Raw genomic sequence first — 72,089 nt, forward strand, 5'->3', positions numbered from 1 at the left:
ACTCTGGAAACAACAGATGCAGATGTTTCTACCTAAAAACAGGCCATCAAATTTCCCATGAGAAATGTGCCCTCGCTGAACCAGCAATAAAAGAAAGAACATCATTGTCACCTGACACTGGTAATCAACATTCAAATGGGTTTGTAGAAACAAACTTACTGAAACAATCCTTATCTTCCCTATATCTCCTAGTCTCTTTCCTACAACTTGCTGCCCCTAGCCCAAACCCCTTTTGTCGTGTAATTTCTTCACAAATGTATTGCTTCTTTGTCTAAAAGGTATATAAGCTTTCTTGAACTGAAGGCAATTGAGAGAAACAGATACAGGCATACCTTGGAGACACTGCAGGTTTGCTTCCAGATCACCACAATAAAGCAAACATCAAAATTAAGTGAGTCACATAATTTTTTTGGTTTCCCAGTGCATTTAAAAGTATGTTTGCACTATACTATAGTCTATTAAGTGTGCTATTAATAACATATCTAAAAAAATTACATACCTTAATGTAAAAATACTTTATTGCCAAAAACTGCTAACCATCATCTGAGCCTTCAGCAAGTCGTCATATTTTTGCAATAGTAACATCAAAGATCACTGATCACAGGTATCCATAATATAGTAACAATATAGTAATAATGAAATAGTTTGAAATGTTGCAAGAATTACCAAAATGTGACGCAGGGACACTAAGTGAGCAAATGCTGTTGGAAAAATGGTGCTCATAGACTTGTTCAATGCAGGGTTGCCACAAACCTTTAATTTGTAAAAATCACAGTATCTGTGAAATACAATAAAGCGAAGCACAATAAAACAAGGTATGCCTATACAAAAGCTCTCTGCCCTCCCCCTATTTGCCATTAATTTATAAAAGTGTCCCCTCTTCTATCTCTACCAGGAAAGACAGAAGCTAATCACTGGATAACACTTTAGACCCTTATCAGCCCGGAGACAGCATCAGAGGAAACTATTACAAACCTTACTAAAACTACACTGTTGGTGGGAATGTAAATTGATACAGCCACTATGGAGAACAATATGGCGGTTCCTTGAAAAACTAAATATAGAACTACCAGGACTTCCCTGGTGGTGCAGTGGTTAAGAATCCGCCTGCCAATGCAGGGGACACGGGTTCAAGCCCTGGTCCGGGAAGATTCCACGTGCCGCCGAGCAACTAAGCCTGTGTGCCATAATGACTGAGCCTGCACTCTAGAGCCCGCGAGCCACAACTGCTGAAGCGCCCATGTGTAGAGCCCGTGCTCCGCAACAAGAGAAGCCACCGCAGTGAGAAGCCCACGCACCGCAACAGAGAGTAGCCCCCACTCACTACAACGAGAAAGCCTGCGCGCAGCAACAACAAAGACCCAATTCAGCCAAAAATAAAAAATAAATAAAATAAATAAATTTTTTAAAAAGTTAAGAAAAAAATTACTGGCGCCTCATTAGGATATCATTAGAAGTATTATGTGAAGTTCAGAGAGTGCTGAACCAGCATCTAAAGACCTGAGTCATTAAGGTTGCACTTCTTTCCATTAACTCGCTGTGACCTGGGTTAAATGACTTAACCTTCCTAGGCCTTGGTTTTTCTCTAAAAGTTCTGATTCTGTGTCTATCTACCAGGGTGAATAAAAACTCTGGAACACAGGATCTGCCTTATTCATCTTTGTATCTCAACTTACTTTGTCCCACATATAATAGGCATTTAATAAATAGTCAATCCTTCCAGGTATTTAGGTGACTGAGAAAACTAGGAGCAATTTACTTAATTAAATCACTTATGTGAATTATAAAATAAATATATTTGTTTAGAAACTGATAGACTATCTGATTTCCCTATCTACTTATAAACTGTGTAGGAACAAATGCAAATTAAGAGGCTTATTCTCCCTGTTGAAAAATAAGCGGAGAAACTCCTCCTCTCCCCCCATTCACCCCTCCCTTTTCGATTTTTTTTTTTTTTTTTTGTCTGTGGGGCGGCTTGTGGGATCTTAGTTCCCCGACCAGGGATCAAACCCACGCCTCCTGCAGTGGAAGTGCGGAGTCTTAACCACTGGACCGCCAGGGAAGTCCCACCCCTCCCTTTTCTTTCAGAATTTCTTTCATTCTCCTTTTCAAATATATGTAAGTCTTTTAAAATAAGCTTCTTGCCAGTTTCACAAATGAGGAATTTTTCCTCAAGGACCTGGGAGCCATTTCTTTAGAATTAATTCATCAATAAGGAAGGTAATGCCCAATGGCCAATTTCAATAGCCTATTGAAAGCTAGGGGCTTTTTCCCCAGAACAATGTACCAATTCATAATTTTTTGCAAACAATTTCAGAGTGTTCCATTATCCAGGTTCACCCATAAGCAGTTGCTCTTGCACATACCCCCCCATCATACTGTGAACACTTCTTTACTTTCTGGTACAGCAAGGTATTTCAGGATCATCTTTTTTCCCTCCTGCCCCACTCCTGGATCATCCATATTTCTAAAGAGTTCCTTTTACTGAGGAATAGTATTTAGAGACCAAGATCTGTATGGTATGAGTGCTCATTGTTATTGGTGTGTCACTTCTTCTAGGCCCTTTCAGAGAAGAGAGAAAGTAAATATGAATATGTATAATATACACATGTATATAGACATACATATTCAAATCATAAGTTCACACTGATATCTCTAATCCAATCCCAAAACACAGGATCCCTCGTCTTCCCCCTTTCCATATTTGTATCATCCTTTTCCCATAGTGAGAACTCTGTTTCCCACAATAATCAATATATTTTCTTCATTTCTCAGCTTTACAATATACACAGTATAATTTCAGAATTGCTACCTTCATACCACTGTAAACAGCAAACTTACTAAATGGAGATTACAATTTGTTTGCAGGTTTTTTAAATTTGTTTTTTGTTTGTTTCTTTGCTTTTTTGTTTTAAACTAAAGATATACAGTCCAAGTACTGTGTTCCAAGTTTCCCTGGATTAGATCTTTTTTTTTTTCCTGTTCTAGGTGGATATATTACTTTGAAATGCAGATAAGTTCACCATATTCATAGACCTTTGATTTTAAGTTGAAAAGTAAGAGAAGTTGACCAATGTTGTTAAAAGTATTAGAATGTTTGGGAGAACTTGAGGATTCCTACATGATAAGGTACTGATGTAATAAGGAAGAACCTTTTGTATTCTATTACAAGTTAATCACTAAAGGGCTGTTGCCTATAAGCTTAAATTATACATAATGGCCCATCTCTGGGAACCCTGCTTCCCAGGTAATAAGCATTAAGCTAGAATACCTTTGTTTCCATCACAGGAAACAGCCTGACCAGGCCCACCTGTGAATGACTGCAGAGAGGAAGAAATTAACACATTCCCTCCTGAGGCTGATGGGAACTAGATGTTTGACTTTACTGCCTCCCCTTCTAGTATAAAAGGAGCCTGAATTCTAACTCAGGCAAGATGGTTCTTTGGGGCACGAGCCCACCTTCTTCTCGGTCTGTTGGCTTTCCGAATAAAGTTGTTATTCCTTGTCCCAACAACTCATCTCTCAATTATTGGCCTGTCGTGTGGTGAGCAGTATGAGCTTAGACTCGGTAACACTCAGGAATGTTTTACTTGTCAGGGATTTTGTGTTTGTCCTACAAGTATGAAGTGTTTAAAAAACAGATCAAATGCATTACATTTATAAATGGAGTTTAAAATATTGAAGGGAATTTAATTACTATACTCTATAAATGGGAGTGATTATTAAGTTAAGTTCCTCAAACATTAAAGTCCTCCAGGCCTTCCCCGGTGGCTCAGTGCTTAAGAATCCGCCTGCCAATGCAGGGGATACGGGTTCGAGCCCTGGTCCGGGAAGATCCCACATGCCGTGGAGCAACTAAGCTCGTGTGCCACAACTACTGAGCCTGCGCTCTAGAGCCCGGGAGCCACAACTGCTGAAGCCCACGAGCCACAACAGCTGAAGCCCATGCGCCTAGAGCCCATGCTCTGCAACAAGAGAAGCCACTGCAGTGAGAAGCTGCACACCGCAACGAAGAGTAGCCCCTTCGCTGCAACTAGAGAAAGCCCGTGCACAGCAACAAAGACCCAACGCAGCCAAAAATAAATAAATAAAAAAAAAAAAGAATGAAAAGAGTAGTGAAGTGATGACTACTTGAGATGAATTTCTAAAAAAATAAAAGTCCTCCTTTGGCCTTCCATTCTCATATTTCATGTAACAATTTTAATAAAACTCTGCATTATTTTGTTCTGTCATTACCATTACTGTTCCAGTAATCTAAAACTTTGTAACAAATTATTACCTTAAAACACAGTGACTTAAAAACATCAACCATTAATAATATTTCACAGTTAGGGAGTTCAGGAATTTGGGCAGGGCTCGGATGGCAATTCTTCTCTTCCATGAGATGGTGATTGAGGGCATTCAGTGGTATTGAGTTAGTAGATGGCCTGGTCTGGAGGGTTCAAGATGGGTTCACTCACATGTCTTGTGTCTTGGCAGGGATGGCTGGAAGGCTGGGCTCAACTGGAACTGTAAGCTGGAATGCTTACATGGCAACTTGGGGTTGAGAAGAGAGAGAGAGAGATCTCCAAGAAGAACCCTGGATAGAAACTGCAAGATCTTAGAAGTCCTAGAACATCACTGTCCTTGAATCCTATGGTCAAGCAAGTCACTAAAGCCAGCCCAGATTGAAGGGGCTGGAAATTAGACTCCACTTCTCAAATGGAGAAAGCAAATTCACTCTTCTTCCACCTTTTTATTCTATGCAGGCCCTCAACAGATTGGCTGCTGGTCACCCACAATGGGAAGGCAATCTGCTTTACTCATAGCACAGCCGGGTTAGGGCACAGGAGGTAGGGAATGAACATGAGGCAGGAGTCAGCCCATGAAGGCTTTATGTGCCAGGCTAAGGAGTATGGATTTTATCTCAGCAGGATATAGATAATGCAGACCTTTGTGTCTTTGGAACAAACTGATTCTCCCAATAACTTGAAGCCTTTGTTACAAGGTGTGTGGCCAGGGATAGGAGAGTCTGGCCACGGGACAGAGGACAGGGCTAAGTGGCTCCTTCCATGGGAATTGAGTCCACCTTCATGATTCTCAGAACTCAGACGGTAATGACCAGCCAACCAGCCTCACCGACTGGATAGTTAGTGGACATCACACAGCCATCCATGTCTCTGTGCTCTATAAGAAGTGTTCAGTGCTTTTTTGATGCACCTCTCCTGGATGGCTCGGGACCACTGGGAGGGTGGGGAGGGTGAGGAAGTGGTGCTGGCTTCAGTCACTCCCCTGGAAGTTGGGAATGAGATTCCCCAGCACCTGCTGGCCCACAGTCATGGCATCACTACTGACCATGATCCCAGCAGAAGGATAAAGTCATGTGATGCGAGTGTTTGCCAGTGCTGTAATCAATATTTTATGTAATGGCATCTAGGGACGAACATCCAGCTGCTTCATCCCCAAGAAATGAGCTGATGAGAGGAAGAAAACAGAAAGCTTCCCTCCAGCCTCTGGTGTACAGACGGGAAGCGTGTTGAGCCCAGGCTGCAGGCAGAGCTCCCAGCCTGCTCTGGAACCACGTTCAAGGGTCCAAACTGCTGCTGCTGCAGAGTCGGCTACTGGTAGGGATGGTAGCACATCCCACTTCTCCTCCCCTCGGATGGCGGCTCTTGCCCCTAGATTTTCTCTGATGGGGTAGAGTGCCCTCCCTGGTGTGTGGAGAGCATTGGATCGGCCTCAGGCAGCACGGCCAAGCGGAGCAGTGAGAGGCTGAGCCCAGCAGTCAGGGAGCCCCCGATTCACAGCCATTGCCTGATTCATGGTTCTGGAGGGGATGGTTCTCAGAGTTCCTCTTGCAGTTTGAGCTGACAAACATACAACTTTTATCTCACGGTTGCCAGCTGCTCCTGAGTCTGTTTTTTTCTGGTCCCAGGATGCATTATTTTTTCATAACGGATGAAAGTTCTAGAAGCATGTTCTGAAACAAAACAAAATAGACTCAAAGGGCTTGTAAAAGCCAGTCCTGCCTACCCACCTGAGACTCTTTGTGTGTCACAAATATCCCAAATCCAAACAAAAACCTCCTACAGAAGACAATCCCCCGACCTTGCCCCAGAGATGAACGTGCACGTAAGGGGTTCTGTTCCCCAACAGCGCTGTGGCAGAAGATCTGAATCCCACCTGCCATCTCCTCCTCATTATCCAGTTGTGGTTGTTTTGTCCAAGATCCAGGTCTAATACTAAAAGGCCAACCTTTTCCAAAGCTCCATCTTTGTCCCCTCCACAATTAACCAGAATTTTTGACTTTGCAGTAATGTAGAATGGGAAAACTGAACCAAATGTGGATGTTCCATTTTGTAATAATCTATCTTAAAAATATGCTACACTTAGGTTGCCTTGTGTAGGGAGAGCAGGAAGCAGCAATGGGATATGGGAGAAGGACTTGGGTCGAGTCAGACAAGCTTGGGATACAATTCCAGCCCATCCACTCACTCAGTAAATATTAATTCATGTCCCTGCTATGTCCCAAAGACTGTGCTTTACCACATCCTAACTGCATGACTTTGGACAAGTCATCTATTTCCTTATCCTTAAATGGGAATAATCACAGAGTCACAGTGAAGAAGCCCATGGCAGTGTCTAGACCACAATCAGGGACTCAGTAAAGTGGGAGTCTTTCCCCCTCTTCTTTAGACTCTTTGGTAATTGATATATTATGTAAAGCTCCTCTGCCAAAAAGTTCAATAAATTATAACAATCAACTCTTCAAACACCCATCTAATAACCCCTGTTAATAATGTTGAGTCAAAAAAACCTTCCCAAATGAGGCAAAGAACCTAGAAGTCACAGAGATTTTAGATTTAATATAATATTAAAATTTTAAAGACACCATACACAGGGATAAGAAATAAGCAGACTGAGAGAATATCTTTCAATACACATATAGACAAGGAGTTAATACAATATCATAAAAGAGCTCCTAGAAATCAGAAGAAAAACAAATAACAGAAAAACAGACAAGGATAATTCATGGTAGAAATACAGATGGCTAATAAACATAGGAACAACCTTACTAGTAATCATGGAAATGTAAATTAAGACAAACATTTTGGAAATGTTGGGAAATGTTATGAAACATTTCTAGTTTGTCAAATTGGAGGTGGGGGGAGATAACGTCTGATATTGGCAAGAGTGTGGGGAAAGAGTGCTAATGCACTGGTAAAGAGGATCAATTGGTATAGCCCTTCCTGAGCAAAAACTGGCAGCATCTATCAAAATGTAAAATGTGCATGCCCATTAAAACCAATAATTCCACTTCTAGGTACCTATCAAAGATATATGTATGAAACATTCACTGCAACATTGTCTGCGGTAGAAAAAACTTAGAACGGCTAAATGGCCATCAAGTATCTTATGGTTCATCAATTTCATGGAAAAGCGTGAGGCATATAAAACTGAGGCATCTCCATGGGTGCTGATATGGAGAGTCCCTGAGACGTATCATTAATTAAGCAAAAGCAAATTGCAGAGACATCTCTACAGCAGGATCACATTTATATTTTTGAAAAAAATAAAAAATATGTGTGGACATATATTTGTCCTCAAAGACAGACTGTGAATGCAGTGAGGAAGGTAGGAGAACACACCCCATTCTGTTCACAGTGATTGTCTTTGGTGAGGGAAGTGGGAATTGAGTCCAGGTGAGAGTGAGAGATGAACCCTCACATGGTCAGGTTCACATTTTACTCTTATGTTCTTTTACACTGCTTGAATGTCTTTCAATGAGCATGTACGACTTTAATTTGAAAAACAAGAAATAAGAAAAAGACTCTTCTTTCAAACGATTAATAGTGGTACCCCTGGTCTGAGCCACACTCCCCTCTCACCTGGACACTGTGCAAGCCTCCTAGCTGGTCTCCCTGATTGCACTCTTACCCATTGTCTTGGTCTATTTGGGCTGTTATAAAAAAATACCATAGACTGGGTGGATTATAAAGAACAGAAATTTATTGCTTATATTTCTGGAGGCTGGGAATTCCAAGACAAATGCACTGGCAAATTCAGTGTCTGGTGAGAGCTCAGTTCCTGGTTTACAGACAGTCATCTTTTCACTGTGTCCTCACATGGTGGATGGGAAAAGGAGCTCTCTGATGCCCCTTTTATAAGGGCACTAATCCCATTCATAAGGGCTCCACCCTCATGACCTAATCACCTCCAAAAGGCCCCACTTCCAAATACCATCACACTGGGGATTAAGGTTTCACATATGAGTCTGGGGGGGGACAAACATTCAGACCATAGCATCTCTACAAGAGACTCATCAGAAACAGTGATTTTAAAAATATATGTAGCAGACCACCACCACTCCTGCACCATCCACCTCAAATTCCTTTCCATGGCCTATAATGCCCAACAGATCAGCCCTTGACCATTCCAACCTCGTTCCTAGTTCTCCCCTCCATGATCATGGCCCAAGAGTGCTCCCCAGGACCTTGGCACAGCTGGCACCATCAGCCATGCCACGGTCCTGGGGTGGGTGGGGCATCACAGGTAGAGGGATCAGTATGTGCAAAGGTCCTCAGCTCTGTGGAGCTACAGGAGAACGCTCTTTGTTAGCACTTTAATGTCACAAAAGATTGGAAGAGGTCGCAGGGCAACCTTCTTCCTAATCAAAATCTTCCTCCTCTACAGTGGTGGTTCTGAGCTCTGGTTGCACATTGGAATCACCTGGGAGTTTTAAAAAGTAGTATTGGGGGCTTCCCTCGTGGTGCAGTGGTTAAGAATCTGCCTGCCAGTGCAGGGGAAACGGGTTCGAGCCCTGGTCCAGGAAGATCCCACAGGCTGCGGAGCAACTAAGCCCGTGTGCCACAACTACTGAGCCTGCTCTCTAGAGCCCGTGAGCCACAACTACTGAGCCCATGCACCGCATCTACTGAAGCCCTCGTGCTCTAGAGCCCGTGCTCCACAACAAGAGAAGCCATCGCAATGAGAAGCCCTCGCACCACAACGAAGAGTAGCCCCCGCTTGCCACAACTAGAGAGAAAGCCTGCGTGCAGCAACGAAGACCCAATGCAGCCAAAAATAATAAATAAATTTAAAAAATAGTATTGGTGCTCAGGCTCTATCTGCAGATATTCTTATTAGGGCATTTTTCAAAGCTTCCCTGGTGATTTAAAGTAGAATTGGGCATGAGGATTACTACTCCATAGCATCTCTGACGGGTGAAGGCATTCAACGATGAGGGAAGTCTTCATCACAGAGGGTAGCATGGGTTCCTAAAACTCAACCAGCATTCTTCCCCATGCTCACTCGGCCAGACTAAAAGTCTGCTCTCCATGCCCAATGAAGTCTTTCCACAAAGAACCAACCTTGACAGAAACTTATTTAGTAATCAACAAGCTTAGACTTGAAAACATTGCGGGGTTTGGGTGATGGCAAGGGAAATGTCTTGGAGTATAAATCACAGCTCTTCCAGGTGTTTTTTCTGACCTATAATAGTATGGATTTCTTTTGCAGGACAGTTCTAAGGGGAACAAGTGGCAAAGCAACTGTGGTACCTACCAGAAGTCATTTCACTCTGAAACACCAACTGCTGCGATCAGAATACATCTGATTGAGCCCTAAAACTTCGGCCCTCTGGGACCTGATACAGTGTAAGAAGCTGTTTACAGTCCATGTATTGAAAGTGGATGTTAACAATCCTTTGCTTGCTGCACTAATTTCCAATGAAAAGATCCCTCTGTTTGCAGTAAGTATGATGTGTCAGCTACAGTGCTCTGGAGCTGACGGCTGTGGCCTCAATCCCCAAGACTTCCACCATTTGGGGAGTGAAGCGGCCTGTCAACCCCCTAAGAGGCTTGGGGGAAAGTGACCATAAGTAGGAAATCTCTGTGGCCAAAGGCATTATTTATAATTCTTAGAAACATAAACAGGGAAGAAAGAGGAAGATGAAGAAGAAAGAGGGCCTGTCGCCTTCATCATCTTTTCTCCAAGCTCCTCAGTGAGGCTGGTCTCTCCCAAAAGATAATCTGAGATTAAGAAAATCTGCTTCAACTAAACACTGCTTTTTCTTCCTCAATTTTCTGTTAATACAAAGGCTCCTCTCACATGGAGTGAGGTACAGGAGAGAGAAAATGATGAAAATTGTCATGCTGACTTCACAAATGCAGATAAGAAGCAGTGGCCACTGGCAAGGTTACTCTAAAATGGTGGATCTCGGGAGTTCCCTGGTGGTCCAGTGGTTAGGACTTGGCACTTTCACTGCTGTGGCCCAGGTTCAATCTCTGGTCAGGGAACTATGATTCTTCAAGATGCAGGGCATGTCCAAAAAGTAAAAAAATTATAAAATAAAATAAAATAGTGGATCTCAACCCTGGCTGTACATTACAATCGCCATGGGAATTTTAATAATACCAATCCTCCATCCCATCTCCAGAGATTCTGGTTTGATTGGAAGTGGATAGGTCCTGGGCATGGAGATTTTTTTAAAGCTCCAGATGACTCTAACTCAAGCCAGAGTTGAGAACCCTGCTATAGTTTGGCATAGGGTTCCAAGCAGCCATATAATAATCTTACACGTAATCTCCTGAGAAGACAGCTGGTCACTGACAAGAAATGAGTATAAGTTTGAAAAAAGGCATTTTAGGAAAAATCTAGGTATGATGATTCCTCCTCAAGGTATGGCGTTAGCGCAGTAACAAAATATCTCACTCATGGGAGATACGAAACTAGGGTAGAAGGGTTCAATCATTATTAACACAAAGAATGAAGCAAAGGAAAAAGCAAGAGTGTGAGTTCAACCAAGTGAACTCAATTGGGAAGTTCCCCTATTAACTTGGGGGATTTTTCCTTTTAATGGAAAAAAGTTGTTAGGAGCAGTACGTAAAACATGTGTCATTCTCTTCCTTTTTTTTTTTTTTTCAGAATTGAGAAGAATCCACAGTAAATATCCATTATGTCTTACAATGGCCAGGGAATGTTTATTCCACAGTGGCTTTTCAGAGAACAGAATTATCAAAACAATATTGATCTTCGTCTTTGTGAAATATATCAACAAATATTTGTATATGACTTTTAAATGCCAGAGCTATTAAAACAATGGAGCACACCCTCCTTCCTTAGTGAGACAAGGGCAACTCAAGGTTACAAATGATCCCTCCTCTGATCCATTTTCCACACTCTGATACAAAGAGCTGTCTAAAGTGCACCTCTGATCCAGTCACTCCTCTGCTGTACATCCTCTATGGGTTCTCCACTGCCTCCCTGCAAGGCCTCCATGCCCCCTTCTCCAACTTTCCCTCTCTCTGAAGCCCTCCTGCTAGTCTGTGCTCCAGACACACATGGCTCCCCAGACAGCCCTGCTATGTCACACCTCTCAGCCTTTGTCTGTGTTCTCCTTGTACTGGGACAGCCTCCTTCCATGTACCCCAGTCCTCCCAGGTCTGGAGAAACTCACCACATCTTTCAAGACTCAGTTCAAAAGTAGCTTCAACTATAAAGCTTTTCCTGACCCATCCAGAAAGAATTGACTTCTCCCTCCTTTGCACACCACTCCCTCTAACATGGCACCTTACACCGGATCATTTATATGTTTACCTAATTTCCCATCCAGACTCTGAGCCCTTTGATGGTACACATGATATTTTATTCATTTATATACCCAGCACTTATAAGACTAATTGATAAAAAGTTTTCAATAAGTTTATTTTACGAATTAAATTCAACTGAATGTGTTAAATGAATGAATTTAACTCTCCATAAATTAACCTCTCTCTCCTCCTTTCCCTCTCTCTCAACACACACATATATACACAAAGAAGGAGGAAACAGAAGGCTAAGAAGTAACCAAAGTGGAACACCTCTTGTGAAAGTTCCATGATCAGTCAGGCTGTCTGTCTTTACTTACCATTGATGTTCTATGCCCAGTGGCTGAAGGCAGAAGTGAGGGGCTGTTTTCCTGGTGCGGAAAGTCCAGGCAAAAGCTGTTTTGAGAACTGGAGCTTACTGAGTCACTGTACAGCTGTCCCTTTTCAGACAGCAATCTGGACAGAAAGCTGGCCTCGCGACTGCCCATGCAAGATCTGTCTGTCTGGACTCTGCTCTCTCTCATGCTGCCATCGCTGTGTCTGCAGTGACTGTGTAAATCTGTGAGAGGCTCCCCTGAGGGTTGCAGGTCCCGGGACTGCTCCCAGGGTCCTGTTGTACGTGATGGACAATGTCTAGGAGCCATCGTGGTACCCAGCCAGGACTGGGGTGTTGTAGTCTGCAAGCCAAAGGAAGAACGGTCTGGTTGCTGTGCTGAGTGCTGAATTCTAGCACCATCATCCCAGGGACACGGGCTGTGGACATGGAGCTGTCCTCTGTGCTGATCCGCCTTAGCCCAGTCTTTCTTACTACAGCAAGGGTCTACCTCAAGTTGCCTGGGCTGTGGGATGTGCCACATGGTTTTAGAATTCGGCACATTGACTCGGAAGACTTGCTGTTGATTGCTGGCTTGAAGTAGAGACTCCTTCAGGGAAAGGAGAGCAATTCATACACTGCTGGGCCGCTGAATATTTTTTCAAATGAAATGGAGGTCCCCTTTCGTCCTCAATGCCCTCACCGCCGGATTTGTCATAAAGTGCCCTCATGATTTTCCTGACCCCCAGATGAAATATTTCCAGTATGTTGAGGGACAAAGAGATGGCTGCAATGCTGTGCATAAAGAGCATGAAAATGGTCTTCTCTGTGGGCCTGGACACAAAGCAATCCACTGCATTGGGGCAAGGAGGTTGAGTACATTTGTAAAGGGGGTGCACTTGAAACCCATAGAGCATATATTGGCCTATCATGAACCCTACTTCCAGCACAGATCTGGTCAGGATGTGTAAGACATAAGTACGCAGAAGACATCCTTTCAGAGGGACTTTTTGGATCTTCTTCTGCTCCTCCAACTTCCTCAGTTCTCTATCTATGTTTTGCTGCTCCTCCAGTTCAAGCTCTGGATTCTCCATCTGGGCTCTAAGCTGTGACTTTTTCCTCTGCCTCTCCTTTTCAAAGGCCCTGAGGCTATAAAGTGCATGGCCCATATATACCAGAGAGGGAGAAGACACAAAGATGATCTGTAAAACCCAGAACCTGACCAAAGAGATAGGGAAAGCATCATCGTAACAGATAGTGTTGCAACCTGGCTGCTGGGTGTTGCAGGCAAATGCTGACTGTTCATCATCCCAGACATCTTCAGCAGCCACACCTAGTATCAGCATCCGGAAAACGAAGAGGATGGTCAGCCAGATTTTCCCCACCATGGTTGAGTGGGAGTGAGCTTCCTCTAGGATGCCACCCAATAAATTCCAGTCCCCCATGGTAAGGGACTAATGTCTGAAATATACAGAAAACACTGAGGTTAACAGCATCCATGGATGTAATATATAAAGACGAGCTCATCAGTACAGCAGGTCCTCTCTTCGTGTCAACAAAACTACAAAGGATTTTCCAGCTCTAATATTTATGGCCTGTGCTTGCTGAAACAGGGTATTTCTAAGGAATATGTTTTGGGAAAAACACTAACGACCCTCCCCAATCTGACCCAATTCCCTTCCTGTCATCTTCTCTCCTACACAAAGTTGCCTGTCATTCTGGTATACTCATTGGCCATCATATTTGTACAATGCATTCCATTCCACAATTTTGCTCATTTTTCTAACATATGAGAAGCCATATTTACCATACATCCTACATGATCTTAAATAAGTCTCAACTCCTCCAGGAAGTTTTCCCCAGCCATCCCAAGTCAGAGTGATTTTTCCCATTCCTAAATTCACACAACACTAGTGTTTATACCACTCACTTGGTACTGTGCCTAAAATGAGTTTTGTGATAGTTGTCTTATGTTACCTTTCCTGAAAAGGTACTCTTTTTGCAGATAGGGACACTTTCTATTTCATTTTGGTCTGGCACACTAAGGTATCAATAAATAATAGTGGATTGAATTGTCTTCTCTTTTTAAGACTCAGTTCCTTGACGCTATCACTGGAAAAATCATCAACAGAAAAACAAAATAGATCCTCATTATGTATCATCGATGGTTCCCACCGCAAGACTGAAAGTACAAGTAAAGAAAACAGAACTCAGCCAAATAAACCCTCAGGAACTGGCACAGGGTAGCAGTAAAGATTAAGCAGGCTCAGAAACAGTACCAGCAATGACATATGATTACATCTACAAAGCCACATCTGGAACAGCAGGTTTTCACAGAAGCTCTGCTTACTTAGAAGAAAAGTGGGTGGTGGTGGTGGTGGTGGGATGAACTGGGAGAATGGGATTGACATGTATACACTAATATGTATAAAATAGGTAACTAATAAGGACCTGCTGTATAAAAAATAAATAAAATTCAAATCAAACAAAAACAAACTAACAAAAAAAAAAGAAGAAAAGTAAATATAAACTGCTTCTCTAGCAAGCTTGGGTGCTGGGAAAGAATCAAGGCATAGCTGATATGAATAGGTTACTCGGTTTACCCTGAAAAAACCAAATGTTTTTCAAGGTTCAATGAGGTTAAAATATTTGAGAGCTTAAAGGCTTCTAAGATGTGGAAGACTTCCATGTATCAAAGACATAGAAAAAAAACAGGATAAGTGTTATTAAGTTAAAACAGATAATGAAACAATTCTCTCCGTCCACAATTCATTCATTCAACAACGTTTACTAACATGTTACTATCACATAGGCATTGTGCTAGATGCCAGGGAATTCAACAATGTATACCTGGTCCAGCCCTCACAGTACTTAGTCACCAAGGATGCCCAGTAACGTATAAAATGGACAGTGAAAAAAAACAAATGAATATCAACTCAAAAATACAAGAGAAAAAAACATGGAACTGTTATATTTTCCCTACTTATCTCCAAACACAAAAATAAATTCCAGATGGGATACAAGTATTAAATGTAAAAACTAAACTATAAAAGTATTAAAGTGAAATGTAAAAACATATTTTATATCTTGAAGTAGAAGGTGGCTTTTGAAGCCCATTAATGCCAGAAATTATAATTGGAAAAAACTTACAGATTTTACTCAACAAAACTGAATGGCAAAAGTGGAGATGTCCAGAAGACAACAACAACAAAAGTTACAAATTAGAGATAAATAAACATTTGTGAATAATCATTGAATAGGTAGAAACCACTTAGGGACAAGAAGAAAAAGTAAGCCAATGACAAAACCTTGAAAAATAGCACAGGGGAAAAAAAGTCTACAGATTGGGGCTTCCCTGGTGGCGCAGTGGTTGAGAGTCCGCTTGCCAATGCAGGGGACACGGGTTCGTGCCCCGGTCCAGGAAGATCCCACATGCCGCAGAGCGGCTGCACCCGTGAGCCATGGCCGCTGGGCCTGCACGTCCGGAGCCTGTGCTCCGCAACGGGAGAGGCCACAACAGTGAGAGGCCCGCGTACCGCAACAACAACAAAAAAGTCTACAGGTGAAAATGAGAAATGGCCAAAGAGAAAGAGGGGGAAAACCATTAAGGGCAATGTCACTGAAACCAAAGCAGGACAGTTTCAAGAAGAGAATAGCTGACAATGCTAACTACACATACACATACCACTATTTAAATAAATAAATTTAATGGTGGGATATACCATGCTCAGTGATTAGAAAACTCAAAATTTATAAAGACAACAATTCTCCCCAAATTAATTCATCCATAGATCACTGAGTAAAATAAAATCCTATAAATATACATATATGTGTATGCATATGTATAGGAAATGCATGTGTATGTGGCTACAGAAGTATAGAGAAAAAATACAGAAGGGCACACATGAGGAAGTTCATATAGGTTACTGGAGGTCTGTAGGAGAACATGAGGGTGGAGGGTGGAGCTTAAAGGGAGAGGCAAAAAAGAAAAAGGAAAAGGAAAAAGACTCTTCTAAGAAAGCATGACTGATTTTTATCTAATATATACATTTATGTAAATTTATAGCTGTATGTACATACATATGTATAAACAATATTTTAAATAAAAATTTTAAAGTAGTAGGTACCTGTCAGAGTTTGGAAGAGGTATTAAGGAGACTATTTTTACTCTATATACTTGTGAATTGTTTGTAATTCAAAAATTAAAAATGTAGTCATCTCTAGCACATGCAAATAAAAAATCAGATTTAAAAATTGTGGACTTCTGCCTCATTAACAGAAGCAATAATTTACTAAGCTCTATCCTCTCTTAAAGAGTTTAGGTCCTTTCCCATAATTATTCCTTTAAAATTGTCTGCCCATTATTCTTTATTTAAAAAAAGAACTCCTTTATTAGCACTTTAAAAAAAGCTAGAGCTGCTATTTTCTGTAAAAACCCCAAGGTGAAAAAGCTAGCTCATTTTATCAACTTATTCTCTGTTTAGAAATCCTAAACTATTTAATGCTTCTTTTTGCCACTCTCGCTTTAAAACTAGTAAATTATAATTTTTAAATAGCAAGAAAAGGAACACCGAAAAACAGAAATACATGAAACAGAAATACAATCATGCATGTTAGCATGCAAGAGCAAGATCCTTTAGACAAGCATTCCTATGTTTCCTAAAAAAACCTGTTTTTTACTATTAAATAACTACAGGTCCAAGAAATATTCTTGAATTTTCTTTTATTATCAAATACTAATTTAGCATCTCCTGTGTAAAAAGTCAGTGCTCCTTTCCTGAATTTTATTCCAAATATTATCTTTGTATCCCCACAGGGATTTCCTATATTTCTTATAAACAAGAGATACCATATATTTACAACTTACCTTAGGAGTGGATAAAAAATTAATGACTGGGCTCAAAGAACCTTCAAGTTGGACCATGTGTGGCTAATTAGTGGAAATACTGCTGGTTGCAGATGTAAAAGCTCTGACCCACTGGCTGTGGGGACCAATGCAGAATAAGCGCAGTAACTTTGATCAATGGAGTCTAACCTAGTCCTCCCCTGAGGTCAAGATGTCCTTTGGTGCTTTTTAATTCTCTTGTCATATTTTTTTCTAATTGGCATGAAGCTGGAGACCCTCCTAGTATATCATATTTGGAAATGAAAGGTGAAACGAATGAGAATTTTCCTTTTTCGTTTGTGGATGATAATGGTGATTTGACTTTGGGTGCATTTCTTTCAGTCAATTGATTGCTCTGGGGACTGATGTCACAGATCAATGGGTCATGTCCAATTTCATCAACAGCTGCCTGGGTTGAGTCTGGCCTCACCAAATGGGAACAAATAATAACAGTGACAGTCAAACCCAAAGTGCTCTTGCAAATCATGCCAGGCTGAAAGGAGAAATAGCTCAAAAAGAAATTAAGCATTTTTAGACCACCAAGAGGGGGCTGTGCCTGGTCTGTAGGTTATGTGTTCTAGCAATATTCTATTAGGCTGAAACAGGCAGCTCAGGAAAATGTTCTCTTCCAGTAGAGAATGTGAGAACCTTAGAAACCTCTATCAAATTTTCGTAAAGTGTTTTAATTCAGAGAGGTCAAATGATTTGCCCAATGCAGACAGAGACCAGATCTCCTAACTCCCAGCCTTGTAGCATCTTACATTAGTCACATGTCAAGTACACAATCTAACTGCCACCTTAGAGAAGTTGACAGCAAGGGTGTCCCTAGAACACAGCTCCAAGGCACATTTCTAAACCTGCTCTTTTCCATATAAAATACAGAAAGTGCATAAAGTTATTGACACTTCATAAGTATCATCTGCCTATCCTATTTTCACATATTTAATTTTAAAAAATGGATGATAATGAAAGGTAGACAGGTAAAGAGGTTAAATTTCTACTACCCCAGCACACTAGCCTCAAATACAAACTGACTGCCAGAATTAACTAGAGGTGAAAACACACAATGTATTAATATGTGTAACTGTGTAGTATAGGGTACATTGTCCAAGAAAGCCCTTGACATTTAATCCTAAAAGTCAGCTGCAAAGTAATTAATACGTTTAATGCATTTTACCAGAGCCAAAACATTAAAATCATACATTTAGGGCTTCCCTGGTGGCGCAGTGGTTGGGAGTCTGCCTGCCGTTGCAGGGGACACGGGTTCGTGCCCCGGTCCGGGAGGACCCCACGTGCCGCGGAGCGGCTGGGCCCGTGAGCCGTGGCCGCTGGGCCTGCGCGTCCGGAGCCTGTGCTCAGCGGCGGGAGTGGCCACGGCAGTGAGAGGCCCGCGTACCGCCAAAAAAAAAAATCATACATTTACGAAAAGAACAACTCAGAAGCATACATAGAATAACCCCTAATATCAGTTGCCTCAAGGAAAGGTAACCCAGTGACTGGAGAAGAGGTGAGATGGATACTTTTATATGGTTCACTGAACAGTGAATGTATTACCTATTCAAGAAAATAAATGTGTAAACTAGAATATAAACAATAAATGGAACCATGTATCTGATTTTTTAAAGTCTTCAGCAGATGAATCAATCTTATCACTTCACTCTTGAAGACTTTTAGCAAGTAGGTGAATATCTTTAAGACAGAGGCACAGAGTGGGCAACTCTCCATAACCTCACAGTAATAACTGGAAGTTACTGATGAGGTAAGTAATATTAGCACTACACAGCTGTGGGAAAGACACCCACTGCCTCATTCCAGCCGGCCCGAAGGCTGAGCAAATATCTGCACACTAAAGGCTGAGAACCACTCCACAGACAAGTTTGTGTGTTTTTTTTTAAGTTCCTACTTTTACTCTCACCGAAAGTTATGCTGAATCTATGGAGTCACTAGGAGACCCAAAACACACTCAGAGAAACAGAAGGGAACAGAAAGCCTAGAGAGAATAAATGTCTCAGGATAGAGAAAGATGCACACCGGGTGAGAGCTTCACCAGCCACTGCCTTTAAGGCTCGTCAATGGTGCCCGTATTCACCATGCCACCTTGTTCACACCCAGTGATATAAACTCCTATGGGCAGAAGTGGAAACCAAAAACTTCGCGACTTTCTTTATTCCAATATTTGCCTTATTGCAGTGGTCTGGAACCAAACCTGCAGTATCGCTGAGGTCAGCCTGTACACACTTTACCAACGTATCTGATCACTCACCCCTAGTTCTTGAAATATTTCCTGCACTTGTTTTTTGAGTATTCTCTCCAAAAATGTTTACACTGCGGATCTTTGAGTGATGAATATTAATGTTTTTTATTAAACCCTCACATTTGAATAACAATTTAAATGGATATAAAATTTTAGGTCCAGTACCTTAAAAATACTGTTTCCTGACAGCCAGCATTGCTCTTCTGAAGAGTAAGGTCAATATGATTCTTGTTCCTTTATACAAGGATTGACTGTTTAAAAACCTTTAGATTTTTCTCGTTATCCTTGATACTCCTAATTTCAGTATGTGTCTAGATGTGGGTACTTTCTTCTTTCTTGTTTGGCACTCTATGGCCCTCTCAATCTTCAAATTTTTTCTTCTTCTGACCTCATTTGTTATTTGAATGTTGGCACATCCTACTTCTGTCCCTCATCCCACTTACATCTGCATTTATTTTCTATTTATCCTTTTTTTGCTGCCTTCTGGAAGAGTTTCTCAATCCAACTTTTCAACTCACTAATTCATGCATCAGCTGTATCCACTCTATTTTCATTCCATTTTATTACATTTATTTTAAATATTATATTTTTAATATTTCTACGTGGTTAGTTCTGATTCTTGTACCACACTGCCAAAATCTTCTCTTTTTCCTTTTAACGTTTATTGGCTTTATCTTAGATTGTTATGGTCTTATGTAATCCTGGTTATTTTCTTTTAAACCAGTGGTATCTCTTAGCTGCTACTTTGTTTTGGCTCGGGAACTCATTCACCTGGTGGTAAGGGTCCTGAGTGATAGAATGCACTGGGGAAGGGCTGAGGGCCAGCCCTCTAGGCAGCCCCAGCACTACAAAACCACAGTTCATTATTTCAGTTCGTTATCTACCAAGTAATCCTTCAGGTCAGGGCTTCTCCTGCAGATACTGGACACTGTGGGAGAAATGGCAATTTCCTCAAGTCACTTCACAGAGTCCAAAGCCTAGATTGTAACCCATCAGTACCACCAGTCTGAAGGGGGGAGGGATGAATAAATAATGCATAGCTAGTTAATCCTTACCTGTTTTTCCCAGATCTTCACCCCAAAGGAGTTTTTGTGCTGCCCTGATTTTGTCTGTGAGGACACCTGCAGCACTGTTCGCTGTACCATTACCTGCTGTGAGAAAGCAGGCAAAGGCAACTGGTTTTCTCCAATTAATCTGCTCCAACACATTCAGCCAGCCACGCATTCAGTCAGCCACACCCTAACCAAGAACCACTTCAAAATAGCCCCCATGTTCTCTGGGAGTTTTACAGTTTTTTTTGTTTCAATTATTATCTAAGCACGTTAAAAGAACATTCTAATCAAAATATAACAGAACTTTACATGGTTTTATTTATACATTACTGGTAAAGAAAGCAAACTTTATATAAAAAGTTTTATACAAATAGAAAAGTCCTTGGCTAGGTACAGCCATTTATGTGTGTGTATACACCCAAACATACACACACAAACACAAAGTATTTTACATCATTATAATTATACATATTTACAGATACACTATTTAAATTATTTTACAATTTACCAAATTGAGGACAGGCAATTAGAAAAGCAAATAAAAATGGATGAAACGAACTAAATAATGGTTAAGCTTAAAATTCTACAAAACTATTTTTAAAAATCTAGAAAGAAAGTCATTTCTTTGAAATATCAAAACTAAGGTTTCAATACTGTTTTGTTGTTGCTTTTATCTTAATAACAAGTTCTAACCTGTTTAAAAATAAATATCATGACCAATAACAGATAAGCAAATCAGACTGATGTCAGGAACAAGGTGAACATGCTGGCTCGAGATTAAGAGTCAGCAAGTTATGACAAATGCAGATTATTATCTGGTAATCAAATGTCATAAAACTGCCCTCTCCTTCCCCATTAAAAACATGAAGAATTCCAAGCTTCTGTGTAGTTTGCAATATCAATTAAGACTCCAAGGAATTCAGCAACTTATCTGTAATGTAAGAAAATGCTCAAGTTATGATTCTATTTTTCTGATACGACCATCTCATAAAGTGTTGTTCTTTTAAATGAGTTCTCTTAGATAATAAATATTGGTGGTTAAAGAACTAGCTTTTTATAGACTCAGTTTGGTAACTTTATCCTTACACTCTGATTTTGATAAGAATGTAATGAGACTATAGTACCTGAAGGAAAAAAAATCAGTTAAGAAACAAACTAGGGATTGGGATTGACATATATACACTAATATGTATAAAACAGATAATAAGAACCTGCTGTATAAAAAATAAATAAAATTAAATTAAAAAAAAAACAAACTAGGAATGAAATAACTCACTATTTGTGCTATCATGCAAGCAAATAAAATCTCAAGTACCAAATCCATTAAAAGATTGTAGATTTGTAATGGAATTTGGAAATTTCAAACTAATAAGTGTCATTTCCAGATACAAGTTAGTTCGTTCATGAAGGGAACATTATCTTCAACAAGAGAATGGAAGTCATATTTTAAGATAACGTTCAAATAAAACAAAAAAAACCTCAGTTTAATTTTCTAAAGGCAGTGAAAAATTTACAGCATAGTGAATCTGAAAAGAAAACAGGCCATTTTTGCATCAAACTGTTTTTTAAAGGTTCTTTAGAATAAGCTTTTTCTTCAAATTCCTTATTATTCAATCTTACATTCTGAATCATATAAACAGAATTTTAATGTCAGAGTACACTACTAAATATCTTTTGAAGATTTCATTAACAAACTAGTTGCTTTGAGAGGATACTGAAATTAACAGATTATCTAAAGACAGTAATTTACACTGGGTTTAGAAACAGATTTTTATAACTCAAAAGTATTCAGAACCCTTCACAATGAGATCAATGTCTAAATATGGTTCTTCTTCAGAGTTAGTTTTATTTAAAGTTGGGCATTCTGGATTCAAATAATTATGACTACAAATCAACTGAAAAATAGTGATATGTTAAATATCTTTACAGTCTTCCTTACATAAAAGTCCAAAATATTTAAGCAATTGGCTCAGGTCTTATAGGAAATACCTGATAAACATTATTGCCTTAATAAACCCGTATAAGAATGGCTTAAAGAAACATGTCTGTGAACATTATTAATAATGTAACGTGGTAAATCATGTCACCTCTTCAGATGACAATGGACTTCATGTTTATAAATGTGTTTTGTATTTTAGCACTCCTAATTAAAAATGTAAAATATGTTAAATTACGACTGCACAGATTTCACTGGCTATGAAATATAATGCTATTCAAGAATGTTTTCTTGCCTTTTTTTTCTTTTTTTGGCTGAGCCATGCAGCACACAAGATCTTAGTTCCCCGACCAGGGACAGAACCCAGGCCCCTGGCAGTGGAAACACAGAGTCCTAACCGCTGGGCCACCAGGGAATTCCCTCAAGAATGTTTTGTTTTTCCTCATCGATAAAAATTTATTATCAATCATCAAATGGATTTCCCCCCACTTTAGACTCATCAACACTCAGAAGGCTGAGGAGAGATGCTGATCTGAACTGCAGCAGGTTTCATTGACCACGCCCCTGTGGATGAGGTGCCTTAGAAGCCTGCACGAGCAACCATTCTCCAACCTGTGACTGAAACAGGACCTCAACTGGATGTCTCTCACCCACCACTCACATCTTCAATGACTAACAGGCCATTAACTGCACAGGTACAGTGTCAAACATTTACTTTACTAGCCTACTGTAGTGTAACCATTAACTACCTGCATTTTGACTTTTCAAAGAGCTTCATTAGCTGCTGGAATCTTTCTGAGACCTGAAAAATGTTAAATGAGGGTTAATTATAAATATCTCAATATATATTTTTTTATCTTTGATGAATATTTTCACAAACCATCTAAAGACAGAGTAAGTTACCCTTAATTATAAAGGTAAAGTAATAGTTAGAAAAACAAAATATCTTCATAATAAAGGTAATTGCTAGTTTAACTTTTCAATATCAAACTTTCTTAAACAGGCAAATATCATTACAAAATTGCTCAAGATCAAATAAGTAAATGGCAAAACAACAGAATAAAGAATTCGGATTGTTTCAGACTTCTTCCACGATCACCAAGTTTTTAACAGTCTTTTTTTTTTTTTTTTGGCTGCACCACGCAGCTTGTGGGATCTTAGTTCCCCGACCAGGGACTGAACCCGTGCTCTCGGCAGTGAAAGCATGGAGTCCTAACTACTGGAACACTGGGGAATTCTCCAAAGAGCCATACTTTTAAAGAAGTTGGCTAACAAATAGCTATATATTTTAAACACATTAAAAATCAAATCTAAATATTTAGAGTAGTAACATCTGTGAAACTATAGAGATGTAAAACTGGGGTAGTTACCTGATATGGATTTTTATTCAACTTGGCAGCTAATTGAGAAAATGTTTTCAACGATGGCCCTTTTTTCTGACACTCCAATAAAATTTCCCGGTCATCATTTCTGAAGGGGGAAAAATGTTATTTAGCTTTTGTAGGTTCGAACAGAAAGGTAACAAAAATTCCATTGCCTTACTATCTACCAATAAGAGTTGACATTTTTATTAAAACCCATAAAAAAAGAACAAGTGTGTATACTAAAATACAGACAATGGTTATCTCTGAGAGATAAGATTATGGATGATTTTAATCTTTGACTTCATACATATTTCCCAAATTTTCTAAAACAAATACTAATGTATGTTTCTAGTGACAAAAGATTTTAAAAAATTCTACTTGTAGTGTGTATAGTACTTTAAAAATTAGGGCCCAAACGTGATCACAGACCTGATAAGTGAGAAGAACCAAAAAGTAACACAGAAGAAGCCAGATCTTCTAATCCCCAGACCTCTGCTTTTTCTACATGGTCTGAACCAATGTGCGTTATTATAGTCTCTGAGATTTTACCATCTGCAGGTTACCCGAAATGAAGGCATAGAGGACTGAGGTTTTAAACAAAATTGATCACCAATTTCAACAAAATTCATTCTCTCTCATTATGCACTCTAGCCGGACTAGAGATCATGCACCTCTGGTTCAATGGTTCCCAACTGTGGTCACCTTGACATCCGAAATGGGGTCTTTAAATCTGCATTTCTTAAAAATCTCACATAAAAGTCAAAAGTACAACCTGTTTTTGAAGCTTCTAATTTCGGGGGAAAACTCAAATTACAAACACCCACACTTTTTGTCCTATTCACCACCTGTCATTCCTCCTTTCTAAAATGTGCGTATACCAGGCTCCTTACAAATGAAAGGATTTTTCTTTTTCATTGAAAAGTGAAGTTAAAAACATAAGGAAAAGTTCTGTCCACGGTGCTAGTACACATCGCTGGCTAAGAGCCACTGCTCTAGACTGTTCTACAGTACAGCTGGGTTGTATCCTAGAACGTATCTTCTACCAACTTTGGCCACTTTTGAAGTAAGTCATCACTTTCCCTATTTTAAGATGGGATAAAACTATGATGACATGACAGAACAGATTGCTGGTATCTTAAAATTTCCTGGTGATTTAACAGTCTCATTAGATTCTTACCTTGTCCACGAAACTATAATTTCTCCCTTCTTTTTAATAACATTCTTCGCAGAAAGGCTTGTAAGAGAAGCGGCAGATGCTGCTGATGCATCCTTAGTCCCTGGGCTTTCCTTTAATGACGAGGGATCTTTAGTTACTACAGGGGCCTTTTTCTTACTGGCTTTCTTTCGGTGAGCATCACCATTCTCACCAGAATCTTGGGTAATTTTCTTGGTCTTTTCCCTGCCGGTTAAGTCTGCTTCCTTTCTCTGTTTTTTCTGAGAAGGATTTAGATCAGAAAGATTTTTCCTCTTTTTGTGAGCATTATCCAAAGCCCCAGGCAACTCTGAACTACCAGAATTTGATGCCAACTCTGATTTTAAATCAACCTTTTTCACTTCACCCGAACTGGGAAATGCCGAGGTTAAATCGATACAGGCTTCCTCAACAATGCATTCCAAAGGGCTGTTTGCCACTTGCACCTTTTCTTCCTTTGAGTTATCTTCATCTACACATATCACCTGACACCCCAAGTCTTCAACAGCTAAAGCAGGACAGTTACCTTCATTTTTACTGTCACTTGAAACATCTTGTGTCAAATCAATAAAAGCATCTACAGTATCAGGCTGCATATTGTCTAATACTGGAGCATTTTGATCCACACTGCTTCCAGAACATCCCAACTGCTCAATATTTAAAACTGTTACTTCTACGAATTCCCCCAACTTTTTGGTCTCGGTGACTGGATCTTTTGTGAGGTCTATATATGCGTTTGGAAGATGATCCTCGACAGAATGTGGAATTTCTTCCATTGGAGGCAATTCTTCAACGCTTTCAGGTACTCTTGGTTCCCATACTTGATGCAACTTGAAACATTCTTCAACTACTTCAGTACTATGAACCACTTTACCTGAAGCATCTTTAAGAAATTCATATATATCGGGAACCTCTGTTTGTATCATACAGTCCTGTTCTTCATGAACTGATTTACTGCTATCAACATTTTTACTGGAAATTTTCAATTCCTCCACAGATTTAAAAACTCTGTACTGACATGAAATATATTTTTTCTCCACTGTTTCATCAGCTTCCTTTTCCACTCTTGGCAAAGATTCATCAGCCACCATATTCTGTTTATGACTAGGGGAGGTAGATGGTGCCGCACGGCGTATTTTCACAATGAAATGATCATTGGACTTTTCCATTATGACAGCGTGCATGGGTAGATTAGGGTGGTACTGAAAGCCTGGAGCAATAGACCGGCTTGTCCATGATGAAGAACAACTTGATTTACTGCTTGAATTATCAGACTCCAGGGCTAAATGAATGTCCTGTTCAGATGCATCCTCTTCCTCAAGTAAGGCATCTTCACTAAAATGGGCACTAATAACTTCTTCAGGCGTTGAATTAGACGAAACATCTGACTTTAAGAAACTGAGATGACCATCTGACTTCAGAGGTGATGGTACTGTTAAAGAGACTGCTAGATCTTCAAGAAGTATGGAGGAAACACAGGGCTTGCTCTTTTCTGAACTACATACATTATCTTTACTTAAAGCTACGTTAGTGGACACTTCAAACATACAACTTTCATCCAACACATCAGGATGAACTGGCAATGAAAGCCCTGAAGACAGAGACGGACCTTTCTCAGATGACAATAATGACCAATTATCATCACTAATCACCTTAGGACAGGGAGAAACCACCCCTGAAACGAGCTCTTCCGTTGTACAAACTGGTAGAGATTCACATTTAAGAGTCTCTAGCATCTGTTTCGCGGGTGTCTTTAACTCCCACTCACTTTTTTCGTTACAGTTAACACTGTTGTCCAAAAGATCAGAACCTTGCAACAAACTTTTAAATATTTCTCCCATCTGTGCATCACTCACTAAATTAAAAGTAAGGCTAGATGCTTGCTGCTCAGTAAGAATCTCAAAACTGCGTTCTGGCTTCAAAGCAGCGTGCTGGGATGCCTGTGAGTCCTCTATGGTGCTGCCTTCCATTTTTCCTGCCTTTGGGGTGCTCGGGCAGTTTGGTTCCAAGGACGCCTCTTGAAATTGAGGGTTCTTAATATTACCAAAGCAAGTGTTAGTACTTTTTTTAATGTTGTGCTTTACTCTGTTAATACTGGAATTATTTTGCTCTTGATGTTTTTCCTCCGATTTTTTACAACCTACTAAAGACTTAGAGTAACCAGAATCTTCTGATTTGGGGGGTTTCTCCTTCAACATTTCTTTGCTGGAGCTGCCTACATTCCCCTTCTGACAATTTGAATATTGTGCTTTCTCTTTATTTCTCTTTTCAAGTTTTCCTTCGTCACTGTCACTGCCAATGTTTATGGAGTCACAAAACTTTGCTAAGATTTTCTTAAGCTTTGTAAACAAGTAATCAAGTTGTTCATCTACAAATTTCCACAATTTTTTTTTCATATCTGGTAGCTGCTGTTCAAATAAACGATCCACGATGCCATTCTTTTTAACTTGCTTAAGTTTGGATTCTATAACATCACAGAGATTCTTCTGTAAAGTAGTCACTGACTTAGAGATTTTGGATAAGTCAAGGTGTTTAATTAGTGATGTAAAACTCAAAATTGCTGACTCAATAATTCTATGAAATTGTATTAATGAAAATTTTACCTTGAATTTCATATAATTTTTCCTTACATGTTTTCTTATCATTCGTAACATGTGCACAACCTCTCGGACAGAAGAGGGTGCAGCAATAATTGGCACTATTTTTTCCAGGCTGGAAGTGCCCACTGACCTATCTTTCTTCTCTGTTTTTGAAGATCTGCTAGATTCAGTTCGTCTTTTATTCCATTTGCTTTTGGTCTGATGGATTTTTATAGAAGATATCTTCCTATTGTCTTTATCCAAATGCACAGTGCTTTTCCTACTTCCTGGGTTAGTTCTTGTGTTCTGCACTTCAGCAGAAGCTCTTGGGTTGGTACTTTTGTCAAAACGTTTTTGTGGTTCAGATTTTTCACTGTCGCTTATAATTTCTCCTTCTTCTAATTCATCTAAAGATGAATTCTTGTGGGAGTCTGCTTCTGTAAATTTGTCAGATTTGCAAATTGGCTTTTGATTTTCCTTATTGAGATCAGACTGACTCTTGGAGGCAGAATGAGCTAAATTTGGTGGAAACACATCTGTGGAAGAAAAAAGCATATTATAGTCACATGACTACTGAGTCTTTGTCATTTAACATTTCCATACTAAATATTTATAACAAAAAATTAAATGTTGAGGCAATTTATTATTTTAACAGCTTTTACACTATTTACACTATATTACTCTAACACGTACTCATGTCATGGTCTTTACTGGTCTCAGAAAGTGCCTGACAATAGTGATAGTATAGAGTTTGGTCATTTGGATAAACAGCAACCAACTGTTCAGGTTTCTTCACTTGATGTTAGCAGTATCATCTACTATATGCCATTTGATGATGGCTTTTGGACAACAAAAATATACCTGAAAGCAAGCAAGGAGTATTTGAGACAATCTGTTCTACCATTCCCTTTTGTTGTATAAGTAAGAATTACCTAAATCTAGACTAAAGGCTCGATGTACATTTCTAGGTAACAACAAAGGTCTGAATAATAATTATCAAATAAAAAGCACTAACAAAATAATGCCATTTGCAGCAACATGGATGGACCTAGAGACTGTCATACCGAGTGAAGTTAAGTCAGACACGGAAAGACAAATATCATATGATATCACTTATATGTGGAATCTAAAAAAAAGGGTACAAATGAATTTATTTACAAAAGAAAAGTAGAGTCACAGATGTTGAAAACAAACTTATGGTTACCAGGGGATAGGGCAGGGAGGAATAAATTGGAAGGCTGGGATTGACATATACACACTACTATATATAAAATAGATAACAAATAAGAACCTGCTGTACAGCACAGGGAACTCTACTCAATACTCTGTAATGGCCTATACAGGAAAAAAATCTAAAAAAAAAAGAATGGATATGTGTATATGTATAACTGATTCACTTTGCTGCACACCTAAAACTAACACAACACTGTAAATCAACTATATGCCAATAAAAATTTAAAAAATAAATATCAATAAATAAATTAAAAGCACTGATTCATCCTGCTGACATATGCTACACTCTCACAAAAATATAAGTTATAGGAGATAATATAAACTATTACCTTTATGACTGTTATTATATAATGGAACTCGAGATGGGCTTTCCAGTCTAAGAACTTTTGCTACAGGTCTCATGGGACTATTCAGAGGACTGATGGCTTCTGGAATAGGTCTCAGCTGATTAAGGTCAATGCTCAGAACTGAGTTTTCATCGTCGTGATATACTGAGTTTGCTTCACCAATGTCCATTCTGTGGTCCGTTAACTCAGTCTGCTGAAGTGAAGATTCTGGAGTCTCTTTAGGTAAGCAAGGCTCCAAGTGACAAGACTTACTCTCAACCAGTGGTGCATCTACAAGAGAAGGCTCAAGGTTTGGTTTACCATCTTCTGAAAGGACTGTTGGCAAAATGACAGCTTCTTCAATTGAAGGCTGCAAAATGCATTCATTGGATTCGGTCACTTTGGTTGAAAAAGCCTCCTTCATTTCTGTATCTTCAGAAATACTACAAGAAATTAAGTCATCCTTTCTTTTGGTATCCAATTCCAAACCAAAGTTTTGAGAAACATTTGTTTGTACTGTGTCCGTTACCACAGGAACTGCTGCCCTGGCACCATTAATGGTCTGTTCCATTTCTGTTGATGATGGAAACAAGGATTCTGTTTGTTGCATTTCCACAGATGCTGAGAAGGAAACCTCTGTGCCACAAATGGACATATCACAATGCACAGTATTCGCAACAGATTTAATGAACAAACTATTTTCTTCTTCTATTTTCCTTTCTGAAACACTGGTCCTGGGTTCAGATGCTGCTGTAAGAGCATCCTTTGGTTCCAATAACTCTGATTTGGTTTCCTCTGTGATATGTTCACTGACAGAGGGAATACATGTCACAGTTTTAGCCTGCACCAAGGACTCCAAATCACATATGTCACTAGATTTGGGAGTATCGGTTATTTTATGCTGATTTTCCTGAGAAACAGGCTGCTTTTTAGCAGGAGAAAGAGTTAAGTTCAATTTTTCCATAAAGCTTAACTTTAAGTCTTTGTTTTGTGTTTCATTTGAACCATTCTCAGTTTTAACTGCTGGCTCTTTATCATCCACTCCTTCAGAAACATCATTATTAGAGACTTCACCGTTATCATTTTTTGCCTCATTCTGTCTCTTTAAATCTGTAGCGGTTTTCTTAGTCTCTCTGTTTGTCTTCTGCAGATGTTCTGCAGGTACTCTTTTTTCATTTCTCATATGCTTATTTTCTTCTTTGCCCTCTTGTTCTCTTTTCCGCTTATCTTCAGTTCTATGCCTTTCTACCCTTAAAGGTGCATTTTCCCATTGGTGCACAGCATCAACTTCCTTAGAGTCAACATGTTTGTGAGTTCTACTGGTTGAAAGAGAGGACGGACATCTTCCTTCTTGAAAACTATGATTACTTACAGCCCTGTCTCTTTTACAATCTTCCCGGCCTCTTCTCTCTTCTGGATGGTATTTACTTGAATTATGAGAAGATTTTGCTAGTTCCTTCTTGGAATAAGGAAGCAATGCTCGTTCAGATCTTTTCCAATGATCCTGGTCTTTTACTACTGACTTAGGTTTTTGGTCAACTTTCCTTTCTTCTTTGTCTTGTGATTTAAGTTCTTTTCTATTTATATTTTGTGATCTTTCACTTTGTCTTTCGAGTTTTTTGTCACTTTGAGATTCTAGTCGAGTGTGTGACCTGTCTCTAGAGCTTTCTTTCTCCCAAGAAGAGCTACTGCGTTCATTTTTATAATCCAAATCTGTGTTACTTTTAAACTTTGAATTTTTGCTTTCAGCCTTTGGTTCACCTTTACTGTATTTCTCAGGACGTCCTTGTAGCCTCTGACTGGCCTCTATGTTCCTCGGTTCACCATCACCACAGCTAGTGTTCAAGTCTTTTCGTATTCTGTCAGTCCCTCTGCAGTACTGGCTATGTCTACTATCTTTCCTTCCTCTTCTGTGATCCTCATTGGAACTACCCTCACCAACCTGATAATGGGAACGTGACCAAATGCCATTGGTGGAGTGTTTTTCAACAGATGTAGGCAAATGTGAAGTGCCCTTTTTTTCAGAATGTGATTTTCCTTCCTTTTCGAGGTATGGCAGTGAAGTGCTATAATGTACATCTTTAGAAACATCACTTTTCACTCTGTGATCAGTCTTTGAACAATCATCCAAATGGAGAGATCTGGATTTAAGACCTTTTGTTTTAACTATATCCGGTGTCCTTGAAGTTTTATGAGTATTTCGAAAATGTGGAAACTCAGACAATCTATTGAGAAATAGAAATTAACACCAAAAAAACAAAGTTAATTCCTTTTTATTAACCCAAGGTTTAATCACATGTGATACACTTTAAAACTGGGGGGCCCGCATACTGGCAAAACTAATTTTACTTTGTATAAAAGAATGAGTAGTAAGAATTTACCAACTTCCAACTAAATGAGCCAGTTTTTAAAACAAGGAACTCTCTTTCACTTGCTTTGCTCAAAGCCTGGAGGACCTCTCAGTTCTATCCCAGCATTTGCCAATGTCTTTCAGATTTCCTTCACTACAGGTGCACAACTCTCAAACTAACCACAAATTCACTTCTTTTAGAACGAATGACATTATTTTCTTGCCTTCACTCTAGCCCAACTGAAACATAAGGGAAAGTGAAATCTTGCTGGAGAACAGAGACGATCAAAATACAACTCTATGTAGCTCCCTATCCTAGTTTTCTGTTTCACATACAACCCCACAGTAAAAGCCAAAGCGTCAATAGCCATCTTAAAGTGTTACATACTGTGCAAAAAGAAAAAGGAATAGAGAATTGTGATCCTTTCCTAGAGGAATGGTATGTATTTATTGTTTGAAATAACTCCTAAGGTTTTCAGAAAACTGGCAATTTTCCTAAAAATAAAATGTAAATAGCTCATTTTAGCTTTTTGTAATAATACAGCCATCTTCCTGAACTTATATAACTTCCCTGAATTTCCATAAATCTATGCCTAATCAGTACTAAATGTGTAGAGAACATCGTCTCAGGAATAAGGGAAGATTTTTATAAAACAAGAGGACACAGGATACATACAACTTAAGGCACTGTGTAGACCTTATGTGGATCTTGTTACGGGCTGAACTGCGTCTCCTCAAAATTTAATCCCCAGTACCTCAAACTAGTGACCTTATTTGGAGACAGGGTCTTTGGAGATAATCAAGTTAAAGTGAGGTCATTAGGGTGGACCCTTATCCAATATGACTAGTGTCCTTATAAAAAAGGGAAATTTGGACAGAGATATGTATAGAGGAAAGACTTTATGAAGAGACACAGAAGAAGGCAACCAGCTACAAGCCAAGGAGAGGCCTGGAACAGACCCATCACACAGCCCGCAGAAGGCATCAATCATACTGACACCTTGATCTTGGACTTCTGGCCTCCATAACTGTGAGACAATAAATTTCTGTTATTTAGGCCACCCAGTTTGTGGTACTCTGTTATGGCAGTCCTAGTAAACTAATAAATAAACTCAAAAAAATAAACATGAGGAAATACCTTTGAGACAACTCGGAAAATGTGAACACAAAAAGCATTAACCATAAAAAAAAAAAAAACTGATTGAATTTCACTAAAATTTAGAACTTTTATTCCTCACAAGACAATAAAGAGAGTGACAGATAAGTCACAGAATGGGAGAAGATGTCTTCAATAAATTTATCCAACAAAGGACCCACATTCAACAAAGCAGGCACACGTATAACATACGTCAGACTTATTAAAATGTAAGGTGCTAAAAGATAGTTCTAGCCCACAGAGCTCGTAATACACATTTAACGTAACTCCACACTAAATAAAATACTATCAAAAGTTTTGTTTTATTTTTTGTTGTTATTTGGCCGCGCCATGTAACATGCGGGATTCTAGTTCCCCGACCAGGGATGGAACCCGTGCCCCTGCAGTGGAAGCATGGAGTCTTAACCACAGGACCGCCAGGGAAGTCCCAAAGGTTTTATTTTAAAATAAACCTCCACATTAAACACTTTCCAGAATTTACACTTTAAAATTTTTATCTTATATCAATATTTCCATTTTTTCTATTAAAAATGAACTTTCAGCAAAATGATAAACATTTACCATTAGAGTACTAGTTGAAGCTCACAAATAAAAAGTGCAAATATTTGACAGAATGTTTATTAGATAATGTATCAGTATAACCACATATAACAATCTAATGAAATAACACATCATTTATTCACCCAGTTTCTCTGAATTTTCACTCTATTCAAACATTATACCCCTCCCCTAAAAGATTCAAATATATATAAAATTTCCTCAACAGTTCAGGAATCAATCTTATACATGTTGCACCTTGTGGGATTTAGATTAGTAAACATACACAACCATCTTTATTTTCAAAAGGCCTAAAATGCATATCATATGGTCCACACATAGGATTATCTTCTTTCACTCTTTAAACATTTATTGCACATGGTAGATACTCAATAAATGGTGAGGACACAAAGACATGGTTCCTGCTCCCATGAAGTTTACAGTTTAGTGGAAGAGAACACTAATTAAGTGATCCCATTCATGATTTTTTAAACTGCAAGTGTAAATGAAGCTACAAAAAAGAGATCTGACCTAGTCAGTGAGAACAGACAAATGTCCCACATGAAAAGGATGCTTATGCCGAGACCTGAAGATAAGTAGGTATTTAGCAGGTGGAGGAGAGGAGCATTTCAGGGAGTGGAAACAGTTCATGCAACTCAGAGCTCATGGTACACCCAACAAACTGAAAGAATGCAGGAGATGCACTAGAGCTATGATACCTAGGCAAAGGCAGACACTGAAGACAAGGCCTGAAAAGTAGTTTGGGACCATATTGTGAAGAGCTCTGTGGACCAAGTTAAGATTTATGATCTTTTATCCTAAGATCGATGAGAAGCCACTGATGTGTTTTAATCAAGAAAAGGGGTGGGGGGGCTTCCCTGGTGGCGCAGTGGTTGGGAGTCCGCCTGCCGATGCAGGGGACACGGGTTTGTGCCCCGGTCTGGGAGGATCCCACATGCCGCGGAGCGGCTGGGCCTGTAAGCCATGGCCGCTGGGCCTGCGTGTCCGCAGCCTGTGCTCCGCAGCAGGAGAGGCCACAGCAGTGAGGAGGCCCGCGTACCACAAAAAAAAAAAAAAAGAAAGAAAATGGGTGGGGGAATTCCCTGATGGTCCAGTGGTTAGGATGAGAAGCTTTCCCCAGCTTCTCATTTCATTCCTGAGGTCTGGGTTCAATCCCTGGTGGGGGAACTACGATCCTGCAAGCTGCTCGGTGCAGCCAAAAATAAATAAATAAATAGATCATTTAAAAAAAATGGGGGGTGGGTGGGACGGGGTGGTTCTGTGACAGACGTCCAGAGTTGTGCTTTACAAAGCATCCCGTGGCTTTAATGTCGAGAAATGAGAAATCACAGGCTGGAAAGAGCAAGAGCGGATGCAGAGTTCTGAGCACAAAGACTACTGCCAGTTCAGATGAGAGGTGATGGGCAGCAACAATGGTAGAAATGGAAGAGAAATGAACAACTTGAGAGATCATAAAGACAAAAATCAAAAGGACATGGTAATGAATTTGGATCTGAAGGATGACCAAGAGCTAAGTGTCAATGATGACCCCTATGCAGGGTGACTATATGTCCCAGTTTGCCAAGCAATGTCAGTGTAATTATTAATAGCCCCTCCTTCTACTCTCAAAAGTACCCTGGTTTGGGCAATACATTAAATGGCCATTCCACCCCTCAGTCACTCTAGCTTGCACAGCTGAATAAATGATGGGGAATCCACTGAGCTAGGAACTATGGAAGGGGTTCAATCTTAAATTCTGTTGTGGATGAGGTAATTTTGAAAATTTTGTACAGATGTGAGGTAGTATCTACATATAAATGGAACTGACTAGTGTAAGTAAGATTACATCATAAGAAAATATTGATAGAGAAAGGAAAGGACATAGTGTTGAGCTTTAAGGAATTCCAACTTAGCCAAGTACAGAAAAATAAATCTCAAGTTACAAAGAAAACTAAGAATCATGAAACCCCAAGGGAGAAACTATTTCAAGAAAAGAGGGTCAACTATGTCAAATAGTGTATAAAGACAAGTTAAAATGAGAAGTCAAACTATTTGATGAATTTAGTGGTAGTCACAGCTGTTTTGGAGGAAGAGGTCAGAGTAGAATGGGTTCAAGAATGTGTAGAAACGGGAAGTGGAGAAATGGAGACAGCATGTTTAGATAACTGTTTTGGAGGTTTGACTATCAAGGGGAGGAGAGATATGAAATTCTCTGGAGCCAAATACTGCCCCTAACCAAAAGAGGGAGAGAGAGAAATTAAGTAGAAAATCCATTTAAGAGGGAAAAGAACATATAATTGAGGGACTTCACTGGTGGCCCAGTGCGTAAGACTCTACCCTCCCAACGCAGGGAGCCCAGGTTCGATCCCTGGTCAGGGAACTAGATCCCACATGCATGCCACAACTAAGAGTCCACATGCCTCAACTAAGAAGCCCACATGCCACAACTAAGAAGTCCGCATGCCGCAACTAAAAAGATCCCATGTGCCGCAACTAAGACCCGGTGCAGCCAAAATAAATAAATAATGACAGATTTTTAAGGGTTGTCTGTTAACAGTATATGACACAGACATCCTCCTGATATTTTAGTAATTTGATGGGCGCCTAGAAGAACCCATGACATACACCACCATCTTCTCAGGACCAAAGGATATCAGAGCAAGATCCCAGTGTATTACAAAACTGAATATATTCAGAGAGGTATGTGGCAATATTCTATTAATAATCATATAGGTATCATTACGATAATATACCATTAGAATATTAGTCACTTACTTTCAGTAAAACCTTAAATATTTAATAAAATGCATGATTTTCATTAGCTTTCCAAAGTCAAAAATATTCCACCTATCAATACCCATGTAATTTACAAACAGATCCATATCCCTCAATCATACCTTTGGTGAAGATTATTTATTTCTTCATCTTTGCGGTTTATTTCCACTCTGGCAGTTTTGATAAGTGCTGAGATATTTTTCTTAAGAGACTGGTTTTCATTTTTTAAGCTGAAATTCTAAACATCATAAAATACATTTAATAAAGTATGTATCGACAGGATTATTAAACTATTTATAATAGTTATTGATTACTGAATGCTAACTACATGCCACGCATCACATATTTTATCTTATGCAATTCTCAAAATAGTCTTAGGAGGAGTACAGTGATGCTCATTATGCAAATGGGGAAGCTGAGATTCAAAGAAGAAAACTGGCGCCAAAGAAAAGCTATTTAAAGTGAAACTACTTAAAAGAGGGAACAAAATGAAAAACCAATAAATAACAAGAAAAAAAGTCATTATTTTGAAAATGGGTCACTATTTTGAAGATGATAAAATTTTTACTATATTTAACAACAGGAGGTTTAACTTGCAACAATGTACTAATTCTCAGGTGAACAAAGAATGAATTGAGGATTGACTGGCTCTTTGGGAGAGAGGGTGAAGGAAGAGAAACAACTTTACCAAAAAAGTAAAAATCAGAACAAGACAGTACATTCCTGACTTTGCAGCATGATCACAAAAAATGTCTCTCTGGCAAAAATTGTTAAGGCATCACCATTTTTCCTCATCAGCCATTCTAAAGGTTCACGCCTCAAACCATTCTCTTTTAAACCACCTGATACGGTCTCTAAGAATTCTCTATTATTTAACTGTTAATTAGCCTAGTAGATCATTTGTCAATATCATTTAACAAATCAAGCAGTTTTCCTTTATCAGTTTCATTGACACTGGAAATAATGCATGTTTTGCCAGACTTGCTCTTTCATTTAATATTTTTTTTAAAAGTTTCCTTACAACCTGCCAACACTTGAGCATTTTAATTTTAACAAAAAATTTTATTAAATTTTAGTTTTAAAACCTGATTAAGGCGGAGACTTCCCTGGTGGCACAGTGGTTAAGAATCTGCCTGTGAATGCAGGGAACACGGGTTCGAGCCCTGGTCCGGGAAGATCCCACATGCCACAGAGCAACTAAGCCCGTGCACCATAGCTACTGAGTCTGCGCTCTAGAGCCCGCAAGCCACAACTACTGAGCCTGCACACCTAGAGCCCGTGCTCCACAACAAGAGAAGCTGCCGCAATAAGAAGCCCACGCACCACAGCAAAGAGTAGCCCCTGCTCGTCGTAACTAGAGAAAGCCCGCGCAGCAACGAAGACCCAACACAGCCAAAAATAAATTAATTAATTAAGTAAATTAATTTAAAAAAATCTAACAAGGCAAAAATAAAATATTCATTATAATTCTACCTGTGTCTGTATTTCCTTAAACTTTTTCATCAGCTCTTTCATTTGCAGCTGACATTTTCCATATTCTACCTGCAACTGTAAGATATAAAAAGATCAAGCATCATTCTAAATTATTTTCTTAGCTTAAATGACATTTCAAATTATTTCAAACTTTGCAAATCAACCCATAGATAAGGGTATATGAGGTCCATTTCTACTAACAGATATTTAGTTAATTACTGGTTTTTAAAGTTGGGCCCACCAATAATGTATTTTCTGTAGTTTCACATTCAATCTCCAAAGTTTAAAATTCAAATAAGGTAGAAAGAAATTTGTCTGCATGAAGTCTTGGGACAAATTATAACTTTGTATAAATCATGAAAAAATAAAATATTTTATCACACTGATTGCCTGTTGAGATTTTATATGGTCAGACACTTAAATTCAATCAAGCAAAATTATAACTAAATTTAGGCAAGCATCCAGAAAACATTATTTTAAAAAGCAGATCTGAAGGCAGAAACTGACTTAAATATTCTTTTAGTCTAAGAGCTGCTTCCCAAACACAGAATGTCTATTCAATAGTAAGCTGATGTCTGTATTTCAGGAGCCACAAAAGAGCAAAGTAACTGTCCTCCAAAATTCTGGTAATCCATACATCATTATATGTTGCCTCCTTTGCAGTTCCTTCTTCAGTCAGGATTTCTTCATATAAATCCAAACAATTTCTGGATGGTACAGAGGATTTGGTAGCACTGTCTAAAACAAACAAAAAAAAAAACCTTACATTAAAATATGTATTTCCAGATTCAATGAAATCCCTGTCAAATCTCCAATGGCATTTTTCACAGAAATAGGAAAAACAATCCTAAAATGTGTATGGAACCACAAGACTGTGAATGACCACGGCAACCTTGAGAAAGAAGATCAAAGCTGGAGGCACGACACTTCCTGATTTCAAGATATAACACTATAGTAATCAAAACTGTATTTTATTGGCATAAAAACAGACATATAGATCAATGGAACAGAACAGAAAGCCCAGAAATAAACCCAGGTATATATGGTCATAATTTATGACAAAGGAGCCAAGAATATACAATGGGGAAAGGGTAGTCTCTTCAATAAATGATGTTGGGAAAACTGGACAGCCACAAGCAAAAGAATGAAACTGGACCCTTATCTTACAGCACACACAAGAATCAACTCGAAATGAACTAAAGACGTGAATTTAAAACCTGCAACTATACTTAATATCTTGTAATAACCTATAATGGTAAAGAATGTTGGAAATGCCCTGGCGGTCCAGTGGTTAGAACTTCGCACTTCCACTGCAGGAGACATGGGTTGAATCCCTGGTCATGGAACTAAGATCCCGCAAGCAGCGTGGCGTGACCAAAATAAATAAATAATATAAAAAAAGAATATATATACATGTATAACTGAACCACTTTACTGTACACTTGAAACTAACACAACATTATAAATCAACTATATTTCAATAAAAATTTTTTTTAAAAACCTGAAACCATAAAATGCCCAGAAAAAAAAATATATAGGGGGTAAGCTTCTGGACATCGGTCTTGGCAATAATTTTCTGAATTTGACACCAAGAGTAAAGGCAAAAGCAAAAAATAAAAAAGTGGGACTACATCAAATTAAAAGGCTTCTTTCTGCACAGCAAAGGAAATCATTAACAAAATAAAAAGACAACTTACGGAACGGGAGAAAATGCTTGCAATTTTTATATACATATATATCTGATTAGAAGTTAATATCCAAAAATATATAAAGAATTCACACAACTCAACAGAAAAAAACTAAAAAATGGGCAGAGGAACTGAATAGACATTTTTCCAAAGAAGACATAAATGGCCAACAGGAACATGAAAAGGTACTTAACATCACAAATCATCAGGGAAATGCAAATCAAAACCACAATGAGGTATCATCTCACACTTATCAGAATGGCTATCATCAAAAATACAACAGGGCGGGCTTCCCTGGTGGTGCAGTGGTTGAGAGTCCGCCTGCCGATGCAGGGGACACGGGTTCGTGCCCCAATCCGGGAAGTGAGCCATGGCTGCTGAGCCTGCGCATCTGGAGCCTGTGCTCCGCAGTGGGGGAGGCCACAACAGTGAGAGGCCCACGTACCAAAAAAAAAAAAAAAAAACCAACAGATAAGTATTAGCGAAGATGTGGAAAAAAGGGAACCCTTGTACACTGTTGGTGGGAATCTAAATTGGTATAGCTACCATCAAAAACAGTATAGAAGTTCCTCAAAAAATTAAAAATAGAACTATCATATGATCCAGCAACCCCAGTTCTGGGTATATACTCAAAGGAAATAAAAACTGAATCTCAGATATCTGCACTCCTCTGTTCACTGCAGTATTATTCACAATAGCTAAGATATGGAAACAACCTAGGCATCCACCAACAGAAAAAGGAATAAAGGTGTGGTATATGTGGGTGCATATATGTATGTATACATGTGCGTGTGTGTAAATGTATGTGCATATATAAATATATAATGGAATATTATTCAGCCATTAAAAAGGACACCCTGCTATTTGCGACAGCAAGGATGAATCTTGAGGGCATTATGCTAAGTGAAATAAGTCAGAGAGAGAAAGACAAATACTACACAATATCACATGTGGAATCTAAAAAATCCAAATGCAAAAAAACAGACACTAAAACGATAGTTATGAAGGGCTGGGGGTGGGGGAAAAGAGGAGATGTTGATCAAAGAGTACAAACTTCCAGCTATAAGACAAATAAATTCTGGGGATCTAATATCCAGCATAGTGATTACAGTTAATAAGACTATACTATATGATCAAAAGTTGCTAAGAGACTAGATCTTAAATAGATGGTGATCATGTGATGCTATGCAGGTATTAGCTAATGCTATGGTGGTAATCATTTTGCAATATTTAAGTGTATAAAATCAATATACTGTACATCTTAAACTTACTTAATGTTATATGTCAATTATAGCTCAATAAAGCTGGGGTAAAAAGAAAAATACACGTGTTAGGCTTTTTGACATACTGTCTACCTCTACCCAAAGGGCTCTACAATTCTCCATCTTTGCATTTCATCCAAATCTATACTGATCTCACAGATTAGAATTGGAAAACCAATTTACCTAAAACAAATTTGTCAACAAATCAGGTGTAAGGATCACATTTGTTCGAAGCTTTAGAAGATTTGATTACAGAAAGGTTTTCTCATTTGGACAGGTCATTAGACTCTCGGCATATCACACTCCTACTGATACATTTGGACATATTTATAGTAACTACCCTTTTCAAAAGTTCTAATATCATGTAGCCTGTGACAGTATGTGTGGTAATATAGGAAGAAATCACCATCAGTTTCGTTTTCAATGGTACAAAATATTTTTGTACAAGGTCCAATTAAATCTGAGACCTAGGGGCTTCCCTGGTGGCGCAGTGGTTGAGAGTCCACCTGCCGATGCAGGGGACACGGGTTCGTGCCCTGGTCCGGGAGGATCCCACATGCCACGGAGCGGGCTGGGCCCGTGAGCCATGGCCGCTGAGCCTGTGCTCCGCAACGGGAGAGGCCACAATAGTGAGAGGCCCCCGTACCGCCAAAAAAAAAAAAAAAAAAATCTGAGACCTAGATGAAAAACAAACCTAAAGGCTAGTTTATTTTATTGATCAAGCTTTGGGCAAAACAATAATTACCTGAGTATAACGATTTCAAAGAAAAGGCAGATTGTTGAGGGGCTATGAGTTACTCCAGGAACTGTTAACAACAAAATAAACACTTCCAACAGACTGACCAAACAAAACGAAAGTATTTTATTATAGAATTTACATACCAGAAACAGCACTGTCCAACCCAGCATATATGTCCAAAGAACCTTCATCATTATTTTTAAGAGGAGAAGCTGCAAAAAAAAATCAAAGACTAGTTAAAACTGACTCTATGCACTTAGTGGAGTTTTTCTATTCTGACTCTGAAGGACCAGAAAAAGAAAGGCTTTATTAGTCCAGTGTGAAAAAAGAAAGTTGTTTAGAAGCTTTTGTACATCCTTATAAACACACACATCTTAGTACACAGGTTTAGACTTAAAAACTCACTTTCAAAAACAAGCCAGTGGGGCGGGTGTGGGGGTGGTGGTGGTGGGATGAACTAGGAGATTGGGATTAACATATATACACCAGTATGTATAAAATTGATAACTAATAAGAACCTGCTGTATAAAAATATAAAATAAAATAAAATTCAAATATAAAAAAAGAAGAAAAAAACCCCACACTAGTAAGAAGGTTACAACTCTAATAATAGCAGAATAGTTTCTATCAGAACAATCTTCCTGCAAAAACTATAAACTCTAAACAAAACATTAAAAGCTATCTGCAGTCAACGCTCTACCACTAGACTTATTGTGGTGATTTCGCAATATATACAAACATGGAATTATTACATTGTACATCTGAAACTACTATAATGTTATATATAAATTGTACCTAAATTAAAAAAAGAAAAAAAAAGTAATCTGAAGAACTAAAGAGCAATCTAAAGCAGGCAAAAACTGGAGAGGAGATGACACCTGAAAGAAGAAAACAGCACTGCATGAATTCCCTATCCCCCTTTTATTACAAGTTTTTGTGGAACGATAGGCTCTAGCTGGAGCCACACTTGGCAGCGAAAACTCAGATGGAAACTTCTAGTCCTGATAGCTTAAAGAAACAGAGAAAAAACTTTGGGGGTGATAACAGCAACCAGAAAGAGGAAATCCAGAGTGCCACAGAGAGGACTCCTCAAATTGTACCCAAATCTGAATGATCCCCAAATTACACATGTAAAGGTTAGAACTCCCAAAAGTCCAGCTAAAGCTAAAGAAAGCTGAACAGAGATTTCAGCTGCTGTTCACCACAGGGCTGACAGAAGATTAAGTTCAGTCAAGATAAATACCTGCTAAAATTAAAAACACCAGCACTTTTCAGAGGAATATAACAGAATCCAATGTCTCTATAACGTTTACAATGTCCAGAATGCAATGCAAAATTACTCATTGGAAATCTTGGTAGAGAAATAAAAACAACTACAAGAACCAAATGAAAATTCTAAAACTGAAAGTACAATACCTAATGTAAAAATTTCAACAGAAGAGCCAGTAAGCTTGAAGATAGATCAATAAATTATTCAAATGGAAAAACAGAGAGAAAAAGATTAAAAAGAGAGAGAACAATCTTAATAACTTATAGTATATCAAAAGTTCTCACATACTATATATCCGGAGTCCCAGAAGAAAAGAGACAATGGGGAGGAAAATGATACTAGATCCTAGAAGGACAAAAATGGTAAATAACTGAGTAAATATAAAAGACTAATATTTCATCTTAATTGCTTTTAACTCCTCTTAATTTCTTTAAGATACATACAACAGTTTAAAATAAAAATTACAGCACTGTATCAAGGGGTTCACGACATCTTTAACATAAAGGAATGGATGGAGGTTAAACACAACAATATGTACAAGATTATACAACTTACATAAAAAGATTCTTACATTTAAATAAGTAGACTGCAAAATGTTAAAGATGTATATTGCAATCCCTTCAGAAACCAATTGTAAAAAATAATGCACAGGTGTAGCCAAAAAGCTAATATATAAATTAGAATGGAATTCTAAAAAATATTCAAATAATATTTGAAAGAAGGCAAGAAAATCAGAGAGAACAAAAACTGATGAGACAAACTAAAATTTTAAAATGATAGAGGGACTTGCCTGGTGGCACAGTAGTTAAGAATCCGCCTGCTCATGCAGGGGACATGGGTTCAAGCCCTGGTCTGGGAAGATCCAACATGCCACGGAGCAACTAAGCCCATGAGCCACAACTACTGAGCCTGCGCTCTAGAGCCTATGAGCCACAACTACTGAGCCTGCGTACCACAACTACTGAAGTCCACACGCCTAGAGCCCACGCTCTGCAACAAGGGAAGCCACCGCAATGGGAAGCCTGAACACTGCAACGAAGAGTAGCCCCCCTTGCCTCAACTAGAGAAAGCCCACATGCAGCAACAAAGACTGAACGCAACCAAAAGATAATTAATTTGTAAAAATAAAATAAAATGATAGATCTAAATCCAATCACAATAATAAAGGACATTATTGGGTTAACTGGTAAAACTGGTATAAAGATGGTAGATTAAATAAAATTACAGTATTCGTGTTAAATTTACTGAAATTGATAATTATGCTGGTCTTATGTAAGAAAACCAACTTTTTCTTGTGACATACCCACTGAAGTATTTGGAGGTAAAGGACCATAATGTATACAACTTAGTATCAAATGGGTCAGGAAAAAATTGTGTGTGTGTGTTTGTGTGTGTGTGTTGTGTTTAAAGAAAAAAGTAATAAATAAATAAGCAAACTTAGAAAGACAATTAAAATGAGCTCTTACCAGAAAAGACATCAAATAAACTTGTTCCATCACCATGGTCATCATCTGCTGCCATGATCCTATGTCTCTTTGATAGTCGCCATCTAAAGTATTAAATATAAATATTCTCCACTGTTAAAATCAACCTCACAATTCAGAGACTCAACGTAGCTGTTTGAGTTGTTGTCCAAACTTTCAAATTTGGACACACTGACAATGTTCACTCTATTGTGATTTTTTTTAAAATATCTAATATTTTCCAAAAGGTAAAACTAGAAAACAAAAATCTTAAACTTGCTGATACGGTTAACCCATGCCACAAAGTAAATGATGCTAATTTTATAAAGTAGACCAAAATATAAATTAACTTGTATACTTAAATAAGCCAACTATCATAAAAGTGCAACTATATGGTGAGTTCTGTGAGTCCTCTTAGCAAATCATCAAATCTGGTGGTGATCTTGGGGACTCTAGACACACGTGTTTTCACCAATAAGGGAGTAAGATGGGCAAAGAGTGAACAGTTCGATACTATACTAGGTTGGTAAAGGTGTGGGAAAAGAGTGATGTATATACTCTAATACATCAAGTGTATACTGGTACAAGCTCTATGGAGGCAATATGGCAATAGCTATCAAGTTTCTAAATGCAAACACTCTTTGACCCAACAATTTCATATCTAGTAATTTGCTCTACAGATATACGAGCACATGATTACAAAAATGTGTATACCAGAATATTCAATGTAGCACTGTTTGTAGCAGCAAGACTAGTAGCAATGTAAGAATCCAAAGCAGTAAAAAAAAAAAAAAAAAAAATCTGACTTATCTGACATTCTCCATTCTGCCTGTAAAATACATGAATGTTGCCTATGGTCAAAGAACTATGGCCACTGTGGCTCCTTGGGGTCACTAAGGCTACCTGTGCCTGCACACTTCTGCTCCCACCAACTGAGATATTCACTTACCAATAACCAGGTGCATTTATTATCAAACCCAATTATGTTTATTTCCTTATTTTTCTAAGTAGTAGTATGATGAAAGATTACATTACCAAAGGGAGTTACTTTCCAGTGAAAACTAGGCTGAGTGTTCTGGAAAGACTAAAAGGCAAGTAGCAAGACACTTACAGTTGCTGCCAAATCAAGTAAGGGTGAGATAATCCAAAATACTGGAAAAGAAAATCTAGTCTGTACTAGAAGTATCGAATTTCTTACTCTAATGAAGAAAGTGCTGGAAATCATAAGCAGCGTCTTATGGGTGTGCAAAGAAAGAAGTCAGAACTCTAACCATTGGATGTATACTCAAAGAAAAGGTCGTGGTTCTACCACAACAAATACAATTTATATATTATTCCTTTAAATAAAATTAAGGTATATGTATATCTTTTTTTCTTCATTCCCCACATTCCCCATTTTTTCCAAATAGCTGACTTGATTAATCAACTGTTATAATATAGCTTGTGCAATAATTACAAAAGGCACAAATGGCATAATCACATTTGGCAAATAACACAACTGACTCTTGGTAAAGCAAAACTCAACTGATGGAGCAGAAACTCACAGGCTTCCTGACGGTAATCAACTCCTAGCTGTAAAGTGTCACATGGAGAGGGGGGGCATCAGTCAATGGGTTTTTTACAAAATGGAGATCAATTAATCTAAAGATTTGGTTAAAAAGATGATTTGGTTAAACTGATCAAATAGATCAAAGCTTTCATTGCATACCCTTTCACACAGTTTTAGTTTTTACTACTAAAAAAAGATTCTACTTGTCTTGGTAAATTAAAACTGGGAAATACAAAAGATCTAACAAATCCTGGATCTTTTGTTCCTCATCTGTCTTAAATTTTCTCCAACTGTTCATGGGATCTTTGCCAAACCTTAATTTCTAGGCCCCTATCACCAAATAAATAAATAACTAAATAAATAAATATAAATTACTTATAAATTTAAGAGAAAGTGACCATTTCTTAGTCACACCAGATGTAGCATTATGAGATCTTCAAAATTGTTTCTGAGAATAATATATATACATAGCAACATAAAGAAGTTGTCAAAAGAATATATGTGGTTTCTCACTATGTACTATACATAAAGTTAAAGGAACTGTGGCAATTATGATGTCTCTTTATTCCATATCTACCCTGTGTGATGATGGAGGTAGGCCTTGCAAAGATTTCTCTTTTGCTAACTGGTGCTACGTACAGCCTTGTCACTAGAGAGTGCTGGAGGGAGCCTGGAAAGGAAGCCAGTTTCTCCTCCTAGTTTCAGTGTGCCTGGCTAGCCAGGTTCCTGCGGGGCAAGCTTTCTCCAGCATTCAGTTCCAGCAGCAGACAGTTTCTCCAGCACTAGGTTCCTGCAAGGGCACAATTTTTCTGCATGCTTGCCTCCTATACGTAAGGTTGCTATTACAATGGGCTCCTGCAGGACACAGCTTTCTCCTGCTAGGCTCATGGAGAGGGCAGCTTCTCCAACTCTTGGATCCCACAGCACCTGACAGCCAGCAGCATCCAGGAGCTTCCCCATGCGCCTCCTGACCAGATTCAAAGGAAGGTCACTAGAAAGGCACTTAGCAACTTCTCCACCATCCAATTAGCCCTGGCCACACTCTTTCCAATGAGGGGGAGACAGCTCTTCTTCCGATGAGCTATCTCAGCCCTAAAGGTGGTGGCTGATCCTTGTATCTGCTATTCCTACATTCCTTAGGGTTATCTTTAACTCTTTACTAACCAATTCCCACTTATTCCAACCTCTGTTAATAATTCTTTATACTAAGCTTTCTCTTTTCAAATTACCATGTGGTTTTTGTCTCCTGATTGGACCTTGTCTGATACAGGTAAGCAGTCACGATAGAGGTTTTAACACACCCTTCTCTGCTAATAAAGCAGTTAAAGAGATTTAAAGATACAGCTCTCAACACAAAATTGACAGGTTTGATCTGATGATTTTTACTGATATATTAGCTACAGTAAAAGAACTTATATTACTTTCAAGCATATTTATAAAAACTGACAATATATCATAATAGAGTTAGTTTCAACAAATTTCATAAAGTGCTTTTATCAATAAAATTTGAAATTAACAGTGCATTTTCAAATTTCCCAATTCCTTTGGAAATTTACAAACATAGGTCAAAGAACAAACATTAATGGAAACTGGGAAATACATAGAACTAAATAACAATGAATACACCACAAAACAAAATATTTGTGGGGTACAATCAAAATAGTACTTTTAGAGGAAAAGTTATATCATTAAATAAATTTATAGGGAAAGAATACAAAATATTGAGGTCAACATCCAACTCAAGAAAAAGAACAGAGTAAACTGAAAGAAAGAAACACATAAAAAAGAGAAATTAATAAAAAGAAACTAACACTATAAAGATGAATAAAGATAAACACTGGCTCTTTGAAAAGACAAATCAAATAGGCATATGCCTGGAAAAACTAATAAAGAAAAAGAAAGAAGGCACAAACATTAGGAATAAAAAAGGAGTGACAGCTTCACATATAGCAGAGATTAAGTTATTAACAAAATATATTTGAAAGTTCAATGAAATGGATAGTTTTTTAGAAAAATGTAACTTGCCAAAACTGACTGAAGAAGAAACAGAAAATATGTACACATCTAGGGGGATTAAATTATTTGATACAGTAATTAATCTACTCATAAAGAAACTACTAAACCCAGACAGTTTTACAGGTGAATCCTATCATACCTTCAAAGAACAGATAAACCATAATCTATTCCAGACAACATATAGGAAAAAAAGAAGGCTGAGAGACATATATGTTTATTAGGTTAGTATAGTCTAGACATCAAAACTGGGCAAAGACAGGGCAAAACAGGAAAATTACAAGACAGGAAAACTATAAGTCAATCTTTCTTATGAACATAGAAATAGCCTTTAAAAAAAATTAGCCAGCTGCAGCCATCAAGACATTAAACAAAAAACAAAAACAAAAATACACTACGGACAAGTAAGATTTATCCCCAAAAATGCTAGGATAGTATAGCATTAAAAACTCAATTCATATAAGCACTGTCTTCTAGTTGATAAAGTTGCTTCCCAGCAGGGTATGAGTTGTTAGTTCTGATACTGTTAGATGTGTACATTGGAATTGAACAATTTAAATAGATGGGTGGTAGATGGTGGGAGCCAGGTTTCTTGCTACTGAAGTGGAAGGTTACAGAAAAGCAAGAGAACACACTAAAAATGATCCCTGTGGTAATGGATTATAGTTGAAGACATCAGTAAGAACTCACATTTAACTTAACATAGATACAGATGATTATATACAGAAATATTTTCAGGTATATGTATATACATCAGTTAGTAGACACATATGTACTATTTCTTTGCTCCACCAGCAAAGTAGCAATAAGCACAACGAGTATCCATATCTTGGCTTCTAATACTATTCTCCATTAAGATGGACCAGGGCTTCCTGAAGAAATGGCTGATTCTAAGACAAGGGCAGAAAATGCACAAGATGAACATGGAGCATCTTACAGTGCAAGAAAGTAAGGAAGTGTCAAAAAAAAAAAAAAAAAAAGAAACTAACAGAGGTATGTCAAAGAGGCACTGGAACCAACTGAAAGAGTTTTCAATAGCCAAAGCTGGAACAATTTGAGCAACAAATTAAAGTAGTACTGGATTATAACCCAAAGCATAAAATAAACATACATGGTCCACACTGATATAAGTAAATTAGTAAATGGAGAAGAAACAGATCTTCCATGCAGAATTCCAAATAAATTATGTTGATACTCCACTCTAAAGCAGGCAGGGCCTAATTTCCCACTCCTCAAATAAGGGCTGTGCACTGTGACTTATTTCCAAAGAGTCGAGTATGGAATTTGGTGGGGGGCTAACTTTATGGTGAAGAAACCTGACAAACATTACTTCAGTCAAAGGATCAAGCCAACATCAACAGTCATAAATCATGTTGATAATATGTACTCTTGATATATGATGAAAATGGCACTTTACCTTTGATCTTCCCAAAACCCATAACCTCAGTCTAATGATGAGATAAACATCAAATTCTAATTAGAGGAGCATCCTACAATATACCTGTCTAGTACTCCTCAAAACTGCTAAGGACACCAAAAACAAGGAATGAGAGAAAATGCCACAGTTGAGGAGAGCCCAAGAAGACATGACAACTAAATGTAATATGGTGTCCTGAAACAAAAAAAAGGATAGATATTGGGTAAAAATAAAGGAAATCTGAATAAACTATGGACTTCAATTAATAATAATGTATTGGGGCTTCCCTGGTGGCACAGTGGTTGAGAGTCCACCCGCCAATGTAGGGGACATGAATTCGTGCCCCGGTCCGGGAAGATCCCACATGCCGCGGAGCGGCTGGGCCCGTGAGCCATGGCCGCTGAGCCTGTGCTCTGCAACGGGAGAGGCCACAACAGTGAGAGGCCTGCGTACCGCAAAAAAAAAAAAATAATAATGTATCAATGTTTTCATTAATTATAAGAAATTATCGTAAGATATTAATAGCGAAAACTGGGGTGTGTAGGGTGACATATGGGGATTCTCTGTACTTCCTAATTTTTCGGTAAATCTAAAACTGATCCAATAATAGCCTACTAACTAAAAATTAGTATATTTCATGCTAGATTAGAAAAGAAAAAATATGATCATCTCAACATCTGCATAGGAAGGGCATATGGTAAAGTTCAACACTAATTTTCAGCAAAGTTGGAGTTTATGAAAGTTTAAGATGGGACGTTACAGGAATTCCTTTGCGGTCCAGTGGTTAGGACTCCGACTCAATGCTTCCACCGCAGGGGGCACGGGTTCAAGAACTAAGATCCCACATGCTGGGCAGTGCGGCCAAGAAGAAAAAGATGGGAACTTTCATAAACTGATAGAAGACATATTTCTACTAAAAAAAAACAAAACCCCTCACATTGGGACTTCCCTGGTGGCGCAGAGGTTAAGAGTCCACCTGCCAATGCAGGGGACATGGGTTTGAGCCCTGGTCTGGAAAGATCCCACATGCCGCCGAGCAGCTAAGCCCATGCGCCGCAACTACTGAGCCTGTGCTCTAGAGCCCACGAGCCACAACTACTGAGCCTGTGTGCCACAACTACTGAAGCCCACGTGCCTAGAGCCCATGCTCCAGAACAAGAGAAGCCACTGCAATGAGAAGCCCGTGCACTGCAATGAAGAGTAGCCCCCGCTCGCCACAACTAGAGAAAGCCCATGTGCATCAACAAAGACCCAATGCAGCCAAAAATAAATAAATAAATTTATTTTTAAAAAAACCAAACCCTCACGTTAATCATCATGCATGATGTTAAAACCACAGAAGCATCTCCTTCAAAGTCAAGCTTGCTTCTCTTAGCAAAAAGAGTAAAACATGAAATGAGACAGAACTGGAAAGGAAGAAACAAAGCTGCCATTATTCACACTATGATCACCTATACAGAAAATCTACAAATTATTAGAACTGGTAAGAGTTTCTCAAAGTCGCTGAATGTAAGATTATACACAAAAGCAACAGGTTTCCTATATGACAGCAAACAGTTTTTAAACATAACTGATAAGAAGATATTATTCACAACAACAAAACTATAAGGTACATAGGAATTAATCTAATATAAGACATTTATGGAGAAAATAATAAAAGATCTAAATCAGGGATCTGAAAACCTTTTCTTCTTCTTCTTTTTTTTTTTTTTTTTCTGGCCATGCCGTGAGGCATGCGGGATCCTAGTTCCCTGACCAGGGATTGGACCTGCCCCCTACAGTGGAAGTGCAGAGTCCTAACCACTGGACCTCCAGGGACATCCCCTGAAAACCTTTTCTTCTTAAAGGGTCAGGAAGTAGGCATTTTATGCTTGTAGACCATCTGGTCTGTCACAAGGACTTAACTGCTGCTGTAGCTCCAAAACAACCATAGACAACTCGTAAATGAATAGAGGCAGCTGTGTTCCAATAAAACTTTATTTACAAGAACAGGCAGCCTACCTCTGCTCTAAATAAATGATAAAATATGTCTCAATCATTTTTAGGAAAACTCAACATCAAGGTTGGCAATTCTCCCTAACTTTATCTATAAACTCAATGCAATCCCAAACTTAACAAGCTGACCATAAAATTCAAATTGAAGTGCAAAGGGCCTAGGAGAGTCAGGACATATTTTATTTTGATGGGGAGAGAGTAAATTTTTTATTGAAGTATAACATAAAAATAGAAAAAAGCCCAAATCATAAGTAGACAGTTCTATATTTTTCACATACTGAACACATCCATGGAATTACCACTCAGATCAAGAAACAGACCATTACCAGCACCCTAGAAGTACTCCTTGGGCCCCCTTAAAGCCACTATCCCCTCCAAAATGTTGGCAAAAATGTGTGGAGAATAAAAGCATACACATTGCCGAGGACTTGCTTGGTAGGAGGGGAAGGACTTGCATGTCAATGGAGGAGAGGGAGGCATCTGTGGAGATCTCTGTAGATTCCAAATGAGAATATTAACCTTGGAGGAAAGGCAGACATGGAGAACTGTAAATAAAACAGCCTAGTTGAAACAGACCTCAGAACAGGATTGGGAGACAAAACTAAAATTTCATTAGTGTCAAACAGAAGATACTAAATGTCAAACCAACGTATCTGGTCTTGAACTTCCAGAAGATAAGAGCACTGAAGGTTTGTGAGTTAGTACATTGATATAAAGAAAGGAAAGAGGAAGACTAATTTGTGGAATGAACTGGAAAGACAAAAGTGTAGGAAAAGAAACTGGGAGGGAGGCTACTATAAAGGTCCACATGATAAGACTTAACCCAAGACGGAGACAGTCAGAACGAAAAGAGTGATTACATGAGGCATAATAATGGAAGAAAGTAAATTACGTAAGTGCCTGGATATGGAAAATATAAACTGTCATCTCCTGCCTCAATTCACTCTCAAGCTAAAAGCTTCCATTATCTTTGACTCTTTCTTAGCACCACACTCACCTTCAAGCAGTCACAAATTCTTAGTGATTTTTAAATCTCTCAAATTAGTGTCTCCTTTGCACTGTCACTGTTCCAGGTTCAGATACAATTATTTCTCACTTAAATTATTATAGAAGTCTCCTAGCTAGTTTCTACACTACCAATATCTTTTTCCTCTTACCATTTTCCACACTGAGGCCAAAATTAACCCTGTTTATGTCTAGCCTGTGTTTCTCTCCCAGGTCAGAAACCTTCAACAGCTACCCCAAATAAAATTATCAAGTTGAGCTTCCCTAGCGCAGAACCCAAGGCCCTTCTAGAAATGTCTATCAGTGCTTTTCTATTTCTCACTGTTTCACTCACACACTCCAGCCACAGCCACCACAGCACGTTTCTGTAATGCAAGTTAGCACATACATTATTGAGAAACAGAGAAACGATGTCAGTATAACCCAGAAATTATGTTGGTTCAGATGGAGTTCTTTCCCAGGATGTTAAAGTTTTGCACCATTAATGAACAGCAGCTAAACACAGCAAGCAAGAAGGAATCTAGTCCTGTACCTGCCACCCTTACCCTAGATACCCATCAGTCCCCTTTCTTCCTCTAGTCTCAGTACAGCCGCAGGCTCTGTCTTGCATGGGCTTAAGCTTGGTTTCCCTCAATCTTTGTGGGAGGCAGGATGGGGGACAAAGCCAAACACAAGGCAATGAGCCAGAGCCATTCAGTCCACCGTCACAAGATTTCACATGAAGCCTGCATCTGCCCCTGTACCCACAACCTCTGATGTTTATGTCCCTCTTCTTGTTGCCGCAATCCTTCCTTATTTGTCCTTCCATCAAGCTATCTTCATCCTTATTTTTTCTTGAGGAAAAGACCTATATTTACTGAGATACTTATTTACTGGGAATTTAACATGTCTTTTAACTGTGCCGATATTTTAATTACAATTGATATTGTTCCTGTTGCTGCTCCAGTAATATGAGTAGATAAGCTTTGAGTATTCTGCTCCTATTTTTCCCATAAACCCTGTCTTAGTGAGTGATTTTGCAGAAGTAAAGATTTTTCAAGAATACATATAACATTAGAGCAGAAATAACTGTACTCGCAGTTCCTGAAATATGCCATGTACTTCAGCCCCACAATATCTTGCTCGTTCTGTTTCCTCACCTGGACTGCTCATCCCCTTCCCAAACCCAGCTACCACACAAAAAATAAATAAATTAGGGACTTCCCTGGTGGCACAGTGGTTGAGAGTCCACCTGCCAATGCAGGGGACACGGGTTCGAGTCCTGGTCCGGGAAGATCCCACATGCCGCGGAGCAACTAAGCCCATGCACCACAACTACTGAGCCTGTGCTCTAGAGCCTGCGTGCCACAACTACTGAGCCCGCGAGTCACAACTACTGAAGCCCGCACGCCTAGAGCCCGTGCTCCGCAACAAGAGAAGCCACTGCAATGAGAAGCCCACGCACCGCAACTTAAGAGTAGCCCCCGCTCACCGCAACTAGAGAAAGCCCACACGTAGCGACGGAGACCCAATGCAGCCAAAAAAAAAAAAAAAACCTTTTTAGAGGCATAGTTAATTCCCAATCCCTTATTCTATCAACATGCTGCGCATGTCATTATTGCAGTTACCAATCTCTACTGGAATCATTTGCCTTCTAAAGTGTTCCTTAAACTTTAACATGCAACAGAAAATCCTGGAGAAGTTTCGTAAGGCACAGCATTAAGATCACAATGCTTGTGATGCCTCCAGGGACTGCAGGCAGGGTCTGGCCCCTGCAAACTCCTCTCCCTGACTCTTCCTCTAGTGCCTCTTTCAGGTGCTCACATGCACATTGTTCCTTCCTGCCTCAGGAAATTTGCAGATGCTGTTCCTTCTACCTAAAAAAGCTCTTCACCTCCATCACCTAGTTCTCTCCCCTAAATCAGTTAGACTTCAGCTCAGTTGTCACTTCTTCCAGGAGATCCTCCGTCTCCTTTCTCCCTCTCTTCACCAGCCTGATGGGGCCATGGTAGGCCTATCTCAGGATCCCCAAGAACCTTGTAGGTTATGTTAAGGCATTTCCTCTTCTATCTAGAAGAGAACAGGGAGCCACCAAAGTGTTGCAAGCCAGGAAAGATAGGATCAAATATGCTGGTAGGTCTGGGGCTAGAGAATTATGAACAGCAGCAAGCAGCTTACTTGGGACACAGATGACCCTTGCTCAACAAACACTGGCCTCATCCTACCTCCCCAGGGGATCTCCAGTAATTCCCTATGGTAGTGTTTTCCAGAATGGGGCATGACTATCACTGGGGGCTCTAGGGATAATTTTAGTGGCATATAACCAAATATTTTTCAAAGATGAACATATTTATTTCAATGGGGATTCAAAAATAAAACTTGCATTCTAAACCCATGATTTCATGGCTGTTATTGCTTAGGACAAACTTCATGTGGTTGATACTCAACTGACTAACTAAAGCTTGGGACCTCTTGCTCAAGTCAAACTTGCCAAGTACCCTGAAAAATCCCTCCACTTCTTTCTCTATACAACTCTCCTGCCTGAAATGTCCTTCCAACCCCCTGCTTTGGAAATTCTACATACCCTTCAAAGTCTCAGTTGAATCCCCGCTCAGGAAAGTGGCCTTCAATTAGGGTAGGAGATTGGCATAGTGGTTAAAAACTAAGGCTTATCAAATGTAAATTTTGGACTTTGGGCGATAATCAGGTATCAATGTACCAATGATTGTGTATCAATGATGTACAATGTTCACTAATTGTAACAAATGCAACACTCTGTTGTTAGATGTTGATAGAGGGAGGAAGTTGTGTGTTGGCGCAGGAAGCATATGCAAACACTCTGCATTTTTGCTCAATTTTGCTGTGAACTTAAAAATGCTCTAAAAAATAAAGTCTATTAAAAAAAAAAAGAAAAGAAAAACCTGGGGAACTTAAAACACAAGATTTGATGGGCCCATCTCCAAAGTTTCTGATTCAGTAGGTCTGAGATGAGGCTTGAGAATTGAATTTCTAAAAAGTTCGCAGGTAATGCTGCTGGGGATCACACTCTGAGAACTATTATTTTAGACCAGTGCTGCCCAACAGAGCTTTCTATGATGATAAAAAATGTTCTATATCTGAGCTGTCCAGTATGGAAGCTACTAGCCACATGTAGCTATTGGGAACATGAAATATGCACAGTGTGAATGACCATTAGTTTCCTATTGCTGCTCTACCAAATGACCACAAACTTCATGGCTTAACACAAATTTATGACCTTACAGTTCTGGAGGTCAGAAGTCTCACTGGTCTAAAAATCAAGGTTCAGGAGGGCTGCATTCCTTCTGGAGGCTGTAGGGGAGAAACTGTTCGTTGCTCTTTCCAGCTTCTAGAAGCTGCTTATGTTCCTTTGCTGGTGGCTCCTTCTTCCACCTTCAAAGCCAATAGTGTGACATCTCACCTCTTGACCTCTGCTTCCATGGTCAGACTTGCTCCCCTCTCCACCTTCCTCATGCTTCCGTCATCACATGGCCTTTCCTGTCACTTACTCTCCTGCTTCCCTCTTAAGGACCCTTATGATAATACTGGCCAACTGGATAATCCAGGATACTCTACCCATTTCAAAATCCTAATCACATCTGCAAAGTTTCTTTTTTTTGGGGGGGGGCCCACATCACGTGACTTGCGGGATCCCAGTTCCCCAACCAGGGATTGAACCCATGCCCCCTGCAGTGGAAGCAGAGTCCTAACCACTGGACCTCCAAGGAATTCCCTCCAAAGTTTCTTTTGCCACATAAAGCAACATATTCATAGGTTCCTGGGATTAGAACATGGACATACTGGGGAATCCATTACTTGGCCTAACACACTAAGGCTGATGTTTATAAATTTTATTTATTTATTTGGCTGTGTTGGGTCTTCGTTTCTGTGCAAGGGCTTTCTCTAGTTGCGGCGAGCGGGGGCCACTCTTCATCGCGGTGCGTGGGCCTCTCACTGTCGCGGCCTCGCCTGTTGCGGAGCGCAGCCTCCAGATGCGGAGGCTCAGTAGCTGTGGCTCACGGGTCCAGTTGCTCCGCGACATGTGGGATCTTCCCAGACCAGGGCTCGAACCCGTGTCCCCTGCACTGGAAGGCAGATTCTCAACCACTGCGCCACCAGGGAAGCCCCGAGGTGGATGTTTAAACCGTAATTAATTTTAATTAATTTAAAGTTAAGGGACTTCCCTGGTGGTCCAGCAGTTAAGACTCCACGCTCCCAATGCAGGGGGCCTGGGTTTGATCCCTGGTCAGGGAACTGGATCCCACATGCCGCAACTAAAGATCCCGCACACTGCAAATAAGATCCCATGTGCCGCAACTAAGACCAAGCGCAGCCAAAAAAAAAACAGATGATTAAAAAAAAATGTTAAGTTACAGAGGGAATTCCCTCTTTAACTTTATGACAATTTAATTACAATTACAATTGTGGTTATTACAATTTAATAACACATAACTAGCTCTAAATGCTATTGGGCCCTTGTAAAAAGGTATCTGAATACTTTCCTAAGGTGACAAGCTCCTAGACATCACTACTTTATTTTCTACAACTGCAAAGCAGTTTGGATTAAACATTTGATGGGCAAACACAAGGAGGTCGGGATAGAGAGCAAGAACTGCCACAAAAAGTAGGGGTACCAGATCAGATTTACAGACTCCTCTGCTGTCCCTCAGTGCTTGAAAATTAGGATATGTTTGTACTAAAAAACAAATCAACAGTCAGCAATAAAATGCTAAAGTTAATAAACACATTCCTGTAAGTCCAAGCTCACCAAGTCCAAAACCAAAAAAGATCACCTTTCTGTCAACATTTGTCACCTCCTGACACTGCTACTTCTTTAAGTAGCATCCCTACTGATGCTACCCTACAACGCTTCTCCCACTTTTCCTCATTCTTGCTATCGAAATTTGTTTCAGACCCCCCACTATAGCTATCTAGCTATCTCCCCTCTCCAAACACATGTTACACATAACAGTTCGGTTAGTTCTTCCAAAGCAATCCTGCTCAAAAACTTTGTATTACTTCCCAATGTCTACTGAATAAAGTCAAGAAAGGCACCTACCTTTCTAGCCCTATCACTCACTATCCCAAGGTTTCCAAAACCCCAAGGTTCAGTGAAACTGGGTTTGTGTTCGCAAACACACTTCCTGACACCATCTCCCCGCATCTATCTAAGAGTCCACAAGCAAGCCTGGGTTTCAATACCCAGAGGTTAGAATGTGAGAATTGAGATTTTAGAAAAGTCCAGTGATATAACTACGATACTTGGACTTCATCCACTACGGAATGAGGGAACCACTGAAGGCTTTTAAAGCAGAGAAATATCATGATCAAATCTGCTTTTCAGACGTTCAACTCTAGCAAGAAGAGTATAGAAAATATTAGTGGCAAGGGAGATAGAAAATGCTATTAAAACATGCAGGAGAGGGGTTTGCCTGGTGCAGCAGTAGTTGAGAATTCGCCTGCCAATGCAGGGGACATGGGTACGAGCCCTGGTCCGGGAAGATCTCACATGCCGCAGAGCAACTAAGCCTGTGCGCCACAACTATTGAGCCTGTGCTCTAGAGCCCGTGAGCCACAGCTACTGAAGCCTGCACGCCTAGAGCCCGTGCTCCACAACAAGAGAAGCCACAGCAATGAGAAGCCCACGCACCGCAACTTAAGAGTAGCCCCCCCTCCCCAAGGGCTTCCCTGGTGGCGCAGTGGTTGAGAGTCCGCCTGCCGATGCAGGGGACACGGGTTCGGGCCCTGGTCCGGGAGGATCCCACACGCCGCGGAGCGGCTGCGCCTGTGAGCCGTGGCCGCTAAGCCTGCGCGTCCGGAGTCTGTGCTCCGCAACGGGAGAGGCCACAACAGTGAGAGGCCCGCGTACCGCAAAAAAAAAAAAAAAAAAGAGTAGCCCCAGCTTGCCGCAACTAGAGAAAGCCTGCGCGTAGCAACGAAGACCCAACACAGCCAAAAAAAAAAAAAATGCAGGAGACAATGAGGGATGACTAAGTTATTAGTGGAAATAAAGACTAGGACCAGACCTGAAAGATTTCTGTAGCAGAATCAAAAAGATTTTAAGGGAATGGGTATTCAAATATCCAATCTTGCCCATTTCAAAATCACAGCCTGAGCTGTCTTTTCAAAATGCAAATCTGATCATGTTTCCTCCTCTGCTTAAAACCCTTCAGTGCTTCCAGCTGATCTCAGGTTAAAAAACAAATTTTGTCACAATTCTTCTTACCAAGCCCTGAGTGACCCGGCCTCTCCCTACTCCTCTAGGGTTAGTCTGTAGCATTCTCCCCCATTCTCTGCCCTGATCATATTGGCCTTCCTTCAGCTCCTAGAACACAGTTTGCCCCTCCCACCACAGCGCCTCTGCAGGGAGTGTTCTTTCCTCACTGTTCTCCTTCACTCAACTCATCTGTGTGTGATACTGTGGCTTAAGTAATGTTTGAGCCTTCCCTGGCTACCCTTTCTCTCCACTAGGTCAGGTCCTCTGTTAAAAATTCTTCTACCACTTTGTCCTTTCTCTACATGGCCTCTTTTCAGTTTATGATTACATTTTTTTGTGGGATTCCTAGAGAAATATCCACCTCACCCGCTAGGCTATAAGCTCCACCAAGAACAGGCCTGGCTCTGTTCTGTTCACCATTGTACCCCCACCTCTCAGCACAGAGCCTGACAAGTTGGTAGGTAATAAAAAAAAATATTTGCTGAATTAATCAAAATCCCAATTTGTTACAGACAACTCTGCAGTTCCTAGCTTTGTAACAAGGTAGTCATGCTTTTAACTGAAATGGAGAACCAAAGAAGCCATGTTGAATTATCTATCGAACATTCAGCAGAAAATGTCTAAATAGACAGTTGGAAAATGGAGTATATAGCACAGAAGACAAGACATAATTGCTACTATTTGCAATAGCCAAGACATGGAAGCAACCTAAAAGTCCATCGAGAGATGAATGGATAAAAAAGATGTGGTACATATATACAATGGAATACTACTCAGCCCATAAAAAAGAATGAAATATTGCCATCTGCAGCAACATGGATGGACCTGGAGATTGTCATACTGAGTGAAATCAGAAAGAGAAAGCCAAATACCATATGCTAGCACTTATACGTGGAATCTAAAATATGATGCAAATGAACTTATTTACGAAATAGAAACAGACTCACAGACATAGAAAACAAATTTATGGTTATCAAAGGGGAAAGGGGATGGGGAAGGGATAAATTAGGAGTTCGGGATTAGCAGATACACACTACTATATATAAAATAAACAACAAGGTCCTGTAGCACAGGGAATTATATTCGATATCCTATAATAAAGCATAATGGAAAATAATATGAAAAACAATATATATATATATACATATACATAAATATATAACTAAATCACTTTGCTGTACACCAGAAACTAGCACAACATTGTAAATCAACTATACTTCATCAATTAAAAAAAAAAGACATAATTGCTGTAGCTGGGATTACTCTTGAAATTATAAAGGCCAGTGATTCTCTTGAAAAGGAAAAGAGGAAGGAGAGGAGGAAAAGTTATGTATCAGAATCTCTTGCAAAGAACGATTTTTCACACTTGCTCTCACCTTTCCCCAAATGAGGATCTCAATATACAATGAGAGTTGCTTGTGATAGGAGAGTTGCACCTAAGTGAAGAGGCAAAATTTTCAAAGTTGAGAACCAAGAAAAGAGTTGCAAGCTCACTCATAATCTTTTGAGGAACAATCCCAATGGATTCAGATGTGAAGTCGAAGCAGATGAGAGAAGGATCACCTAGACTTTTGTGAAAGGACAATGTCTTTAAGAGACAGTTTCCTTTAAGAAAAAAATCGAGGGAATGAAATAAACATTTGTAGTGAAAAACAAAAATGTGTAGAGAAGGAGTCAGGGGAGAGGGAGAGTGTATTTTTAGGCCCATGGGAAATACTTAATCTAATACAGCGAGAACCCTAAAAAGATGTTAAGGGGAAAAGAATAACAAACGCCACATATACTGTACACTATGTGCCAAACACTGTCCTAAATGCTCTAAATACATTATCAATTTACTTTAAATACTCCCAAACGTCCTATGGGGTACAGACTATTCTTTTTCCCAATTTACAGATGAGGAAACAGATAAGAGAAACTTGCCCCAAGGTCAAACAGCTGGTAAAAGGCATATCTGGGCTTAGATCCCAGCTGTCTCTAAAGCCAGACGACAAAATCAAGAATATTCATTAGACAGAAGAGTATAACAAATTTTTTAACAGGCGAGCTCTTGTAAAATGGCAAGAAACGCCAGGAGATAACTGAAGTATGGGGATTCTGGCCCTGAAGGCCTCTGTCCGCCTCCAATCAAAGGAGCCCTGAGTGAGATGGGGGAGCCCTGAGTGAGATGGGGGAGGGGCCCCGAAGAGAGGCAAGGTTTGGAACTGGAGCTGTGGTGAACGGTAAAGACCAGAGAAGAATCAGAATCAATGCCAACTTGATGCCTGAAGCGTAAATCCTGAGATTCTACGAATTACACATTCACATCTGATTTAGGGCCTACTATGTGTTAGGCATGACTCTCTTCGCTGTAGAGATTAAGATAAACAACTTCTCTGGGCGTAACAGTAGAGGAAACAACCAACATCAATGATCACCAGACACAGGAAAAACCCATTCCTCCAGAAAACCCCATCCGAAAGATTTAAGAGTACATTCCAAGGGAAGATTGGTTTTGGGGGGGAGGGGCAGGAAGAGCGGTCGAAAGGACACTTCCTACCTGCGCTCACCCTCGTCCCCGCCCCCGCCCGGATACTCTCGAGGAACCACAGAGGGATTGGGGGTGAAAGCCCAGAAGCTGCATCCGAGGGCGGCGGGAACGCGGCTTCCTGGGAGCCCCGGACATCAGACGCGCCATCCCCCCGCCACAGACTCCGCCGCTGCCTTCAACTCCCTGGCTCCCCGGACGCCGCCGGCCTCCGCTCAGAGTACTACCGCGCAGTGCAACCTCTTCCCCAGCAGCCCCGCGCAGACCAGAACCCCACAGCAACTTACCAGCCCCGCCTGGCCCAAGTCAACCTGGGGTCCTTTCTGGACACCGAGGTCTCTCTGGAGTCTCCACCAATGCCAGAGCGCTATCAGCACGTGGAGGCGGGACTGAGCGCCCACGGCCAATCAGATCAGACGCAAAGCACGTCCCCGGCGCACATTCCTAGTTCCCGCCTTTGGGAGGGATTAAAAAAACACGGTTGGCGCCAAACTCCCGTAGTCTTCTAGGGGCTTCAGGGAAAGGGGCGGGGTCTGAGCTGACGGGGAAGGAGGGGCGCGGCTCCGCTACCGTCGGGGCAGAACATTGGCCGATGTAGGGGCGGTGTCTGGGAGAAGATCTTTAATGAAAGGGAAAGTAACATCTGAGAAGGCCCTGTCATTTATTTAGTTATTCTTTTTAAAATAAATTTATTTTATTTATTTATTTTTGTCTGTGTTGGGTCTTCGCTGCTGCGCGCGGGGGCTACTCTTCGTTGTGGTGTGCGGGCTTCTCACTGCGGTGGCTTCTCTTGTTGCGGAGCACGGGCTCTAGGCGCGTGGGCTTCAGTAGTTGCGGCACGCGGGCTCAGTAGTTGTGGCTCCCGGACTCTAGAGGGCAGGCTCAGTAGTTGCGGCGCACGGGCTTAGTTGCTCCGCGGCATGTGGGATCTTCCCGGACCAGAGCTTGAACCCGTGTCCCCGTGTTGGCAGGCGGATTCGCAACCACTGCGCCACCAGGGAAGCCCTATTTAGTTCTTTATTCTATTAATTCGATTGATTGTTAACCGAGTAAGCACTGTTTTCCCTCAGACACTTTACTGAATGATAAGCAATTTACCTCAGGGAGTTTGGAGCTTCGAGGAGGAGATACCAGGCTAGTGGGGTGGGAGGGAGAGGAGTGCTTTTTAGAGGTAGACTACCGGCGTCGTCTCTTAGAACCTGCAGGAATCTGAGGTGCCCGTAGGGTCTATCCTCCGGAGGCTGGGCCTGCGCCATTGATTGGTGGGGAAATAAAGCCAACTTCCGCTGCTGCCTCAACGAGGGATTTCATCTTGATCCCTAGTCCTTTCCTCCTGTTTTGTCCACTTTAACAACTTGCAACTGTCATAACAATTTATTGCATATTTTTAAAGTTTTCAAAAAGGCCCCATTTGGGAGAAAATGTTCTCTGGAAGAATCCTGGTTTCCTAGATTCTCCCCCAACCACCTATCTTCGCTTCTGAAGAGAAGTTAGTCAGCCAGCATTCCAGGTAGTGGAAAGGGAAAGAGTAGACGGTGTGCAATCACAAGGCATTCGGTGTTGCTGGAGCATAAAGCGCGAGGTGAGGCTGGAGAGGGAGGAAGGGGTGAGACTTTGAAGCCGCCATAAAAGCTCGTCTTAGGGCGGGGTTGGGGAGCGCCACTGAAGGATTTTAAGCTTGGGGTGCTGGTGATCTGATTTGCATTAGTAAGATCTGTTGGCCTTGAGAAGCAGGATTTTGAGATGCTGTTGCTGTGATCCAGGCTAGAGAAGATGAGGACCTGAGGGACATGGCAGGTAGGCTAGGGGATTGATTTTAGAATATGTAGGAGATGAAAGTGACAAAACTTAGCAATTGGTTGAATACTGGTTTTCACCATGAGTGCTTAATGATAGCATTCATCAAAAAATATTTATTGAGAAAATAGCATATGTGCCTCAAAAATAACTTAAGATTTCCAGCAAAATTATCTTCCAGAAAAGAATGACCTTATAATTTAAGCCCTTACAAAGTCTCTCATTTTTACTGGTACTCTCTTTAATGGGGGAGGGGGGAAGCTGGGTATAAAAATATTTGCTTGGAAAGACCTCATTGCCAATTTGGCATACTTACAGAAGCCAACTGAAGGAATCAGTATTTTTCTTAAGGAAACAAAGTAGTAGATTTGCTTTATGGAGTCTGAACTCACAATTGCAAATGTTGCTAACGTAAAAGCAATTTCTGAAGAAGATCTTCATGTAATCTATGAGATATAGTGTTAAGGGGAAAAAAGTACAATGAAAGAATGAGGAAAAGAATATACATATATTTGCTTGTTTTTGCATAATGATACATTAGAACCTCATAAAAAGGGTACTGTATGGTATCTTGAAGCCACCACTTAAGTATTTTTACATGGAAATATGCATGGCTTTTCTTTTTTAAATTACAGCTTTATTTAGATATAATTCACATACCATATATTTTACCTATTTAAAGTGTTGAGTTTGCCTTTTTATAACCTTCTACTTTTGAACTATGGAAGTGTTTCATATATTAAAAGATTGAATTAAATCAGAAAGAAAAAATGCAGAAATGGAAAATAAATCTAAATAAATGAAACTGTAAACAAGAGAAATATAACCACATAGACAAAATCATTATTTTTTAACATCTTTATTGGAGTATAATTGCTTTACAATGGTGTGTTAGTTTCTGCTTTATAACAAAGTGAATCAGTTATGCATATACATATATCCCCATATCTCCTCCCTCTTGCATCTCCCTCCCACCCTCCCTATCCCACCCCTCTAGGGGATCACAAAGCACCGAGCTGATCTCCCTGTGCTATGCGGCTGCTTCCCACTAGCTATCTATTTTACATTTGGTAGTGTATATATGTCCATGTCACTCTCTCACTTTGTCCCAGCTTCCCCTTCCCCTTCCCCGTGTCCTCAAGTCCATTCTCTAGTAGGTCTGTGTCTTTATTCCCATCCTGCCCCTAGGTTCTTCATGACCTTTTTTTTTTTTTTTAGATTCCATATATATGTGTTAGCATACGGTATTTGTTTTTCTCTTTGTGACTTACTTCACTCTGTATGACAGACTCTAGGTCCATCCACCTCACTACAAATAACTCAATTTCGTTTCTTTTTATGGCTGAGTAATATTCCATTGTATATATGTGCCACATCTTCTTTATCCATTCATCTGTCAATGGACACTTAGGTTGCTTCCATGTCCTGGCTTTTGTAAATAGAGCTGCAATGAACATTGTGGTACATGTCTCTTTTTGAATTATGGTCTTCTCAGGGTATATGCCCAGTAGTGGGATTGCTGGGTCATATGGTAGTTTTATTTTTAGTTTTTTAAGGAACCTCCATACTGTTCTCCATAGTGGCTGTTTCAATTTACATTCCCACCAACAGTGCAAGAGGGTTCCCTTTTCTCCACACCTTCTCCAGCATTTATTGTTTGTAGATTTTTTGATGATGGCCATTCTGACTGGTGTGAGGTGATACCTCATTGTAGCGAAATCATTATTTTAAGTGACATTTGAACACAGCACTCTGACTGTACATCATGAGTGGGATATATTCTAAGGACTAAAAGAACTGCAAAGAAATCTTATACCTCACGCAGCAGTTTTACTGTTAGTATTAACATTGTAATTTTAAAACTATTTTATGTATATTGTAGGATAAAGAAATATGTAATATGTTAATATTTTTAGGAATTAAGGTATTTAGTGAAAGAGAGAAGAGATCCAAGCATGAAATAAAAAAAATTTAGGGGTGAAATCCTATACTATTTTGTGTGAAGTGGAAATGTCTGCATGAACTCATGATTTTTTAAAATACATATCCTTTATTTCTGTTCCTTAAAGGGTCTGGAAGCAATGATACCCTGTAGCAATATGTCATTAACACACCTGAGACCCAGATCAGGATTTCTAAATACTATTTTCCACTGGAAGGGAGGTCTGCTGAGAATCCTCATCGCCTGAACAGGTTAGCTCCTAAGGGCAGAGAGCAGGATGAAGAAGGAGGGGGAGTCTATCAAAAGGAACAAGTGCAAGAGACTCAGTATCCTGAATATGGGTAAGTGGCTAGGCTTAACATTTCCAGTGATAGTATTTTTTACAGTTTTTAAAAATTCTCTTACTCAAATAATTTAGATGAAAGTGCTCTGGAAATTTGTTAGAAATTTGAAAAAGTGCATCTAGTTGTGGTAAATAAAGATGCCTGCAAATTATTTGAAGAAAGCAAACAGAATTTGCTTTCTATTGGAGCTGGAACATCAGCCTTCTCCCTTGGACTGGGACTTATATTATTGGCTCTATAGTTCTCAGAACTATGCCACCGGCTTTCCTGGGCCTCCAGCTTGCAAAAGGTAGATTGTGGAATTTCTTAGCCTCCATAATTGTGTGGGCCAATACGAACAAATCAACCAATCAATCAACCTGTATCTATATCTATATCTGTCTCTCTATAAAATCTCCTATTGGTTCCGTCCCTCTGGAGAACCCTAATACCCTGGGTAACTGCCCAGGATTTTGCAGAACGGAGCCCAGTGCTGGCTGGGGCTGGTCTGTGCTTCTAGCCCAAATGGCTCCTGAGTCTTCTCTGTTCCAACTTGCAGAGGAGGAAGTGAGGTGTGGAGATGTGAAGAGGGGTGTGATCTTTTCCACAATGAATTGGTAGAAGAGCCTGTGAAGACCAGGTGTGTGAAAACGATGCTGGGGCCAAGCCAAATGGGTGCCATTTTAAGGGACATACCATATTCCAGGTGCTTAGGCCACATGATCTCTACCGCGTGCAACTGTGTAAAGTTGTTGTTTGTCCTCATTTTATAGACCAGAGAAGGCTCAGAGAGATCAAGTGACTCGCCCCACAGCTAAATTCCAACTGAAGTGCCTGTTTTGTAGCTGGAACTCAAATCCAGATCTAGTTGCTCTGAGGCCCATGCTCCTCGCAGGAAGCCCTGCCCTCTCTCTTGTCTGTGACCATCATGATCCCCCTGCACAATGATTTGTTTGTCCATCTGTCTACCCGACTAGCCTGTGAAAGCTTTCAGGATAAGGCTGTGCATTTTAAATCTTGGATGCCCAGTATGTAGCCCAGTGTTGGCTGAGTGCATGCATGTTTATGTATAGATGCCAAAGACCAGACGTTACCCATCACTTGCAACCCTCCAGTCTGATCCTTATTCCCTGGTGTCTTGTCCTGCCTTGTCTGCAGGTTTATTATGAGAGACTCTTTCAAGAGCCCATATGGCAGCGTTCCCCACCTCCCCCATAGCTTTTCTTGTCATTTAAATTTCCTTCACTCTCAAAAGCCTTTATAGGGTCATCAACTGTACAGCACAAATAGAGGTTAAAAAAAGAAGTTAAAAGGATGCAGTGTAAAATGTAACGCTTCTAGTAAATGTTGCGGTGTCTCTGAAGGTTTCCGTCCATTGCTTTAGGATGAGGGTCACTGCCTCGGGTACATTTGTCTTCAAGGAGAGGGAGTGAAAACTAGCCACGGAGAACCAGTCATGCCTCTTTCTGGTTGACAAAGCAGCCAGTAGCAAGTAGATGTTGGGATCTGTAGGAGCCAGGGGGTGGGTGTAGGGACAGAAGGGATCATGCTCTTGAGTCAAATGAAAGGAAATTTCATAAGGTGATGTGGGATGTGCGGCTTTGTCCATATTTCTGGACCTGGATTCTCTGATACCAGGAAGTATCGTATTCATTTATACCAGGAAGGCAGAGGTGCTCAGTGGGGAGAACTGGAAGCCCATCCCACTCTGGGCACCATCAGAAGCTGGCATTAGATGTGGAGTATGGTCCTGCCGATGCATCCTAACTGAGGAGGCGAGGGTGATGAATTGGAGAAAGGTGGAAAGTTCTAGAACTATTTCAAAGAAGAGCTCAATTTTTTTTTCCATACAGCATACAACAGACCTGCTGGCAGGGAGTAGGCAGACTGAGATTCCTCACTGTGCTCTGGAAGTAGATACAAGTCACACCTAAGGTGCACATTCGAAGTAGGAAAGAGAATGGCTGCCGCCCGTTTAGGGCTGGGCGGTGTTTGAATGCTTCCCTTCTGCAGGATATAAGGGCCTTGTTCTGTATCAAACCACAATTGCCGTTCCTGCCACAAGCACAAATGTTGGGGTCGAAGGTGCATATGACCATCAGTTCGAAGTGACCAGGTTTTCCTACAGAAAACTTTGGGACCATGACACACCGTTTTCCTAGAATGGATTGAATAACTTCATGTCTTCAGGCAAAGGACTCTATTTTACCTCTGACACCTAAGATGTTTCACAACAGTGCACGTTTGCTAACCCCGTTATATGGTCCCTGAAGCCCTCGCCTCAGTGGGTAGCCCGTGGAGGGAGTGGAGTTCAGCAACTGGTAATTTCAGTTTTCCCACCTGGTAGGTGGGGTCAGGCCATGCACTTCTGGAAGCTCAGATCCCGGCAGCACTGCATTCTCCTGCCATCACTTGAATCCATCCCCACTGCCAGCTTGGCCAGACCACTTATGAGTCCCTTGTACTCAAGCTGTCTGGTCTGCCCACCATTTAATAGCTTGTTTTCCCTTTACATCAAAATCCAAGACTCAAATGATCAAATATTCTTTTCTGGCTTAGATGTATGTACACCCTAATCACAATTCTAAAATCCTTGCCCTGCAATTCACTGTATCTTGGCATTGGTTTTTCCTCTTCCCCATTTACTTTCATTACCTTTTTATTTTCAATTAAACCTATTATTTTCAGGTAATTGTAGATTCACATGCCCTTAAGAAACAATATTCTTCACCCAGCTTCCCCCAATGGTGACGTTTTGCATAGCTATAACACAATATCAAAACCAGGAAACTGGGCTTAATGCCTTTTGTTTACTCTCAGGCACTAGGAATTTTTGTGGGGTGTTTTTGGCTGTGCCGTGTGGCATGCGGGGTCTTAGTTCCCCAACCAGAGATCGAACCCATGCCCCTTGCACTGGGAGCATGGAGTCTTAACCACTGGACCACCAGGGAAGTCCCGGCACTAGGGATTTTTAAAATTGGGAGTTGAGGAATCGCATTAGTTATCACATTTTTAAGATTTCTAATCAGATTAACCAGGTAGCAGATAAGGGTCCAAACAAGAGGAAGAGACGTGGCTTCTCTGGGAGGAAAGAGTTCCTAAGGCCTCCAGCTCTGTAATCTCTAACATAGGGATCAGAGAAGATCAGTTTACAATGTGTAATGATATGTCTTTATTTCATCAACAGAAATGGTGTCTAGACAAAATTCAGTTAACACTAGCAATTCAATTGAGTTTTTTTTTTTGCACAATAGTATATTTACAATGAGTAAATGAAGTTTCAATTCATTAGTTCATAGCAATGCTTTTTTTTTCCCCAAAAAGGTAAAAATTCTTAGTTACAGAGAATAAGCATCAACAGCCATTTCATTTTTTACAATTAAAAACCACAAGAAAAACCACAATCACTTAGAAAATAAAGACAAGCCTAAGAACTAGTACAATAAAATGATGCATTGAATTAAGTTACATTAATCGCATAGAATCTGTGTAAAAAGTATGTAGAAAAACACCTGATGTAACCTGTTACAGTCGTTGACCAGTTATGAGAGGTACAGAGGGTTATACAGGTAGATATGTGTGAAAACTGTCCGTATTGTTTGACCTGGGGAGGAAGAGGAGAGGGGCTGCAGCCCCTTGCATACACTGAGAAGACCCTGTTTTGAATATGGCCTCTGGAGTTTGTAAGGCATAGATTAGAGGTGCACTTGCATCAGACTGGTTCTGGAACAAATTCTCACGGGCCCTTCGGGCCTCACAAGCTAAGGTGGTGCTTGCCTTGAATGGCTCACCGTGTCTAACCAGCGCCCGAAGCTCCTGCATGCCTGTGGAAGCTTCCCGATCACACTAGAAGTGGCAGGTCTTTTACCTCGGCGCATGAACGGGCATCCCAGCATTTACACGTGCGAAATGCATTGTTAGGACTCATGTGGAGGTCACCCCTCTGTCTCCAGACATGTTTTGGTAGAAGACTTAGCATCAAACTGTAGGAAAAACCCTTTTTGTCCAAGTCCCTTCACTCTTTCCTGTCCCCACGGGAACATTTGGCACCGCAGGGGAGTCTACCTGAAATGAAGGCTCTGGGTGCACTTCTGTGTCTAAGGAGGCCACTGTGTTATCTGAGGTCAGTCCACTGGAATGGAAAGGAAAGTCAGAGCTGTTTGTCCATTGCTTGAGAGTGCAATGCACACACCACGTCACAACAGGCAATCAAAGCTACGAAAGTGGGCCTCTGCAACCAAGTGGGTTTTCTTCACAAAATGGCAGCATCCTTTTCATATTACAATGAAAATGCACTGATATCCATGTGATATAAATATTATCTCCCAGGGTGGAGTGTAGGAAAATACTATACACTTTTCTTTGCAAGAAATGTTTTTGCACCGTCGGTTGAATAATTTATCCTCCATCTGCCACAATAGGTCTTTTCTATGTACAAAGACTATTTGCACGCAGTTTTGTGTACAAATATATTCTATTCTACAGCATCCGTCTTGGATGCCTGGGTCAGGAGATGGCTCGAGCTGTATTTGGCACACACAGCTTGAACACAATGCCCCCATGCACACAGACTGCCCGCACGAATGCCAACTCCACACAGACGTTGATCTGAGGACTGACTCGCCAGGAACTGAACCTACAAAATCCTCAATTTGGGGACGAGAGACCAACTCATGGTCCAGTGAGCAGCTTTATTCTTTTTCTTTTTAATCTTTTGGCCGTGCTGTGTGGCATGTGGGATCTTAGTTCCCTGACCAGAGATTGAACCCGTGCCCTCTGCATTGACAGTGCAGAGTCTTAACCACTGGACCGCCAGGGGAATCCCAGCTTTATTCTTTAAAAAAAAAAAAAAAAAGTATGTTTCTTTGCCTATTTATAGTGATTTGAGGACAAAACTTGATTCTGGCTGCCTTCTTGATCGGCAACTCCTCCAACCATTGCTAAGCACTAGTGGCACCGTTTGAAGTCATGTATTAAGCGGCTCCTAGTTGAAATGGGGTATAATGTATAGAACTAGGTAGCTAATAGGGTTTTGAAAGAGCTTTGCAGGCTTTTACACATTTTGGGAGGATTATGCTCAACATAGCATGTGGATCAGCTTGAAGGGGCAGGATTCAGTGGTTTCTTAAAAGGCGTAACATTTTCACACCTTTGTTTGTTTCTTCTTTAATGGCCATCGTAAAGCATTAAAAGAGAAAGTGTAGGTTTAGACCTCTTGATGATACACTGGACTTCACAGTGTGCCCACCTGGCTTTTAGCAGTCCCCTCATACAAGTCCTGTTGCTGGTCCCTGCCTTCCTTTTCAAGGAGAAGTGGCAGTTGACATACTAATCACCAGCCTTTTTTTTTTTTTTTTTTTTTTACTTCCTTGGGAAAGCAACACAAGGATTAAATCCAAAATCATAGTGCATCTTAAAAGCAGCATACCTTTAGAAAGACAGTTAATAAATTACTTGTACACTATACAAAATAACATTTCCTAGTGCAGCATCACCTCTGACGCCTGAGTCATTGTTAGGGAACCCAGAAGAGAAGGAGCAGGTGGGCTAGTAACTTTGCCAGCTCTATCTTTGTTCGTTTTTGCAACAGTTTTGTTCCAGAATCAGTATGTCATGAAGTTCTTTTATTCAAGGCACCCCCAGATAAGGAAGAGAAACAGACACATACGGCAAAGCATGCACCTGCCCTAGCCTGACCAACCTGAACGAAGTGAGGTTGTCCGGAGACACAAGTAGAACAAAGGCAGATCCGACGGGAGGACTAGTTTCAGGCGGATGTTAACTAGCCACAGGGCCACCTCCACTGTCCCCGTTCCAACAGCCCATGCCTGACCCAGCCACCTGGAGACACAACTCGCCTGTCGCAGGGACCCTCCTGAACATTCTGTAGCTGGAAGAGTCCTTTATATCTGTAAGGATGGACCCTTAAAGATACCACTAAATGTCACCATGCCATGCAGATGCTATTCCTTGCTGTTAACTTGCTTTTCTCTTTCAGAAAAGACACGAGTTGCACTAAGGGATCCCAGGGAAAGGAGACAGGCTGGTTTTTAAAATTCCACTTGAGGCAACTTGGACTCTGGTCCCCAGCTAGTCCTCCCTTTGAATCAACCCGGAAATAATCTTGACAAGCACATGGTTCGGAGCCGTAAGAGACACAGACGCGTCACGTCAACAATTGCACAAAGCCAGTCGCTTGTTCCTGGTCGATAGTGAACCAAATCCCAATAACTTGTTCACATCTCTAAGAAATCGAAAGACAGTTTCTCCAACAGTGTTTTTAACCAGTTCCCACGGCCAGAGTGGCAGGGGTGTGACTGGGGCAGAGGAAGAAACGCGAGGCAGGGGCTGGTGGGAGGAGACTGTGGGCTGAGTTAGCAGGGAGGGGATTAGAGGACACCCCTCCCCCCCCAGCGGGAGGCCTGCCGCACAAGACAACAGAACGGGGACGGCACGAATGGGACCACGACTACCAGATGCACATGTGTTGGTACCAGGGTCAGTCACGCCAACGGGCTGGTTTAGACCTTGTTACGATATGAGCAGAAAACATTCCTTTTTCCAAAGAAGAGGAGGTCACTTAAAAAAGGCAACAAGAGAGTTAAAAAACCAAAAAAATACTGTTGGCCGACTCTTCTACCAGAACACATGCCTGTGATGGATCACGTGATTCACAACGAGTTTAAATTCGAGTTGTCACCAGTATTTCCCAAAGGCAAACCTCATGGTGAAGCACAGAACTCTTTTACTAGGCCAAGAAATCCCAACAGCCACAAGAAAAACGGTACCTCCAACTCAGAGCTGGATCACAGTCTGTCTCAGACGAGCACGCACCATACATACACACGTGAGAAAAAACAAAAACCCAGAGGCAGGTTTTAAAAGTGGAACTATTTTCAAAGAAAAGCCTTTTTTTTTTTTAATCCTACCGCATGAACCAACAAATTTCTGGCATTCATACATATTTAAACATTTAGCACTAATATTTGTACAGAAAAAAGTTAATACTAAAACATATGTTACTATGATTTCACTTTTCGCCTACATAATATACTAATTTCCCCTTTTACATGCAGCTTTAATATCCTCCAAACAATGGCACAAATAAAGAAACAAAATCAACCACCTAGTCCCCACTGCCCACCACCCCATCCCCACATCAGACTGTTCAGGACTTTTCCTGCAGCCGGCCCGGAGGAGGGAGGGAGCTGATCTCTCCCCTGCGCCGGCTGTGGCGTCCGGCACACCTTCCTGTAAACGTGGTCAGGGGCCAACGTGCCCCCTGGGCCAAGGGAAGCTGCTCTCTGTGGGTTGCAAGCCAACTAGTTTTGCAGCAAGAGAAGGAAATGATCATCAGGTGAGGGTAAGGTGTGTGCCTGGTGAGTGGGGGGCAGGGAGGGCTCCTGGCCATGTCGTGTCCAAAGCCTCAGAAAGAAATCTGCCTTCGGACTAGAGAAGGGTGGAAAAATCTCAGAATTCAACTCAAAGCATTTGGAGAAAGAAGGGAGAAAGAAATGCTTTTGCCTGCGTCAGGGACAGACCTCAGGCTAACATCTGTCCTGCTCTCTCCTACTCTGGGCCAGCTGCGTTAACCCCAGGACGGCCACCTAAGGGCGGCACCCCCAGGGCTGTGATTCAGACCCCCCTCAGGTGAGTCCCTGGCGGGAGGCAGGTCCTGGGCTGGGAAGCTGGCTTGCTGAGCAGCCAAGTCGTTCGACGGAGAAGTTCCTACTATCCTATGCTTCCGAGAGCAAGCAGAGGCCTGGGGAAGTGTTGAAATGAATGGGACTTACTCCCGGGCTGAGAAAACAGTTCTAACTTGCTATTTAGGAGCCAATGCCTGCTGAGTTCTGGTACAAAATCACGATTCCTGCTATTTCGATGCGCTTTTGA

The 72,089-nt window shown here is 40.3% G+C and overlaps 3 protein-coding genes across 5 annotated transcripts in view; all 3 read right to left on the minus strand.

The window, feature by feature from the left end:
- Positions 1–10,668: 10,668 nt before the first annotated feature.
- GJA10 (gap junction protein alpha 10) lies at positions 10,669–20,243 on the minus strand. The gene is given in 5 exon segments (XM_029223813.1): positions 10,669–11,813; positions 11,816–11,879; positions 11,882–12,482; positions 12,484–13,341; positions 20,075–20,243. Coding segments are annotated over 4 exon segments (1,632 nt in total). The 5' UTR covers positions 13,326–13,341; positions 20,075–20,243; the 3' UTR covers positions 10,669–11,688.
- A 484-nt stretch (positions 20,244–20,727) lies between these two features.
- Positions 20,728–60,477, minus strand: CASP8AP2 (caspase 8 associated protein 2). 3 transcript variants are annotated; one of them, XM_029223812.1, is made up of 11 exons: positions 60,422–60,477; positions 43,418–43,500; positions 40,825–40,893; positions 37,630–37,730; positions 36,993–37,067; positions 35,642–35,757; positions 28,705–30,926; positions 24,549–27,678; positions 23,378–23,477; positions 22,757–22,809; positions 20,728–21,002 (listed from the first exon to the last, which is right to left on the minus strand). In XM_029223812.1, the coding sequence occupies exons 2-11, from the start codon at positions 43,470–43,472 to the stop codon at positions 20,999–21,001; spliced, it is 5,925 nt and encodes a 1,974-aa protein (XP_029079645.1). In that variant the 5' UTR covers positions 43,473–43,500; positions 60,422–60,477; the 3' UTR covers positions 20,728–20,998. The 3 variants fall into 3 exon arrangements, with proteins under 3 accessions (XP_029079645.1, XP_029079644.1, XP_029079643.1); XM_029223811.1 differs by lacking the exon at positions 20,728–21,002 and having other exon boundaries at positions 21,757–22,809; XM_029223810.1 differs by lacking the exons at positions 20,728–21,002; positions 22,757–22,809 and having other exon boundaries at positions 23,107–23,477.
- A 9,060-nt stretch (positions 60,478–69,537) lies between these two features.
- The window catches only part of BACH2 (BTB domain and CNC homolog 2), a 357,893-nt gene continuing 355,341 nt past the window's right edge, over positions 69,538–72,089 (minus strand). Inside the window, exon 7 of the mRNA XM_029223454.1 lies at positions 69,538–72,089. This exon is cut by the window's right edge and continues 1,606 nt beyond it. The gene's annotated coding sequence lies outside the window, so the exon portion shown is untranslated.

This window comes from Monodon monoceros, unplaced genomic scaffold (assembly GCF_005190385.1).
Source record: "Monodon monoceros isolate NGI ecotype Baffin Bay Population unplaced genomic scaffold, NGI_Narwhal_1 Super_Scaffold_15, whole genome shotgun sequence".
Classification (NCBI taxonomy): domain Eukaryota; kingdom Metazoa; phylum Chordata; class Mammalia; order Artiodactyla; family Monodontidae; genus Monodon; species Monodon monoceros.

Excerpts from the sequence above, each read along its gene's own strand:
- CASP8AP2 (XM_029223810.1), bottom strand. The coding sequence starts at position 43,472 with ATGGCAGCAGATGATGACCATGGTGATGGAACAAGTTTATTTGATGTC. Across the intron at positions 35,758-36,992 it reads TTAAGGAAATACAGACACAG|AATTTCAGCTTAAAAAATGA; the intron begins GTAGAATTATAA and ends TATGATGTTTAG. Across the intron at positions 23,478-24,548 it reads ATTATAGTTTCGTGGACAAG|AAATGATGACCGGGAAATTT; the intron begins GTAAGAATCTAA and ends TTCCCCCTTCAG.